The sequence below is a fragment of the Homo sapiens genome, chromosome 21 (genome assembly GCF_000001405.40).
Source record: "Homo sapiens chromosome 21, GRCh38.p14 Primary Assembly".
NCBI lineage: Eukaryota > Metazoa > Chordata > Mammalia > Primates > Hominidae > Homo > Homo sapiens.
Genome location: NC_000021.9, coordinates 7,424,055 through 7,496,143, shown reverse-complemented (window position 1 = coordinate 7,496,143; position 72,089 = coordinate 7,424,055). Strand labels below are relative to the sequence as shown.

The 72,089-nt window shown below is 41.6% G+C and overlaps 1 long non-coding RNA gene across 1 annotated transcript; it reads right to left on the bottom strand.

Annotated features, from left to right (window-relative positions):
* Positions 1 to 27,135: 27,135 nt before the first annotated feature.
* Positions 27,136 to 65,476, bottom strand: LINC03105 (long intergenic non-protein coding RNA 3105). The gene is made up of 3 exons (NR_170980.1): positions 65,306 to 65,476; positions 33,153 to 33,317; positions 27,136 to 29,121 (listed from the first exon to the last, which is right to left on the bottom strand). It is a non-coding gene; the product is annotated as a long intergenic non-protein coding RNA 3105 (long non-coding RNA).
* Between the last annotated feature and the right edge of the window lie 6,613 nt (positions 65,477 to 72,089).

The following is a 72,089-nucleotide window of genomic DNA, read 5'->3' as shown; positions in this document are numbered from 1 at the left end:
CCCTTTTTTCAGGTTCTGCCCTCGGGGGAGATTGTGACATATCGATTTGTAAAACACCAAAATGATTTTACTCTTTTATCTTGGCTCTGCCCTCAGAAGGCTTTGGGATATATTGCTGAACAAGCACCAAGGTAATGTGATTGTCCTACCTGAACCCTGCCCACAGGGAGCATTGTGACATATCTCTGAGCCCATGAACTATTTGATATGGCTCTATTCTCTTACCTGGGCTTTCGCCATGAGAAAGATTGTGAAGTATTTCTTGGTCCAGTGCTTAGGTAATGTGATTCTCCTCTCCAGCCTGAGACATGCCCACAGAAGTAAGAGTGACATCTCTGGGCCTAGCCCACAGGTGATGTGAACCTTATCCCTTGTTTCTGCCCAGGGGAGTCATTGTGATGTATCTCTGAGACCATTATTAGAATGATGTGACTCTCCTGTTCTTACTGCGACCTGTCCACAGTGGGGATGATGATGTATCACTTAGGCCAGCACATATGTGGTGTGACTCTCTTTTCATGCCTGTGCCCTGCCCCCTGGGTTAATTGTGACATATAACTGGGCCCCTCCCATAGGTTATGCAACATATCCCTGTGATAACACTCTTTGTACCATTTAAGAGCTTTATATAATATGAGAGAGTTGTATTCCTCTAAGACCTTCATACAAAACGAAGAGTTAAGACCTACCGGTTTTCCAAAGCCTCCCTATGAAAAACAGTATTTCTCTTAGTGGCAGGTTTGAGGTATGAGAGTCATTATTACACCTGTGAGCTGGCCAAGATATATGTTTCAATCTCTTCTGTGGGAAGGGAGTGAGCAGGAGAGTCACGTCACCGGGATGCTTGGCCTGAGATCTGTCAATATCTTCCCTGATGGCAGGGAACAGGTAGGAGAGTCACATACCTAAGGCTGGGCCAGGGATATGTAACAATGTTTTCTGAGGTCAGAGGCTAGGAGGGGAGTCCCATCACTTGTGTGCTCACAGGGGATATGTTACAATCCCCTCCTGAAATCAGAGTACAAGCAGCAGAGTCAAATCACCTGAATATTGAGCTCAGTGATATGTCACCACACTCCCTGTGGGCAAGGCCATAGCAGGAGAGAAACATCACCTGATTACTGATTACTGGGCCCAGTGATATGTCAGAATCTTTCCTGTGGGCAAGGTGCAGGCAGAAAGGAGAGTCACATCATCTGGTGTTGGAAGCAGAAATATGCTACAAGGCTCACTGTGGACAGAGTTCAGGCAGGAGCCTCTAATCTCCTAGGTGTTAAGTTCAGTGATACGTTACAATGCTCCCTGTGGGCAGCACGAAGTCAAGAGAATAGAGCCACATCACCTATGTTCTAGGTCCAATGATATGTCCCAATTTTATTTGTGAGCTGGGCTTAAACAGAAGAGTCTAATCACTCAGGTGCTGGACAAATGTGTATGCTTGTCACAATGACACCTGCAGGAAAGTCCAGATATGGGATGAATCCCGCACATATTCTGGTTTTATGCATGAGAGTGAACACCTTCTGTATGTTTGATCTAAGTACACAAGTCACTATCTCAATAGTGGACTAAATTTGTGCATGGCAGCCCCATTTTCTCTTGCGTACTTTGTCCCCTAATTGAAATCACAGCTTCCTAGGTGTGCTGACTCATGATCTGAGAGTCATCAACACATCTGTGACTCTCAAATATGAGAGTCAATTTTTCAACTTTTCAATCTGCCTTTGGGTATGGGATTCAGAGCCTCAAAAGTGAACTATGATCATGTGAAAGAACGACAATCTTTAATGTTGGCTGGGTGTGCATCCCAATGTCATTATATTACTGTGTGCTGAGCCCTATTAGGACTTTCTGTGTTGCACCTGACGGCTTTATGTTGTATGCATGACAGTCTCAATTCTTTCAGAGATTTTCATGCTGGTATGGACCCATGATCAAACCTGTGGCCCTAAGCCTATATATGAGTCAACATCTTTACAATTGGCGGGGTCCAGATAAGAGAGTCATCAGCTTTCTATGCGCTGGGTTTATAACGAAGTTCCCATTCCAACTCTGGCCAGATCTTTACATATGAGATTCGCAATTCCAACTATAAACTGCATTCATGTGTGAAATTCAGGACCTCACCAGTGGGTTCTGTTTATATGTGAGGGTGAAAATCATAATGGTCAGGAGGGTTCAGGGTGCGCATAGGAGTAACAAATTTCACCTGTGTGCTGGGCCCTGTGATAAGACTCTCTACCACCTGAGGACTTTCTGTAATATATGAGAGAGTGGATGATCTTAGCGAGGAGACCCAGGGTTTTTTTTCATTTCCCTAAGTGTAGCTAGGAGAAGCAGTATCTCTTCTATTGGCTGGTTTGACATATGAATGTCATCATTGCACCTGTGTGTTGTGTTCCAAGATATATGTAACAATTACACCTGCATATAGGAAGAGAGCAGGAGAGTAAAATCAGTTGGATGCTGGGTCAGTGATATGTCGCTTCCCTGAGGACAGGGACCAGTCAACAGTCACATTACCTGAATGTTCAGGCATTGGTATGTTGCAATCCACTCCTCACATTAGGAACGAGGCAGCAGAGACACATCACCTGCATGCTGGATCTAGCAATATTTCACAATCCTCTCTGTGGTCAGGATGCAGGCAGAAGAGTCACATCTTCTTGGTGATGAATGCAGAAATATGTCACAAGCTTCACTGCACGTAAGGTAGAGGAATAAACCTCTTATTCCCTAAGTGTTGGGCCCAGGGATATGTCACAATACCCAAAATATGCAAACCCAGGCAAAAGAGAACAGTCACATTACCTTGGTGTTAGGGTCAGTGATATGTCACAATCCCCTCTTTTGGAAGGGCCCAGGTAAGAGTGGAGAGTCACATCGCCTAGGCAATGAATAGAAGAGTATGTCATAATACCCCTGTTGGCAAGACCTATGCAGAAGAGTCACATCACCTATGTGTTCAACCCAGATATATGTTACTGTACACCATGTATGCAGGGCCCAGGCAAGAGAAAAGGCCACATCACCTCGGTTCTGGGCCCAGCAATATATCACAATTCCCCCTAAGAGGAGGTAACAGACAGCAGAGTCACATCACCTAAGACTGAGGAGCAGAGCTATATGGTAGTTCCCTGTGTGTGTGGGCCCAAAAATAGAGGAGAGTTACATCACCTGAAGACTGTACCCAGCTATAAGTCTTAATCACCCCTGTGGCCAGCACCCAAGCATGAGAAGAGAGTACCATCATGTAGGTGCTGTGCCAGGCTGTATTTCACAATCTCCACTATGGATAGGTTTCAGGGGGAAGAGGAGCATTACATTATCTAGTTGATGAGTCTAGAGATATGTCAAAATGACCCCTCTGGAGACACCAGGATGCAGAATCACATGACCTGTGTGCTGGGTCTAGGAATAACCCACTCTCCCTTCTGTAAACATGGCCATGGCAGAAGATGAGGGTCACATATTTAAGGTGATGAACACGGAAAGATTTCACAAGGCTCCCCATAGGCAAGACCCAGGCAGGACTTTCCCTTCCCTCAGTTGTTGGGAGGAGAAATACATCACAATGTGGGGCTCAAGCAGAAAACAAAAGAAATATCCCCTATTTTCAGGGCTCAGAATTATGTCACAATCTCTCCTATGGGCAAAGCCTTTGTTAAAAAAGGAGAATCTTGTCAAATAGTTGATGGGCTCAGAGATATGTCCCAATGCCATATGTTACAAATTGCTGTAGGCAGGCTTCAGGCAGGAGACTCACCTTGGTGTTGGGCCCAATAATGTGTCACAGTGCTTTCTGCTTGCAGAGCACAGTCAACAGAGTAATGTCACTGAGAAGTTGGACCCACCAATGTATCACAATCTCCTTCCAAACAAATCCTAAAAAACAAAAGAAGAGTAACATGAGATAGGTGCTGGGCACAGTGATATGTCACAATCCTTTCTTTAAGCAGGGACTAGGCAGGAGAAGAAAATCACGCCACATGGGTGATGGGCTCATAGATATTTCACAATGTCCCCTTAGGCAAAGCTCAGGAAGGAGAGGTAAATCATCTAGGTTTTGGATGCAACAATATGTCAAAATGGCCATTGTGGACTGGGCACAGGCAGAAGAGTCACATAACATGGATGTGGGACCCAGCAATACATCACAACACCCCTGTGAGTAGCACTAATGCAAGGCAGAAAACATACATTACCTAGGTGCAAGGCCAAGTGATATGTCCCAATGTCCCCTGTGGGCAGCACCAAGGCAGGAGATAAGAGTCACATCATTTAGGTGCTGGCTTCAGTGATATATCAGAATCCCATCTGTGAGCTGGACACAGGAAACAGAGCTAAAACACTCAGGAGCTGGGCAGAGATGTATGTCACAATCCCACCTGCAGAAAGCGACAGGGATGAGATGAACAACTCCACACATGTCCGGATTCCAGGTATGAGAATTTGTATGTTTGGCCTAGGTACAACAGTCCCAATCTCAACAGTGAACTGGATTCATAAATGAGTCTTCTCTGGCTGAGAAGAACTTCTCCCCTTAGGAGAGTTACAGTCTCACAGATGTAATGAATTTTGGTTTGAGAGTCACCCACCTACCTGTGGACAAGATCCATATATGAGAGTCAATTTTCTCTTTCTTTCTTTCTTTCTTTCTTTCTTTCTTTCTTTCTTTCTTTCTTTCTTTCTTTCTTTTTTCTTTCTTTCTTCTTTCTTTCTTTCTTTTTCTTTCTTTCTTCCTTCCTTCCTTCTTTCTCTTTCTTTCTTCTTTCATTCTTTCTTTTCCTTTCTTTCTTTCTCTTTCTTTCTTTCTTTCTTTTCCTTCCTTCCTTCCTTCCTTCCTTCCTTCCTTCCTTTCTTTCTTTCTTTCTCTCTCTCTCTCTTTCTTTCTTTCTTTCTTTCTTTCTTTCTTTCTTTCTTTCTTTCTTTCTTTCTTTCTTTCTTCTTTCGGTCCCTTGAGACGGAGTCTCACTCTATCGCCAGGCTGGAGTGCAGTGGGGCGATCTCGGCTCTCTGAAACCTCTGCCTCCTGGGTTCAAGCAACTCTCTTGCCTCAGCTTCCCGAGTAGCTGGGATTGCAGGTATGTGCCATGACGCTCAGCTAATTTTTGTATTTTTAGTAGAGATGGGGTGGACAGGCACAGTGTCCCATGCCTGTAATCCCAGCACTTTGGGAGGTCGAGTTGGGTGGATCACCTGAGGTCAGGAGTTTGAGACCAGCCTAATCAATATGGTGAAACCCCGTCTCCACTAAAAACACAAAAATTAGCTGGGAATGGTGGCATGAGCCTGTACTCCCTGCTACTCGGGAAGCTGAAACAAGAGAATTGTTTGAACCCGGGAGGCGGATGTTGCAGTAAGCCTAGATGGTGCCACTGCACTCCAGTCTGGGTGACAGAGCAAGACTCTGTCTCAAAATAATAATCATAATCATAATCATAATCATAATCATAATCATAATCATAAATAGTAGAGAGACGTGGTTTCACCATGTTGGCCAGGATGGTCTTGATCTCCTGATCTCATGATCTGTCCGCCTCGGCTTCCCAAAGTGCTGCGATTACAGGTGTGAGCCACTGAGCCACGCCGGTTGTGCCCATTTTTGAGGATGGCAACTTTTATTGTCACCAGAGTGTGCATGAGTGTTAGAATCTCACCTGTTTGCTGGGCCCTGTTAGGACACTATGTACCTCCTGTGGGCCTTGTAGAGTATGCATTAAACATAATCCACTCTGAGGTCTTCATGCTGATATGAACCTATGATCATACCTGTGGCCATAAGTCCAGGTATGAGAGTCAACATCTCTCCAGCTGGCTGGATCCAGATAAGAGGATCTTTACTTGGCTGTAAACTGGGTTCAGAAATAAGTCACTATCCCCACTGTGACTGGATGTTCACAAATGATAGTTACAATTCCAACTGTGGACGGCATTCAGGTATGAGGTTTAGACCTCCCTAATCACCTCTGTTCCTGTGTAGGAATGAGAATTCTGATGATTGGTGGGTGTGCACACAGAGAACACAATCTCACCTGTGTTCTGGGCCCTGTGATGACACTGTACCATCTGAGTGCTTTACAGGATATGCAAGAGTGCTTACTTTCTCTGACCTTCATAGTAAGAGAAGACCCATAATTTTGCAAGTTTTGTTAAGCCTGGCTGTGAGAGAAAGTATCTCTGCTATTGGTTGGTTTAAGGTATGAATGTCATCGTCACACCTACATGCTAAGCCAAAATATATGTGACAATCTCACATTTGGGTAGTCAGAAGCAGGACAGTCTCATCACCTGGGTCTGTGTCAGGGACATGTTGCAGTCTTCCCTGAGGACAGGGACAAGGCAAGAGAGTCACATCCCTAAGAGTTCTGCCAGGGATATGTTCTTGTTCCCTCCTGAAAGCACGACACATGCAGCAGAGTCACCTCACCTGGGTTCTGGGCCCAGTGATATGTCACAATTTTCCCTGTGAACTAAGCACAGGCAGGTGAAACACATCACCTGTTTGCTGGGCCCAGAAATATGCTACAATTTTTCTTGTGAGCAGGGTTCAGGCAGAAATGGGGGGGGATCATATTTTCTAGGTGATAAATGCAGAGCTATGTCACAAGGCCCTCAGTAGTCAGGGTCTTGGTAGAAGCTTCCTATTGACTAGGTGATTCGCACAGTGATACATCACAATAGCTAAATTATGTGGGGCCCAAGGCAAAGAGGAGAGTTGCATCACCTAAGTGATGAACAAAAAATACTTCATAGTACCCATGGGGAAATGGCCCATGCAGGTGAGTCACCTTACCTACGTGTTGGACCCAGTGATATGTCACAATACACAATAAATGTAGGGCGCAGCCAAGAGCGGACAGTCAAATAGCTCAGGTGCTGGGCCCGGTGATACATTGTAATCTCTCTTTGGTCAGAGCCCTACAGTAGAAGAAACTCAGTTCACCTCGGTGCTGAGGTCAGCCATATGTCACAATACCCCTGAGAAATGAGCCCAGGCAAAGAGTCACTACATTTAGGTGAGAGGCCCACAGATATTTTGCAATGGCTCCTGTGGGTAGCACTCTGTAAAAAGACAGTCACATTACCTAGAGTCTGCCCGCAACGATTTGTAACAATCCCTGCTATAAACAGGTAGCAGTCAGGAGAAGTGAGTGCCATCACCTGGGTGGTCAGTGTAGAGATATGTCACAATGCCCCCTGTAGGCAAAGTCTAGACAAGAGTTACATCACCTGGGTGTTGGACCCAGCAATATGTCACAATGGCTCATGTGGGCAAAGCACAGGACAGAGTCACATAACAAAGTGCCAGGACCAGTGTTAGGTCAGGATACCCATTATGGGCAGTGCCAAGACAGGAGAATAGAAGCATATTAATTAGATGCTGGATTCAAGGATATATCACAATCTCATCTGTGGGCTACACCCAGGCAAAAATGTCAAATCACTCAGGAGCTGGCTAGAGGTGTACGTCAGAATCACACCTGCAGGAAGGTCCATGGATGAGATTAACAATCCCACATAAGTTCCGGTTCTGGGTATGAGAGTGAACGCCTCCTGTATGTTGCATCTATGTGCATAAGTCACAATCTCAATGGAGGAATGGGTTTTTTCCATGAGAGCCTTAATCCCTTTTGAAAACGGAGTTATCTTAGTGGATTCACAGCCTCACAAGTGTTTTGGATCTTGGTCAGGGAGTCACAAACCCACTTAAGGACAACATCCACTTTTAAGAGCCAATTTTCCAACTTTTGACTGCCTCTGGGTGTGAGTTTCAGAACCTCAATTATGGTCCATGTTCGTGTGGGAGAATGACAATTTTGACAGATGGCTGGGCTCAGGCAGGAGCCTTTCATCCTGCAGGTGTTGAGACAAAGGATATGATACAACACCTAAAATATGCTGGGTGCAGGCAAAAGAGGAGACTCATATTAGCTGGTTGCTAGGTCCAGTTATATGTCACCACCTCCCTTTTTGGCAGGGCTAAGGAAAAAGAGGAGAGTCAGAGCTAAAGAAATGTCATAATGTCCCTGTGGGTAGGGTCTATGCATAAGAGTTGCATCACCTAGTCATTGAACCCAGCCATATATTAGAATACATAATGTATACAAGGCCCAGGCAAGAAAGGAGAGAATATCACATAGGTACTGTGTCCAGCAATATGTCACCATACCCCCCAGAGGGGAGGCTCCAGGCAACAGGGCAACATTACCTAAGTGAAGTGCCCAGAGAGATGTTTCAATGCCCCTGGTGGGTAGGATTTTGAAAAACGAGAAGTTACAGAACCTAGGGGCTAGGCCTAGCTATGTGTCACATTCATCTCCAAGACAGAGCCCAGACATGAGAGAAAAGTCACATGATGAAGGGCATGTAATATGTCACAATCCTTATGTGAGCAGGCCCTAGGAAGAAGTAGAGAGTCACATAGTCTAGATGATGGGCCCAGAGACATTTGACAATGACTCCTGTAGGTAGGGACCAGGCAGAAGAATCACATCACCCCTGTGCTGTGCCCAGTTATAAGTCACACTTCCTTCTGTGGGCATGCCCCAGGCAGGGAGAATTCACATCATCCCAGTGCTAGACCCAGGGATATGTCACAATCTCTCTTATGGGCAATGCTCTGGTAAGAGAGGAGAGTTGCATCAAATAGGTGATGCACCCAGAAGTATGTCACGATGCCTTCTGTGAACTCGATCCAGGCAGAAGATTCACATCAACATCAACTTGGTGCTAAGCCCAGCAACGTGTCACAATCCCTTCTGTGTAAAGGGACCAGGCAGGAGAAGAGAATCACATCACCTGGCTGATGAGCACAGAGATATGTCACAATGCCCCTGTAAGGCAGGGCCCAGGCTGTTGGGTTACATAGCCTGAGTAGTGGACCCAGCAATATTAACACAGTGTCCCATATGGGCAGTGCACAAGCCGGAGAGTCACATAACCTGGATGCGAGGCCAAGCTATATATAACAACGCTTCCTGAGGGCAGCGCCAAGGCAGAAGAGGAGACTCACATCACCTGGGTGTAAGGTCTAGCGATATGTCAAACTGCTCACTGTGGGCAGTGCCAAGGAAGGAGAATAGAGTTACATCCTCAATGTGCTGGATCCAGCAATATGTTAATATCCCATCTGTGGGCTGGGTCCATGCGAGCCCGTCAAGTCACTTAGGTGCTAGGCACTGGGAAATTTCACAATGGAAGCTGCAGAATGGTCCAGGAATTAGATTAACAATCCCACAGCTGTCTCAGTGGTAGGCATGACATTCAACACCTCCTGTATGTTGGGTCTAAGCCCAAGAGTAACCATCTCAACACCAGACTGGATTTGCGCATGACAGCCTCAATTCCTCTGCAGACTGACCTGTGTTCCCGTGAGAGGATGACAATAGTTACTGTTGGCTGGGTGTGCATATGAGTGTGACAATCTCACCTGTGTGCTCGGCCCAGTTAGCACGCTCTGTGTACTACCCAATGGCCCTATACAGTATGCATGAGAGTCGTAATCAACTTTGAGACCTTCCTAATGGTAGGGACCCATGATCATACTTGTAGCATTAGGCCCAGGGATGAGAGTCAACATCATTACAATTAACTATGTCAGGATAGGAGACTCATCCCTTGCCTATGAGCTGAGTTTAGATGTGGGCCACCATTTTAACTCTGGTTGAATGTTTATATATGAACACAGGCCTAGCACCAATGTGATGTGAGTCTTTGGCCTAGACACTTCAAGCAGGAGGCAATGTGACATATCTCTGGGTCTATCAACTATTTGATATGACCTTCCTTTTTTACCTGAGCTTTCCCCATAAAAGAGATGTGACATATGTCTAGACCCAGCACCTGGGTGATGTGGCTCTTCTTTATTGACTGAGCCCTGTGTATTTTGGGTATTCTGACATATCCCTGTACCTAACTTCTGGAAGATAAGAAGATCCAACATGGGCCCTGCCTAAAAAGTCTCTTGTGACAAATTTCTACATGAATCACCTTGGATATTTGACTCTTCTCTCTTACCTGAGCTTTGCCCATAAGAGAGATTGTTACGTACCTCTGCAGCAAGCACCTAAATGCCGTGACTCTTCTTTCTTGCCTGGGTCATGCCCACAGATGAAAGGTGGCTTATCGCTGTGTCCAGCACACCGGTTATGTGATTATGCTGCCTGATCTCTTCTCACAGGAGCTGTTGTGACAAATCCCTGGGCCCAGAAATTATTTAATACGACTCTCCTCAATGACCTTAACTTTGTGCATGGGATAAATTGTGACATACCTCTGGATCCAGCACCGAGGTGATGCGACTCTCCTTTTCTGCATGGGCTATGCTTACAAGAAGGAGGCTGACTTATTGCTGTGTTGACAACTGATGTGATACCTCTGTTCTTGTCTTCCTAGATTTTAAGAATTTAAACAAGAGACACAAAGAAAAAAAGTACAGCATAATTTATTGGAAAAGAAAATATTTGAAAGTTAAGTGCAGAATACAGTACACCCTGAGAGAGATACTCCAGGGCTGACTGCTCATAAGAGTGAGACAGCGTGGACTGTCGCTGGAGAAACCCCTTTATGGCAGTTTTACATTATTATTAATAAGGAGGAGGGAAGAGGAGTTGCTAGTAAACATGTTCTCTGTGGTATTCTGGGTGCATATGCGCAGTAGCTGTACATGCTTGTTCATATGTTGCATGTCTCGTTAGCATCTTATATTTCCACCCAGGAGTGTATTTCTGTGTGTTTGTTTGTTTGTTTGTTTGAGACAGAGTCTCGCCGTGTTGCCCAAGCTGGGGTGCAGTGGTGTGATCTCTGCTCACTGCAACCTCTGCCTCCTGAGTTCAAGCCATGCTCGTGCCTCTGCCTCCTGAGTATCTGGGATTACAGGCATGCACCATCATACCCTGCTAATTTTTGTATTTTTAATTTAGACGGGGTTTCTCTATGTTGGCCAGTTTAGTCTCGAGCTTCTAGTTTGAAGTGATCCATCTTCCTCAGCCTCCCAAAGTGCTGAGAGTAGAGGTATAAGCCACCGTGCCTGGCTAGGGGGTGCATTGTTTGCTATTAAAATAAGCAAAATTTAAGTTTGAGGGCAGGTGAAATCAAAATACACATGCTCTCTAGAACAGAAAGTCCTTAATGAGGATAGCTTTGCTCGAATAAGCCCAATTACAATGCGAATGCTACGGCTTATTGTGTTGGCTGTACAGTCACCATGGTTTCTGTATCCTGAGATCATGGTCATTTTCTGTACTATCTATTCTGCCTCAATTTCCCCCTAAGAGATTTTAGGGCAATAACCATATTGGAGGTTGAGGGGTTAGACCACTTTTTCTGGAGCTGTTTCCTGCTGAGTGGGTGTTACTTCTGCCTAGCCTGGGCCTTAAAGTTTCTTCCTGTGTGATCTAACAGGGTGTAAACCATGTCATTCGTGGAACCAGTGGGAAGATGTTGGCAGCCAAAGATTGAAAGCCTTGCAAACCATCATGCAAACATGGAGCTGCCACAAGCAACATAGCAGGAAATCAGTTAACATTTTAAACAAAATTGGAACAAAAGTAGAAGTTGAAAATATAATAATGACGGGTACTATTAAAGAGAGCAAGGCAGGCAATGGACATTGCTTTCATGTTCCCATGGAAGTTCCTAGAGATTCAATTTTGTCTGCCTGGGTGATGATATTATTAATATTTTCTTGGAATAAACCAGAATGATTGATCTCAAAAAACAGCATTCTTCTTTTAGATATAAACATGTTCCTCTTTGCTTGGCTGGGAGAAGATCCCAGGCTCTTTGATTTTGTTGGAATGCAGTGGCCATGGAGTCCAGATGTTGTTGAAGTCTATTGAGGCCCTCTGCTGCCTGTTGGGGACACACTGAGATTTTCTGAGATAGTTTATACTGGATTCCCAAGGCTCCACCTTATGGTGACATTTGTGCTGCAAAAGTATTCTGCTTTAAAATGGTGAAAGCAGCAAAAGTTTTAAGTCTTTTCTATTTTTCGCAAATAAGAAAAAGTTTTGTGCAGCTGAGTTGGCAGCAGTCATTGGGTCCATTTATGGATGGTAAAGTTGAATGGTGGTCAAAGTTAGAGACTGGAAGGCTTCAGTAAACGCGCTGAAGTTGTCTGAGAGCCATCAGAGCTGTTGCTTACATTGGATTAGATCATTTACTGGGAAGAGAAGAAGCACTCTGATGGTCCTCTCTCCATTTGAGACTTTCTGTAAGCGGATCAAATTCTCTGGCCCTGCATGGTGTGAAGCTCCACTGTGAGTAACTGCAGCTGGACTGGTCTCTATTGTAACTGGCAAAGGCTGATAGAGGAGCATAAGGAGGAGGTGAAACAAGCTTAGATTCTACAGAAGACTCTGATAGTGTGGGGACGCTGGGGATTCTAAAGCAGGTGTAGGCCTCTGAGGGCCCCTATCTGGAGCTGGTATTAGGCTGTGGGGTCTGGGGTCACTTGTCCATAAAACAAATGATCTTCTACTGGATCTGAGGGGCTTTGTGGCTTACTAGGCTTTAGCCCACAGGTGCTGCATGGAGCTGGGTTTTGTTGTCGGGCCAGAAAGTCTTGCACATAGGATACTTCAGACCATTTTCCCTGATTACTACAGAAAAGATCTAGCTGTATGATGGTGTTAAATTTCACAGTCTCATTCTCCAGCCATGTTTTGTCAGCTAATCTGTATGCAGGCTAAATAGTTTTACAAAAGAAGATAATTGTTTTTTTGCTTCATTTAGCCAAAAGCTGTTTCAATTTTTAAATATACATCCCAGGTGTGTTTCAGTGACAGTAGAGGAAGTGATTCCCATGGTGCCGAGAGAATCCTGCAAACGACAGAACATGTACTAAAGTCCAGGAGGCTGTGGGCAGCCCCATGAGCCAAGTGGAACCACCAAGTTGTCCAACTCATCCCCTTGAAACCCCATTAACTGAAGCTCTAGGAGGTCATAGGCATTTGCCATGCACCGTCCTAGCTCTCACCAGCGCTGGACATCTCCAGCCCTGCCGAGATGACCCCCACTGCTCGCTGGGGGGCAGATGTCTGGCTGACAAGCCTTTCCCTAATTCAGTGGTTTGCCATTTATGATGCCCAATTATAACACCTGCAATGCTCAGATTCAATCCCTATGACTGGGCCTATCCATGACTGTGCATCTTTTGTTCAGCAAAGAAAGCCTGTTGAAGAACAATTTCAAGGAGCTGGGAAATGCATAAAGCCTAAAGGGACAGGGTTTCCCCAGAACTTTAGTGAAACAGTGCTGGAAGAACCAGCGATAGTTAACCAGGTAGTCTGGAAGTGCCACAGTATTCACGGCAAGTAAAGGGAAAGTGAAATCAGTGAAGCGGACAGACCTCTCTCCAGGCCATGGCAAAAGAAATGTTGATGGCTGATGTAATACCTTGATTCTTATTTTCTTAGTTTAAAAGAATTCAAACAAGAAACACACAGCAAAAGAAGTACAGCATAGAGTAATTTATTGCACACAAAAAAAGAAAAGACTACTTTGAAAATTAAGTGCAGAATAGACGGTACATTCTGAGAAAGAGATTCCAGGGCAGGCTGCTCATAAGAGTGAGACACCATTAATTGTTACTGGAGAAACCCTCCTTCTGGGGGTTTTGCACGATTATTCATAAGAAGGTGGAAAGAAGTGTTAGTGTAAGCATGTTTTGAGTGGTCTTCTGGGTGCACATGTGCACTAACTGTACATATTTGTGCATACATTGCATGTCTCATTAGCATCTTAAGTCTCCACCTAGGAATGTGTTTTTACTATTAAAATGAGCAAAAGTTCAGTTTGAGGACAGATAAAATCAAAATGCACATGTTCTCTAGAAGTAAAAGTCCCTACTGAAGATAGCGGGTTTCAAACGACCCCAAGTGCTCCACATCTTAAATGTCGCTCCAACAAAGCTGGAACACTATCTGCTCCTGAGGGATCCGGTCCCATTTGTGTTTCTGAGACACTGGCAAGTCAGGAGTGACTTGAGATGAGACCGATGATTTCAAGTGTAAAATGCCTAAATAGTCAGCAGCTTCAGGTTTCATTTTGGAGCTTGTCCACTTAAATGGGTTGATGAAAATGGCTCACAAGACTCATGCCTCGGAAATGGGGTTTTCTCCTTTGCTCTTAGCAGATTTTGTGCAACCCAATAATTAACCTTCCTGATGCCTCAACTTTCACATTCGTGAAAAAGGCGCCATTGACAGTGACATTTCCAGGAAGCCACAGACCTTGTCACCCCCTACAGAATTCTGAAGCTGTTCATAAGCAGGCCACGTGGAAGATTTCTCTCAAAAGCTGTTGAGCATGAGGCTTGGCTAGAGAAAAAAGAGGGCTGCGGCACAATGGACAGTGTCTCAGACATCAGGACAGTTTCCACAGCAGTTTAGGAAAGAAGGCAGCGCCCTGGGCTGCAGAAGGCGCAATGCTCTGGGAAGAACCCTGGGTGCAGCTGAAAGAGGAACTTGAGAAGGATAGGGCCAATCAGTTGAGGACAACCCGCCCGATTTGGGCAAAGGTAAGGTGCCTATGTAGGGTAATACCCTCCTCAATGCTCAGCGCAGACCTGTCCTCTAGGTCCACCTATGTACTCATTCTCCTTGGCAAAGAGTCGGCATAGCATAAGAACTCAGCAGTGCTTTGGACACCGGGAAGTCCACACCGCTCTGCCCCTCCCTCCAGGGCTATGCACCCCGGGTCCCGGTACATGCTGTGATTATAGTTCTGAAGCCTACCGACAAACAGGCTGAGAGCAGTTAACAGACTACAGCTCCCAGCATATTAGGTAGGGCGTGTACCACTCGGCCCCTTCTTCCAGGCCTGTACCTCGCCCCCGAGACTGGCACATGCTGGGATTGTAGTCCTGTAGCCCTTTGACCAAAGGGCTGGGAGTGTTTATAAGAATACATCTCCCAGCAAGCCGAGGGAGACGCACACAGCCCCGCCTCTTTCTCCACTGACGGGCCGTGTCCCTGACCCCAGTGCATAATGGGATGGTAGTCCTGCAGCCCTGTGACACAAGTTCTGGTAGTCTTTATGAAACTACATCTCCCAGCAAGCAGAAGGAGGCATCCACATCCTAGACTTTTCCTCCAGTAATGCGCACTCTCCCTGAGCCGGGTGCATGCTGGGATTGTAGTCCTGCAGCCCGGTGATGAGAGGTCTGGGAGTGTTTATGAGACTGCAACTCCCACCAAGCCCAGAGAGGCGTGCACAACCCTGCCTCTTCCTCCAGTGACGCGCACATTCCCTGCGCCCGGTCCATGCTAGGATTGTAGCGCTGCAGCCCAGTGACCAAAGGGCTGGGAGTGTTTATGAGACTGCATCTCCCAGCAAGACCAGCGAGGTGTGCAGAGCCTCGCCCCTTTCTCCACTGATTAGCGCACTCTCCCTGATCCCGATGTATGCTGGGATTGTAGTGATGCAGCCCAGTGACCAAAGGGCTGGGAGTGTTTACGAGAATACGTATCCCAAAAAGCATAGCGAGAACAGCACAGGTCCACCTCTTCCTACAGTGACGCGCGTTGTCCCTGAGCAGGATGCATGCTGGGATTGTAGTCCTGAAGCCCTGTGACCAAAGGGCTGGGAGAAATAAAGAGACAACATCTCCCAGAAAGCCCAGCAAGGCGCTCACACGCCTTTCTCTTCCTCCAGTGAGGCGGACTGCCCCGGCGCCCCGTGCATGCTGGAATTGTAGTCCTACAGCGATGTGATGAAAGGGCTGGTAGTGTTTATGAGACTACCTCTCCCAGCAAGCCCAGAGAGGTGCGCACAGACCTACCTCTTCCTCCAGTGACTAGTGCACTCTCCCTGAGCCAGAGATATGCTGAAATTGTACTGCTGCAGCCCTGCGACCAAACGACTGGGGTAGTTATGAGACTGCATCTCCCTGCAAGCCCAGCGAGGCACGCACAGCTCCACGTCTTCCTCCAGTGATACACACTGTCCATGAACCCGCTGCATGCTGGCATTGTAGTCCTGCAGCCCTGTGACCAAAGGGCCAAGAGACCACATCTCCCAGAAGACCTAGGGAGACGCACACAGCTCCGCATCTTTTCCCCGTGTCGCATACTGCTTTGATCCCGATGCATCCTGGGATTGTAGTCCTGTAGCCCTGTGACAAAAGGTCTGAGAGTCTTTATGAAACAACATCTCCCAGCAAACGCAGCGAGGTGCGCACAACCTGCCCCTCTTTCTGCAGTGATGTGGACTCTCCCTGAGCCCCGTGCATGCTGGGATTGTAGTCTTATAGCACTGTGACCATAGGGCAGGGAGAGGCCATGGGACTACATCTCCCAGGAAGCCCAGCAAGGCGCACACTGCCCTGCCTCTTTCTCCTTAGACTAGCGCACTGTCACTGAGCTGGGTGCATGCTAGGATTGTAGTCCTGCAGCCTTATGACCAAAGGGATGGGAGTGTTTATGAGAATACATCTCCCAGTACGCCCAGGAGGTGCACACAGCCCTGCCTCTTCCTGCAGTGATTAGCGCACTATCCCTGAGCTGGGTGCATGTTGGGATTGCAGTCCTGGATCTCTGTGACCAAAGGGCTGGGAGCGTTAATGAGACTACATCTCCCAAAAAATCACAGCTAGAAGCGCAAAGCCCTCCCTCTTCCTCCAGTGACGCGCGCTGTCCCTGAGCCCAGTGCATGCTGGGGCTGGAAGTGTAGTCCTTCAGGCCTGTGATGAAAGGGCTGGGAGGTTTTATGAGAATACAACTCCCAGCAAGCCTGGCGAGTAGCACACAACCCCGCCTCTTCCTCCACTGACGCACAATTTCCCTGAGCCCGGTGCTGGCTGGGATTGTAGTCTTCCGCCTCTTCCTCCAGTGACAGGCACTGTCTCTTAGCCAGGTGCATGCTGGGATTGTAGTCTTCCCGCCCTATGACCAAAGGGTTGGGTATGTTTATGAGAATACATATCCCACCAAGTCCAGCGAGGCGTGCACAATCCCGCCTCATTCTGCAGTTACGCGCACTATCCTTGATCTTGGTGCATACTGGGATTGTAGTCCTGCTGCCCTGTAATGAAAAGTCTGGGTGTCTTTATGAAACTACATCTCCCAGGAAGCCAAAGGAGGCGCGCAAAACTGTGTCTCTTCACCCAGGCACATGCACTATCCCTGATCCCGGTGCATGATGGGAATGTAGTCCTGCAGCCCTGTGACCAAAGGGCTGGGAGTGTTTATGAGACAGCATCTCTCAGCAAGCAAAGCAAGGCCTGCACAGCCCCGCCTTTTCCTCCAGTGAGGCGCACTGTTCATTAAGGAGTGTTCATGAGATTACATTTTCCATCAAGCCCAGCGAGTCACGCACAGCTCTACCTCTTCCTCTGCCGGCGCGCACTGTCTCTGATTCCGGTGTATGCTGGAATTGGGGTGCTGCAGCCCTGTGACCAAAGGGCTGGGAGTCTTTATAAGACTACATCTCCCAGCAAGCACAAGAGGTGCTCACAGCCGCACACCACCCTCCCCGCCCCACTCTTCTTTCAGTGACCGCGCACTGTCCCGTGAACCTGGTGCATGCTGGAATTCTCCCGTTGCGGGATTCAGGAGGATGAGAGAGACCCCGGGTTGAAACAGGAGAATTTTTATTGAGTGCACTCAGTGTCAGGCCTCTGAGCCTAAGCTAAGCCATCGTACCTTCTGTGACCTGCACGTACACATCCAGATGGCCGGTTCTTGTTTTAACTGATGACATTCCACCACAAAAGAAGTGAAAATGGCCTGTTCCTGCCTTAACTGATGACATTGTCTTGTGAAATTCCTTCTCCTGGCTCATCCTGGCTCAAAAGCTCCCCGACTGAGTACCTTGTGACCCCCCCACTCCTGCCCGCCAGAGAACAATCCCCCTTTTTCCTTTACCTACCCAAATCCTATAAAATGGCCCCATCCCTATCTACGTTTGCTGACTCTCTTTTCGGACTCAGCCTGCCTGCACCCAGGTGATTAAAAGCTTTTATTGCTTACACGAAGCCTGTTTGGTGGTCTCTTCACACGGACCCCCATGAAACTGAGGACAAGCTAACTCACATCAAAAAGACTGGGCCCGGAACAAAGACAGAACCTGACTTTTATGCACATTTCACAAAAGGTGGTGGGCTAGCTTGAAGCAAGTTTACAGTGGCGTGAAAGCAGGGATACAGAGGCAGGACAGACAGGATTGCACATGACCGTTGCCAAGCAACCCACATGTCCATTTTCTAGGTTTCCCTGGGCATGGGCTTATCCTATAACCCTCACTATGGTGCCCAAACAGCTGTAGTTCAGCCTACTCAGGCTTCTCATGACTTACATTGTACTTCTTAGATAAAACAGAATACTTGAAGTCACTAGTTACAGAGAACAAGAATCTATAAACTCATTCCGTAAAAAAAGGAAATTTGTTTTTCTTTTCCCGATGTTGGGGGAGCGTTGGGAGAGCCTCCAGAGCACATTAGATAATATTATCAAGACTATTCCTGGTTCTGGGCTGTGCCTGTTGAAGCCTCTGGGACAAGTCAGCCCAATACAAGAAAATTTATTTCTCTTTCTTTTTAATTTTATTTTTCTTTAATTTCCCTCCTCAGTCCCACAGCCCTGTGACCAAAAGACTGGGAGTGTATGTCAGGCCTCTGAGACCAAGCCAAGCCATCGCATCCCCCGTGACTTGCACGTATACGCCCAGATGGCCTGAAGTAACTGAAGAATCACAAAATAAGTGAATATGCCCTGCCCCACCTTAACTGATGACATTCCACCATAAAAGAAGTGTAAATGGCCGGTCCTTGCCTTAACTGATGACATTATCTTGTGAGAGTCCTTTTCCTGGCTCATCCTGGCTCAAAAAGCACCCCCACTGAGCATCTTGCGACCCCCACTCCTGCCCGCCAGAGAACAAACCCCCTTTGACTGTAATTTTCCTTTACCTACCCAAATCCTATAAAACGGCTCCACCCTTATCTCCCTTCGCTGACTCTCTTTTCGGACGCAGCCCGCGTGCACCCAGGTGAAATAAACAGCCATGTTGCTCACACACAGCCTGTTTGGTGGTCTCTTCACACGGACGCGCATGAAATGTACAGTTACGCTTCTGTTCACTTGTCATGAGACTGTTTTCTTTTACCCCCATGAACGTACTTACCATAGCTTCTTTCAAATCTTATCTACTGATTACAGCATCTTGCACATCTTGAGAATAGGTTCTATTGTCTGCTTTTTATCTTGTGAATCGATTACACTTTCATGCTTCTTCACACATCTCATGAATTTTTAAATTGTGTGATAGGAACTACAGGGACTCTGGATTCTGTTGTATTTCTTTGAAAATTATTATTTTAAGAGGGAGTTAATTTGAATAGATTCAAACCCCAATCCTTATCTCTTCCACAGTGGCATAGATAAAATCTTCATTCAGTCTTCTAAACAGTGTGCCTTTCTATATAGCAAAATATAGTATTTTATTAAGCTTTATTATTGTTATCTGTGAAATAGTTATTCAACGAACTAGTCTACTTCATTATTACTGGAAACCAGAACCTCAGTTGTGTTCACTTTCTGGATTTTATATAAGTGAAATTATATAATATGTATACTTTTACATCTACTTTCTTCTAGGCAACTTTATATTTATGATATTAATTCATGCTATTGCAGATAGCTATAGTTTGTTTATTTAAAAAATATTTTTTACATTTTGGCAAAGTATACATAAAATTAACCATCTTAACTATTTTAAGTGTTCAGCTCAGAGAAATTAACTACACTCACATTGTTTTGCAACTATTATTCCCATTCATAAGGATCTTTTTTCAACTTCCAAACCAAAATTCAATACACATTAAATAACAGCTCCCTGTTACTCCCCCTCCAGCTCCTAGGAACCACTCTTCTACGTGGGTTTCCAGAATTTAACTACTCTAAGTATCTCATAAGTGGAATGATACAGTATTTGTCCTTTTATGACTGGCTCATGTCACTTTGCACAATGTCCTTAAGGTTCATGCATGACGTACCATGTGTCAGAATTTCCTTATTTTTCATAACTGAATAATATCCCACTGTATGTATAAATCACATTTTATCTATTTATTCATTGATGATAATTCAAACAACACAGGTAATTCAAAAACCTTTTGAGTGATGTGAGTCATGCTGCTATGAGCTTAGGTGTACGTGTATTATTTTGTGTCTTCGCTTTCACATCTTTTGCAACATACCAAGATGTGAAATTGCTGGATCATACGGTGATTTTGAGTGTAAATTATTTCGTTACTATGGTGTTGTTTTATAGCAGCTGCAGCATTTTACATTTCCACCAAGTGTACAAGGGTTCTAACTGCTCCACTTCCTCACCAACACTTGTGATTTTCTGTTTTTTTTTTCTTTTTGTACTAGTTATGCTGATGTGCATTAAGTGATATGTCATTTGGGGTTAGATTTTCATTTTACTAATGAAAATGAAAAGGTTTTGTTGAGTACCTTTTCATGGGCTTATAAGCCACTTCACATAATTTTTAGAGAAATATCTGTTTAAGTATTTTGCCCATATTTTAAACAAGTAGTTTATTATTGCTGAATTGTTCTTTGTATATTCTGGATAGAGTCCTCTTTATCTATTTTTCTTTTGTTTCTTGCATTTTTGGTGTCCTGTTAAAAGAAATCACTGCGAAATCCAGCCTTATGACGTGTTTTACCTACATTTTATACTAAGAATTTTGTAGTTTTAGCTCTTACATTTAGGTCTTTGATCCAGTTAGTTAATTTTTTCTTATAGTAGAAGTTAAGGGCCCAGCTTCACTCTTTTACATGTGGGCACCCAATTTCCCCAGCACTAATTGTTGTAAAGGCAGTTCATTTCCCATAAAAATCATTTGACCTTATATATGAGGGTTTATTTATATGGGCCTTCTATATTACTCCATTAGTCTCTTTGTAGCATGCTATTTTGGAATTTTGTAGTAAGTCTTGAAATCATTAAGTGTGACTTGTCTAACTTTGGTATTTTTTTCAAAATTATTTTTGCAATTTAAAGATCTTTGAGATTCCCCATAAACTTAAAAATTGATTTTTTAATATCTACACAAGAGTAATTGGCATTTTACTTCTTCGTTACTTCCTAACTACTTTATTCTTTTGATACTATTGTAAATTGAATTGTTTTCAGAGTTTTCTTCTCAGATTATTCATGTTACTACATAAAATGCAGTTTGTTTTTGTATGTTGATTTTGTATGCTACTATTCAGCTGAATTTATTAGTTGTAATATTTTTTGGTGGAATCTTAAAGATTTTCTACATATAAGAATATATTTTCTGTACACATTTTGATGCAGTTTATTTCATTGTCTTTTTTAATTTCTCTGAATGAAACTTCTAATACAGTGTTGAATAAAAGTGGCTAGCAAGAGCAGATATTCACTCTGTCTTCGGAGCTTAGAGGAAACACTTTTGATCTTTTCCTCTGGAATATGTTGTTTGCTGTGGGTTTTTATATGTGAATTTTACAAAGCTGGTTTCCTTTTATTCCTAATTTATTGTTTTTATTATAAAATATTTTGAATTTTGTAAAATACGTTATCTGTATTAATGAGAGAATACTTTTTAAAAAGTTTGTCAATGTGGCATATGCATTGATTAATTTTCATATGCTTAAACTTTTGTTAAGAAAGGCTAGCTAAGTGAACCAGTGAGACTGGAAAAAGAATAAAGAAATCTATACTGGTTGTGATCAATTATTTGTAAACACCACTGCACTGAAACCACCCATATGCTAAAACTTCCTTTCATTCCAATAATAAACTCCCCTTGGTCATGGGTTGTAATCTTGCTAGTATGCTGCTGAATGTAGTTAGCTAGGATGTTGCTGACTAGTTTTGCATCCGTGTTCATAAGGGATATTAGTCTATGGGTTTTTGTAGTATCTTTGTCTGGCTTCGGTATGAGCTAATGGTGGCTTCATGGAATAAGTTTGGAACTGCTCTCTTCAGGCTTTTGGTAGACTTTGGAAAGGATTTTTGTTCTATAAATGCTTGATCTAAATCACTAGTGAAGCCAACAAAATAAGGGCTTTTCTTTATGAAGAGGCTTTTAATTACTGATTCCATTTCCTTAGTAGTTTTGTATCTATTCAGATTTTGTATTTCTTTGTAATCAAGTCTTGTATACCTAGGAATCTGCCCACTTTATCTACGTTTTCCAATTTATCATCCTATCATAGTTCACAGTACAGTTTTTTAAACATTTTAATTCTTTGAATTAGTAGTAATGTCCCACTTTCATTTCTCATTTTAGTATGTGAATATGCTGTTAATTTTTTGTGTGTGTAGCTGAAAGTTTGCCAATTGTTAATTTTTTGAAGAAGTGAGAATGAACTTTTGGTTTTTTGGAATTCTGTGGTTTGTATAATCTCCATTGCATTTATCTCTGCTAAAAGCTTTAATATTTTCTTCTTTCTCTTTGCTTTGCATCTAATTTGGTGTTATTTTTCTAATTTACTAGGTGATAAAGTTATTATTTATTTGAAATCTTTGTTCTTTTTAAATGCATTTTAGCTGCAAACTTTACATCTTAGCACTCTTTTTGCTGTTTCCCTTAACTTTTGATGTGTTTTGTTTTCATTTTTCTTCCTCTGTAAGTATGTTCCAACTTCCTCTGTGATTTCTTCCTTTACTTATTTGTTGTTTAAGGGTATGTTGTTTAATTTATACAGTTTTGTAAACTTTCTAACGTTTCTTCTGTTATTGATTTAATTTGAGATCTACTACACAGCCCATCGTGGGGAAATCCCCATGTGCATTTGAGAAGAGTGTGTAGTCTCTTTTGTTGGATGGAGTATATTGTATATATCTGTTAGATCAATTTGGTTCATTGAGTTATTCAAGAACTCTATTTCCTAATTTATCATCTATCTCATTTTTCTATTCATTACTCAGAGTGGAGTATTAACATCTTCAACTATTATTTTAGAACTGCCTTTTTGCCCCTTTAATTCTGTCAAGTTATGCTTTCTATATCTCAATGTTTTATTATTAGGTATGGGTTTAAACTATTTCTATCTTCCTGCCAAATGGACAATCTATGACTATATAATGTCTTATTGTCTCTTTTAAGTTTTTAAGTCTATTTTGTCTGCTATTAATATAGTCATTCCCAGTCTCTTTTTCATACTATTGGTATAAAATAATTATTTTCTTCCTTTTTTTTTATAACCCTCAAGTCCTGTGGAAGGCTAAGAGCAGCATTACTTAATTTAAAAAGCAGATAAATCTTAAATCCATAGTTTAATATTTCTAAAAGCATTTAAATGGAAATGAGCTACGCAGTCTACCAGGAACGAAGGATATCAGTTGGGTCTAAGAATAATCATGTCAAAAAGCTCTAGGAGGAAAAGCTGCTGGGAATTAAGACTGTGATAACGGTCTTTGGGATCAAGAAGGAAATGGGGAATTGGGGATGCTCAAGGTCAGGTACATGCTTAGCAAAAGACCCAGAAAACCCTAAGCTCTCACCTCTGCATTTTAAACTCTGCACAAGTAGAAAGTAGAGGCTCAAGGAGAGATGTAACTTTATGCTGATTGGTAAAGGCATGCTCCAACACACATACATAGATCTCAGGTGAAAAAATCAGATATTTATGTTTAGTGAGAGTTAAAAAATCTGGAGTCTTACTTTCCAATTAAGGTTTAGTGAAAATATTTGGGGAGATTTGCATTGATCAATTCATCCTGAGGTCAAGAAAATCTTGATTTTGGCATTTGGAGCCTCTAGTAAAGGACTAGCCTCCTCCCAGAGGTGTTCTTTGGGCTTTTGGACTCAGTGACACACTACTGGTTACACTGATTTGAAAGTCAGCTAAGAGCTTGCTGCAGAACTCCTGACAAACTCAGTTTCACCCATAGAGGGCTAGAGCATCCCCAGCTGGTTGAAATTTTATGCCTCCTTCTATCCTCTGAAGCAAAGATGCTGTCTCTGTGGGGCCCCCAATTTACTGAGTGTTTCCTATATGACTGGTCCTGGTTCATAGATGAGTCAGGGAAGGTGAAACCTCATGATGTCCACTGGGCTGCTGTGGCTGTTTAACCTGTGCCAGCCATACAGAACCTGACATGAGTGGTTGCTCCTCTCAAAGGTCAGAACTCAGGGTTTGGGATAATGGCACATATTCTATCTGTTTGGTTATCTACAATGGAAACTGTAGACTGTCTGAATATCTTTTGGGCTGCAAACTGGAGACAATCTCAGATGCTGATCTAACTGGATCACTCATCTAGAAGTCCATGGTAAGGGTTTGTTTTCTAGAGAGTGACAACAATCAAGCTGCAGATTGAACCTAAATCTGTGTCTAACGCAGAGTCTAATACTGCAAACCAGACTTGGGGTTGCTGGTGAAAGTTGACCTATTTGTCTCATGGTTGAAGAATTCCTAGACCATACCAAGCAGAGTAACCAGAAGTGGACTTTTGGCCCACTTCTTGAGATATCAGTCACCACTCTTGACATCTTCAGCATAACAGTATGCCGACACCATCCATACCATGTGTCCCGTGAAGCTAATCTGTGCCATCTTTTAGGCTTTTGAGACCAATTGAGCTCTGACTTCGCGGCATTTTTCACCACACGTACTAAAACAAGCCAACTCTATGATGTTCCCTCCTTTTCCACACATGCTGGTTAGATAATTTGTTGATTAGGTATGGTTTATTTTCTCTTCCTGATTGCCTCCAAGATAAGGATGAAATGTTTGGGGGATCTAGGAATCATCTAGGAATCTATTTCACAAACTTGGAATTTCGTGCTAATAATTCCTGGGTGAAATGTGACTTTCTTTCCCATAACTGCAATTCTAGGCAAGCCTGGCTTTTGTATCCTCTGAGTTGCATCTCAGCCTAGTAGCAGTTATGGGACTCCAACTTAGTTCCAGCTAAGTTTTATGTAAATATTCTTGTCTCTATTTTACCTGGCTCTAGTAGATAAAGTGTCTAGAAAAAAGTAGAGGGCGACTAGAATAAAGATGAGATTATAGGTACCGGAATGAGACACACTGATTCTGTGGAAGTAGTGGGAGAACAACCTGGAACCTGGGGTATGAACAACACAGACCTCGGAAGCTACGGGAAACGGTGGGACATTAACAACTTTTTTTCTTTCTGAACAACCCCTGGTGCAGCCCACAGAAAGGTCTGGAAATACTATTAGTTAGATCAGACGGTAAGGCAGAGGCTGTGGATTCATCTCCTTTTGGTCCCCACATTACTCTTAAGAATCCTTTGAGACTATTCTATCTCTCCGTGATGTAGGCATGGAACTCTAGTGGGCAGTGTGCACTCTCGGTGCCCATGGTTCCAGGCCACAGTTTTTCAGATGATGGACAACAATTGCTTTTTCCTGAAGAGACTTAGTACCCTGTGGCTGAGCTTAAGCGGGACTCTAGACAGCATTGATTGCATTTTCTTCTTCCTCTACGAACTGGGATTTCTCCTTCTGTTTTTCTACTGCCTAGAGGTGAATCTGTATTTGTCAATATTTAGGTAAATCAGAGACATAAATCAGGTAAGGAACCCTAGACACTGCTTCTAGGCTAGCTGGACTCTTGCCTATTTCCCTTCTCACTTTATGAGATCAATTATATTGGCACAGGTTGATACCCTTAGATAGTGTCTCTAAGGAGCAATTAGAGAAGCATACTTCTAGAGAAGCTGGTAGGACAGGGCAGGAGGGCCAATGAGGATCAAAGTTTCTGTCCAAATTTTTGAGCCTAGGTGTGTGTGGCCGACGAATCCAGGAAAGATCCCAGATCCCTGGAAGGGATTGTTAAGAGAGGATCCATTAGATTAGAATGCTAGGGTGGGTGTTCATCCGTCGCCTTCTGAGTGGGATTTTCAGGGTTAAGACTGAGGTAGGGCTGCAGAGAAATGCTATCCTGGGAAAGCCTCTGATCGAGTGCAACATAGGTGGCTCCAGCACAAGGAGAAGTCCTCTATTTGAGGAACATTATACTTGTGTGGATGTGTCTGTGCTCTTCCTCAGCAGAGCCCCACTGACTGAATGATTGTTTGAGAATTATGAGTAAAGAGCCCTATATTATTTTGAATTTAGTAAATATTGGAAGAGAAACAAACAATATTATCTACTTTCAAATTGAATAACAGCATGAGCAACTTTCAGGAAAATGTCACAGGAGGAAACTCCAGGGCCTTGCTCATCCCTGGAAACCTTGAAAATCCTGATGCAACCTGTAGGGTTAAACTTATCAATACTTAATTTTTTGCCATATAGATTTATCTTCATAAAAAATATTTTCATTGGACCTTCATTTTGATATATGCCATGAAGAATAAATCATTTATTTCCTTTGTGATAAGAACATCACATTTTTACACCTCATGTATAAATGATGCCATCACCCATGTAGTTTTTATTGCTATGGCCTGAATGTTTATGTCCCCTTTCAAATTCATGTGTATAATTTTAGGCGTGAGGCCTTTGGGAAAGTGGTGAAGCCAAGAGTTCTTCATCTTCATGAATGGAATCAGTGCTCTTTCAAAGGAAGTTGAAGGGAATGCCCTTGTCCCATGTGCGAGATGGTACCATCTATGGGGAATAGGGCTCTCACCATATACGAAATTTGCTGCTGCCTTGATCTTGCACTTTCCAGACTCCATAACTGTGAAAAATACATTTCTCTTATTTATCCTTTACCCAGTCTAAGGTATTTTGGTATAGCAGCCAAGATGCACTATGACACTTTCTTAGACACTTTGGTTTATTTCTGAATTTTTAGTTTCAGTGATCCATGAGTTTTTTAATCAATCAAGATTTTACACAGGGCTTGCCAGTGGTTTTTTTTTTTTTCAGAGTTTTCTTGTCTATTCTTGTTTGTGTTTTCATCTATATAACATTTTATAGTAACGTGTACTTGCAATATTTAATGGTATCAGTATAGGAACAAAATTGAATTTATAAATAACTATAAGGACAATTGATGTTGATAATATTGAGTTTTTCTGCCTAAGAATATGATACAAATTGTCTATTTGCTTATGTCTACATTCATATATTTCATAAACTTTCTATGTTTTTTCCATATTCCGTAGATATTTTTGTAATATTTATTCCTAGTTTATTCTGCTAAAAAGTAATTTGAGACACAATGAAATTGCAAAGTGTTTATTTGAGTAAGAGCAATTGATAAATTATAAAATATCAGACGGAAAGATATTGAGTGCTTCATTGACAGTGTAAGAAGCAAGTATTTATTTGAAAAATGTAGAAACAAAGAAATCATTTGGTGGTAGCACAACTTTTTTTATTGTTTTTTGTTTGTCTGTTTACCTTGTTGGACAGTTTCTATTTATATAAGGTTGTTGGCTACTTCTGACTGGTTGAGCTTCATTTCTCTTTTTTCAATATGCAGCTACAAGAAATAATTTAAGTTTTGTTTGTATTTGCAAATCAAGCGAGGTTGAGATCACTTATGAGACCTAACTAATTTTGTCTGCTCAGAGATTATTGAGACATGATCTCCATTTTAATTTCCTTTAACAAATTTTCTGTACTTTTACTTTCCATCCAAACAGTAACTTATAAATTATTATTGTTGTACATATGTAGGCCCATGTTGTGTATGCTTTGAAGACCTGTCCTGCATTCAAACTCATTTGTATTATGTTATTATTGAATTTGCCCCATTTATTGGAATTATAAACTGCAATCCCCCAACTACAAGAGGTATGAGCTCTGATGAGATAAGAGTAAAGATGAATCAGAAGTGAAAACAGTCCTCCAACCCACACATGCAGTAAAAACAAATTTCACATGAATACAATGAGTAATTATCTAAAATTTAAAGTACCCTGAAAACATTAATGTTTATCTCATTATTATGTAATATGGAAATTACAAGGCAAAAAAATCCAAAGACTTACTGTTTAAATATAATTGAAGTTTTTTATATGATGAAGTGCTCCATAATTTAAATGTAAAAAGCCAATAGGAAATATATGAAATAAAATAAAATTATACGTAAAAGTGACAATGCCTCTATTAGATTTAACAGTATCTTACAATAGAATAAGTTGAAACCTACAAAATGGAAGAAAGTTTAAAATTAGGCAGATATTATCAGCCTGGTGAAGAATAAATACATATGTCAATAAGCATTTAATGTATTTTGTCTTAGATTTTACATGAAATAATAAAAAGTAAGCAAACCAATAGCATGGTAGTTTCACCCTGATTGATTCAAACTGAAAAAATATTAACATTTCTCCATGAGAAGTTGGATTCATGGATTGGCCTCATGCTGCATTCAAGGCACTTTAGCCAGGATCCAACACTCATTGCCAAGAGTCAGCAGGCTAGAAGTTTGCTTTTAAGATGTTCCCCGGCCTGCGACCAAGACGCTTTTTCCTGACTACTTCTTCAACTCTGACATAGGTTTTGCTGATATAAACGCAAACCCGGCTCTATACCTACCAAGTATCTACTTGGCTAGAGCTGCAAATGGAGCATTTAGGCACTAGGCAAGAGCTCTTCCCACGTTTCCAAGCACACTTTCTAGAATTTCCCAAAACTACTGACATTGTCTTTCAGACCCCATCTCCCAAAGAGAATCAGAGAGATGGTCTGGAAGCCATTTAGAATCTCCAGCCTCCAACCTAGTAACAATGGACTTGGATACAAAGACGCAACCTACTGACCTCAAAGACACCAGCCCAGATTCTGGGCATTGAATTCCTGCCTCCCCATGAAAGATCTCAACTGAGTCACATCAAAGCCCACACTCTTCTTCAAGGTTCACCTTCCAGACACGCTCCAAAACAGTCCCTCAGAATTGTCTTGAGATGAAACAAAAGGTGATGAAGGTCCAGGTTTGGAATGCCTGCCTCATTCTTCACTCCTGAAAAGTCTACACCTGCTGGTTAGCACTCTCATATGTTAGGGAGCCCGGGCTCTGAGTGCATCCTTTAACAGGACCTCCTGGCCTTTTCCTACTTGGAGTAGAGTGCCCAAGAATAATAGGGAATACAAGGCCTCCACTCTCACATGGCTTGATTGACTGATGAACTGATGTCGGAGGAGGAAACATATGTAGGGAACAGCCTGGGTCTTGTGAATCCGTTTCCCAGCTATGATGCCTGTGCAAATGGAGGGAGAATCGTCAAGTATTATTGGGTGGTAGACAGACACTGCCTAATAAAATTAAGTAAATGTAAGGTGACTTGAAGGGGAATTTATCATATGTCATATACAAAATTTTAGTTGGTCAACTTTATTTAAAAACAGTCACAATTTGTAAGGGCATTCAAATATAATTTTAATAGGGAGCTATGAAAATTATCTGCACTTGCTATGTAAGTGATTGAGTTAGGGGTAACTATCTGAAGGTCATGAGCTTGATATCTGCTACTTAATTTCATAAGACATTTACTTGCAAATGGTTGCCATTTTTGCTCTCACTATATGAAAATTTTTTCTTGCAAAGAGCATTCCTATGAAAGAAAAACTAGAAATTTTGCCAATTTCGGCTATTAAAACGATAAAACTGGTTTGTTTGTTATTCTTAACCAAATGCTCTTACAGATGACACATAGTACCCATGCTTTGATTGTTTTTTGTTTTTCTTTTCACCTTAGGTCAATTGCCTTTCATTTTATTTATCAAACTGTATTTACTGTAGATAGACATTGCAGTTCTCATGTGCCCTATGGATTTGTACTTTCTTAGAAGTATGAAAAAATTCTCAGGCTGAGTATATTGGCTTATGCCTGTAATCCCAGCAATTTGGGAAGCCGAAGCAGGTGGATCACCTGAGGACAGGAGTTCAAGACTAGCATGGTCAACATGGTGAAACCCCATCTCTCTACTATTCACAGTTCACATTGTACCTTGCAATGAATATACATTTTATCCAAAAAGGCTAAAAAATAATGAAATTGGGGTGGAAATGGCTGGAAGTATAGGTGAAACAAAAATGACACATGACTAGTAGCTGTTAAATCTGGGTGACTGGTCTGTTATCCTTTTTTTGTATTATGTATACGTTTTTAATGTTCTGTAATAAAACACGTGTAGAAAATGACAAAGTTTATCTACACTTAGCTCTTAAGGTCTTGGTTACCTTTGGGAAGGAGAAAGTGTCAAGGGCATGAGCAAATCTGATTCTTACATACACAAGTGTATTTATTTAGTAATAATTCATCAAGCATTCCATAAATATTTTGTTCCTATATTGCTGTATGCATGTTATTCATCAATAAATATTTAAATAGTACATATTTGCATAACAATCCTAAATTAATATTTTAGAATAATAGTAATGTTTTGTTTTGTTTTAAAGTGGGGCGTGTTCACTCAGGACATCGTCAGGTGTATATTAATGTTCCAAGATATTTATTTACGTTTTAACTTTTGGAAGAGTCCCCTAGGTCTTTTAATTTTTACCTCAGTACAGTAAGTAGCATGGTTTTAACTTTTTGGATTGCAGCTTTGTTTTCAGAAAGGTTCTCCCCGAAGAATGATGCTCACCCCGGCCAGCGCACACAGCACAGTGACCCGTGCACAGGATGCACTGAGCACACACGGCACTGGGTGAACCATGAACAGAAGGACAAGCCAGCCTGGGTCTGCAAAATATACTTTGCAGGAAAAGCAGGTAAAATTGAAAGGTCACAATTCAGCAGCAAACGTTTTTACATTCATTTGAGAAATCATTTCTAACAAAAGCTGCTCGTTAAAGCCATGGTTTTCTGGCTTGCCTACACATTGTAATCACCTGCACAACTTTCAACCGTATTTTTTTCAGATCCAGCTCCAAGGATTCTGATTTAGTTGTGCGGTTACAACTTGGGTTTAAGGGATTTTGATAGTTTTCCTCCCCGCAGGTGACTCTCTTGCGCCAGGGGTAAGAAGCGCTGGATAGGGGTGAGGGGTGCTTTAGCTGTGAGAGATAGCCATGTACGCTTCAGGATTTGCCCCATCGCATATCTGGAGTTCGGGGTCTTAGAAAATATTCTTGCCCTGTTAAAAATTAAAGGATGGCTTCAATACAAATTTAGCTATTTGGCTACGTTGCAGAAAAAGAAAATGCCTTTCCAGAGATCAGTTTTTTGAGTCAGAGTTTTGTTCTGTCAGTGAGGCTGGAGTGCAGTGGTGTGATCATGGCTCACTGCAGCCTTGACCTCCCAGGCTCAGGTGATCCTCCAGCTCCAGCCTTCTGAGTAGCTGGGACTGAAGGCATACACCAGGCATGGCTAATTTTTCAATTTTGTTGTTGTTGTTGTTGAGATGGCTTTCTCTATGCTGCCTGGGCTAGTCTCAAACTCCTTGCCTCAAATGATCCTCCCACATCAGTCTCCCAAACAGTTCAACCTACACGAACAGGCAACCATGCCTGGTGTATTTATTAAAATGTAGCTACTAGAATATTTAAAATTCACATGTGCCTCACATATTATTTCTTAGAGAATTGCCTCATTTTTGAAATCTCAGGCTGCCTGCTCTAAAACCTGGATGTGCCAGGAAAGTAAAACATCTGAAATTTTAAAACAATTGTCATTATATTGCTTCCATGTATGAATAACACATATATATTTTTCATAAATACAAATAATCTTACACACAAATGAAAATGCAAGTATTTTACAGGCAGGGCCAGTGTCCAGTGCATGAAGGAAGCCCTGCCAGAAAAGGATCCAGGAAAAACTTATAATTCTTGCTTTATTCAATCCAGTGTCAAATCACATATGTCACTCATGGCCTGAGGGGGCTTGGTGGGGAATTGAACTATATCCAATCATGGGTGCTGGAGTGGAAATTATCTAATCAGGTGCACAGCTGGAGAAGAATGGGCAGCTTTTTGGATCTAGGGATGCCTTTGCCTGTCTCTCTACTCAGAGCTCAGGACACTAGAGCCACCTCAACGCAATTGCCTGTTTTTTAGTTGTTTTAATGCTCCAAAAGAGAATTAGTTTTCTCATGCATTTTCCAAATGTGTGGCAAGAAGAGCCTCAAATCTACCACCCTGTTACCCCAGCCTAACTCTGGCTTGCTGTCAGAGTTTAAATTTCCAGTTCTTTCCTGACACTTACCAACACTAACTAACCTTGTGTAACTCACAACATTATCAACTGTTCTTTATTGTACATTTTAGACACAGTATTTTAATTCTGCATTTTTTCAAAAAGCAGTGGATGACACTTAAAAAAATATTTTTCATTTGTAAACATTTTACAGGACATGAAAGCAGATAATAATCCCCTGACAATCCACAGTAAAAAAAAAGAAAAGAAAAGAAAAGAAAATATTTGTGCCCCTTTCTTTAATCTTCCCTTGGCACAGACACCCCATCAGAATGTTTTTGGGTTGAGGTTTCATTTCAGAAACCTCACAGGGCAATACATCCTCAGCCATCTTGTGTTATTTTCTTGGTTTTGGGTTTCAAAACTGTTTGAGAATCCCCAAGATACCAACACTGGCCATGACTCTTGAAGTGTCTAGTAAATAACATCCCTTGTGTCATCTCCTCTCAGGGAACAGCCCAAGGTATGGGAATGCAGCCTCTTTTTGGAGTGGTTGGATGCACTATACCTGGAAGGAATCTCCACGTATACATTTGCGCTAAAAGCAAACCCTTTAGGACATTAAGAATTTCTTACCCCAACGCTTAGTTTCCATTCCTTAGAGACACATTGCATGCCAGGCAACTGGATGCTGAATAGTGAGGAAAAAATGTCCTCAGATTGGTGAAGGGAGAGAAAATATTTCAAAGGACAAAGAAACCCAACCTAGTGAGGCAGTGCAAAAACCTGCAAAGTAAAATGCACCTCACAGACACAGTGGAGCAGAGCGTAGCAGCTCCTGGTAGGACGCTCATGACCCACATCACTGAACCAGATAGAAGCAGGGAAAATATCCCAAGTAATAGAACGGCTTGACTTGACCCTTGGGTCAGATATGTCTGTGTTTCAATCACCATTGTCACCTTCTAATTTTGTCACCTTGAAAATATGATTGTATTTATTTTAACTTCACTTTTTCATTAACTGTAAATTATGTTTTATCAGTAGAGCTTCAAAGGTATGAGAATATTTATAAAGCACATTAAGTTGGTGAATTTTGAATAAAATTAAGTAGTAATGTATTTCATTTGTTAAAAATTGTTACTTACCTATTTCCTCAGCAGAATGAGTGTAGCATGTCTCCCAGGTCTGTTTTTTATTTGTTTGAGAGGTGATTTCAAGCAGAATCTCACAGCTTACTGTTGGAAATGCTATCAGTTGTAAAGATAGGGAAAATCTCTCTTCCACTACGGTGGTAGGAAATGAATACATATCTGCAAGCACATGAGGTAGATTAATTGTCAAATTACATAAATTTATCACATAAGTTATTCTTTTTTTCAAAAGAGAGAACTTGTGAAAGTGAATAACTCTATTCCATATGCTGCCATCTGGGTGTTTGAGGGTAATGTTAAGTTTTAGGAGCTGGGACTTTGCACCTCCTGGAAGTGTTCACATATGATTAATTGTTTACTAAATGATTTGTTTTGAACATAATTAAATTACATGTTTATTTTCTGAAAGGGATAGATACTTTGGCTTTTCTTGATGAATTATAAGATATAAGCCCCTTATAATGTTTTTATTTTATTTTATTCTGTTATTTTTTAGATGTAGTTTCACTCTTCTTGCCCAGGCTGGAGTGCAATGGCAAGACATCTGCTCACTGTAACCTCCAACTCCTGGGTTCAAGCGATTCTCCTGCCTCGGCCTCCCGAGTAGCTGGGATTACAGGCATACAACACCACACCTGGATAATTTTGTATTTTTAGCAGAGACGGGGTTTCTTCATGTTGGTCAGGCTGGTCTCAAACTCCTGATCTCAGGTCATCTGCCCGCCTAGGCCTCCCAAAATGTAGGGATTACAGGCATGAGTCACCATGCCCGGCTGTAATTTCCTCTCTTTTATATCTTAGATTTGAATAATTTTTGCTGGATTCTTCAAACATGAAGTATTTTTTGAATTGAAAACTAACTGAATGACTAACTGGTAAATAGAAGTCTTAGACCATTGACTAAAAGCTAAGGCCCACCTTGACCCTGCAAAAGAGGACCACTGAAGGCCCAGTTGATTATTCCTGGGTGTCTGCCCTGCAGGTGTCCAAGCCTACTCACACCAACCATGGAAGGAGCCTTTGTCACTGCCAGAAGATATAGAGCCTTGGTAAGCTGGAAGTTCACAGGCAGATGCAGTTGAGGTTGAGATAGAAGAAATGTTGGGAGATTCTTTTTAGAATGGAATTGTTATTGTCCTCAGACTGTTTCTAGACTTGGTCTAAGAAGTTACCTAAGAAGTATTGCAACAAAGAAAAAGTACAAATGATTAGATCTTTGAGTATCTCTAAGGTTAGGTGGAAAAGGGCCTTATTTCATAGGGAGGAGAAAACAAGTTTACAAAGAAGGTTGGAAAGGAAGCACACGATGGAGGGTAGCAAAATGCGATCCCAGATAAGATAATGTTTCACCTTGAACTCAGCCTGTTCTTAGGAGGGGTATGTATAAATAAGGGTTGTAGGTTTGCTGAAGCTGTGGGTGAGTCAAAGTTCAGGGGCTGGTTGGAAGAAGAGAAACAAGCAAAGTTTCTTTAAGAGTATGTTATTTGGACCACTGAAGACTAAATTACTGAATGGTTGTTCATTTTTAAAAATGGGAATTTGCAATCTGTGTCCATTTTTGTGATAGGTTAAAAAAACAGCAGGGAGCATCCTCAAAGTCATCAGGGGAAGCACGTTTCTCTTCACTAAGCTGTTCTTTGAGAATGCAAAGAATGGGGGAATTTCTTTAAATATAGCTATTTCCAGGATTGCCTTCACCCACAACTGTTCCTTGCCCTAGACATCTCTTCCATTTGGCTGTTTCTGAGTTATATTTTTATAATAAAGTAGTAAATATAATTACAGTTATTTGTTGAGGTTTTCTTTTTAGTAATTCTATCAAATTATTTAACTTGAAAAGGGGTTTATGCTAGTCTCAGATTTATAGGAGGTAGCTCAGAAGTGTAGATGGGCTTCAGGGATGTGTAACTCTCCTCTACAGTGAGAGGGGTGATGTGGGACTGAGCCCTGAATTTCTGGGATCTGTGTGAACTCTAAGTTGTGTCAGAATTAAATTTTGGGGCAACAAATGGGTGTTGGAGAAGCAGTGGGTTTTCAGGGAACTTTACACATTTAGGATCAAAAGTGTTGTAAGGAGAAAGACAATGTGGGGGCCTCTGCTGGAGAGAGACTCCAGGTGTCTCGGGGAAGGTAGGCTCTGCTCTGCACACAGGCTGCTACACCATGCACTGCCCTGTGGTTCCAGGCATTCTCCCATGGTAAGAAGGACCGACGACTCTGAGGGAAGAAGTTCTGAGAACAGATGCCTTCTACCCTCCTGCCAACCTGAGGCCACCACAGGTTTTTCACCCACTGAACATACACACTGCATGTTGATGTGGCCAAGCCCCTCTCAGGACAAGGCTTTGGCATCAAGATTGTTGCCCATGCTACCTTTCCTCATAGACTTTCCCACCAAAAACCCACACATGTGCCTACAAGACCCCTGGCATACGTTCTACCTCAGACACCGAATCTGCAGGGGCAACCTGGTTTTTTCACCATCCCAGGTTTCTGTGCCACCTGATCATAATCTCGTCTTCCTGCATGGACACAGAAATAAGTCAGAGTAAAGTTTCACCTGGGTCAGTATCTGTAGCATGAACCAGTCCTTCCACCAACCCTGTACTGTCTCCCAACTGTGGGTTCTTAATAGCACCTTCCCCTCTTTTACCTTTTAGTTCACCTCAAACCTTTTATTTACGTGCACTTAGTGTGTCCAAGCCACCCCTCAGTTGCCTGAATCCAGCACCTACTAAAATTCAGATGTCCAGTAGTTCAAGACCATGGGCCTAGACCATGTTTTTGCAGAAGGAAATACATATTAGAAATGAGAGGCTCTATTCTCCCATTTGAAAATTAAAAAAGATATTTTTTCTTTTCCCTTTTCTTAAACAATGTAATTTAGAGAACTTTTTTTAGTAATTTTTTGAAATGGAATCTTACTCTTTTGCTTAGTCTGAAGTGCAATGGCATAATCATAGCTCACTATAACCTTAACTTCTTGGGTTTGAGCAGTCCTCCTGCCTCAACCTCTTAATTACCTAGGACTATAGGCATGCACCTCCAGGCCTAGCTAACTTTTTATTTATTTATTTATTTATTTATTTATTTATTTATTTATTTATTTTTTCAAGACAGTGTCTTGCTCTGTGGGCCAGGCTAGAGTGTAGTGGCATGATCTTAGCTCAATGCAACCTCCGCCTCCCAAGTTCAAGCAATTCTCTTGCTTCAACCTTTTGAGTAGCTGGCATTACAGGCGCACAGCACCATGCCTGGCTAATTTTTTATTGTTATTATTTTTAGGAGAGAAAGGGTTTCACCATTTTGGCCAGGCTGGTCTCGAACCCCTGACCTCATTATCCACCTGCCTCCGACTCCCAAAGTGCTGGTATTACAAGCGTGAACCACCATGTCCAGCCATATTTATTTTATTTATTTTTTTATGGTGACAGAATTTCACCATGTTGCCTGTACTGGACTCAAACATTTGGCTTCAAGAGATCCTCCTGCCTTGGCCTCCCCAAATGTTGGGATTACAGGCATGAACAGCCGTGCCTGGCCTGGAAAACTTTTATATGTATCTTTTTTTCTCTGCTTCTTTGAAATATAAGCAAATCATTTTAACAGCTAAATAAGCCTTTTGCCACTCTTCATGACACAGAATTGTCTTTGTCTAAGACCTGGAAACTATTGTTTTGTTTTTTAATTTGGCAAAGATTTATTGATTTTTTATTTTCAGTCTTTTGAAGTAGGCACAGCTCAGTACAGTGGCTCATGTTTTTAATCCCAGTGCTTTGGGAGGCTGAGATGAGAGAATTGCTTGGGCCCAGGAGTTTGAGACCAGCCTGGGCAGCCTAATGAGTCTCCTTCTTTATAAAAAATTAAAATCAACTAGCAGGGCATGGTGGCACAGGAGGCTGAGGTGAGAGAATCATTTGAGCCCAAGAGTTTGAAGCTGCAATGAGCCATGATCACAGCACTCTACCACAGTACTCCAGCTTGGGTAACAGACGGAGACCTGTCTCTAAATAAATAAGTAAATAAAAAAAAGTGTTTTTCCATACATAAAAATAAGTAAATAAACAGATAAATAAAATAGACATGGATTTGCTGAGAATAAAGCTAATTACAAGATAACAGAAAAGTGAGAACCAAAGATGGGGTTCACCCTAGCAAATGATTCCAGCCTATTAGAACACTCAGAATTTTCCCTGCAGCATGACCGACATGAAAGTAGAATGTCATCATGTCAGGCTGTACCAGCGTCGGGAGACTAAACACTGTGGGGAAGAACCTCCCTTATGGAATATTATCAACAGGTGAGAGCCCAGCTCCTGCCCTGATGGGCTACAGAAATGAGTTCCTGAGATAACACATTGCAGAAACATGCATAGAGTAGTTTAACCTTTTTTGTGTGTAACCCTTTCTCCATTTTCCTGCGAAATCCTCCCTAGTAATAGTGTTAGCTTTTAAGTTTTGAGGGTCCGATAGGACTGAAGCTGCATGCTGCAGGAGATACGTGGGGCCGGAAACTAACACAAACTGCAGCCACAGGCATAAATACTCATGGCCTAATGTAAAGTGAAAACTATACAAAATTCTTTACCGTTATTCGCACAAGTGTGTGAAGAGAGACTTTCCACATAACCAACTTGCCACTGAGACTAGTGAAGGCCAGATTCCACTGGAACAAGGCTATGAGTTACTCATGGGAAGGCCGTAGGACAAAGCCCAGAGATTTTTCATATTTGAGTCTGGGTCCTGTTTCTTTCCCTGTCTTCTCAGCTTTCTGTCTGTAGAGACCCCTATGTGGCTGCTCTCAGCACAGCCCAGTGCTGGCTGTGTTTGCTGGTTTAGTGCACCTGCTCTTTTTCCAAAAAGAGGGAGGAGTTGGCCACATTAAACTGAATGATGAAGCTCCTCATCAATCTGAATGCAGCTTTGTAAATGTGCCTAGAAACCACGCAAAGAAAAGTCTGTGTTCTTCCTTGCTTTGACCGTATGTGACACCTCCATTAGAAATTCTGCTTTTCTCTGCACTCCAGCCTGGGTAACAGAGTGAGACTTCATGATAAATAAAAAAGAAAGAGAGAGAGAAGGAAAGAAAGAAAGAGAGAGATGGAAAGAAAGAAAGAGAAAGAAAAAAAAAAGAAAGAAGAAAGAAAGAAAGAGAAAGAAAAGAAAAGAGAAAAGAAGAAAGGAAAAAAGAAAAGAAGAAAGGAAAAAAGAAAAAAGAAAATAAAAGAAATTCTTCTCTTCAGATTAGGCACATAAGGAGAATCTGTATAAATCTCCATGAAGGAAGGAAACCAGAGGACAAGTTAAAGTCTTGGAATTCACATCTGAGTACACAGACTCGTTCTCCAACCCTCTTCTTTTTATTCTGCCAGCTATGGCCTAGGTATGAACATGACAGGTACACAAGAGTTCCAACACCCGACAATCTACTTCAGTCCAAGAAGAGTGCCCTCCCTCTTGCTCCCCATCCAACTCATGGTACTAAGAAGTGGTGTGGGACTGCCCAGATGAGTTGACAAGAGAGGCTGGCGTGGAGGGGCCTGTCCTGGGCTGCCCTGTGTTATTTGTAGGTGCACCCGGCCAAAAGCCAGGGACATCAGTGATGAGGGCTCAGTTGACATCTGTGTTATCAGATAAGACTTTTACATTGAGCCTTTGTAAGGCTGAAACTCAGAAATTTCAGGGCACAATGAAAGAGCATCTCACTCTCTTGAGCAACTCTCACAAACAGAGGTGGATACAGAGCTGTCTCAAGAATGTGGATTCCTGGTTTCTTAACTGCTGTTGGGTTCTGACACCAAGAAAGTATGTTAAACTCTTCAAGGTTCCATCTACTGGGCCCCATGTTTCTGTAAGACATACCGAAAGGCCCCACTATGCTACTGATTGCTCAGTCTCCTCTTCCATGTCAACTCTTTATTTGTACACAATTATGCAAACACAACTTCCCCTTAATTCCCTGGAAAGACCTAAATGCAACCTGGGTTCCAGGATAGAAGAGACAGCTGGAACATAACCTTGTTTTTCTTACCATCTCTGGGACCCAGTAAAAGTCACTGTATTCAAGGCTTCCCCAGCCTCCTAACATGCACACTGGTGATGATGCTAACATCTACTTCCTAGGGAATGTATTAGGTGTATATAAGATAAGACATAAAAATAATGATGTAGTGTCACCTGTAGATAATGCATACACTTAGAGATGGAAGCATTAGGAGAATAGGTGGGAGGTAGCATGGGCCACAACTCAAACAGGCCTGGTGTCTGCCAGGGTGATCTTGGAAATATCACTTCTCCACTGGGCCTCATTTTCATTCTGCTCCAGTATGAAGTTGAAATTAAATGTAGATACTGTCCTCTGGCATTCATATAGTTTAGCTGTGCGTCCCCACCCAAAACTCATTGTGTATTATAACCCCTAGGTGTTAAGGGAAAACCTGAGGGGAGATGATTGGATTATGGGGACGGGTTCTCCTCATGCTGTTCTTGTGATAGTGAGTTCTCACGAGATCTGATAGTTTCATAAGCATCTGGTACATCCCATGCTCTCACTCACTTCACTTGTCAGCCACTGTAATTGGAAGGTTTCTGAGGTGCCCCCACAATTATGTGGAAATGTGAGTCAATTAAACTTCTTTACTTTATAAGTTACCCAGTCTCAGGTACTCCATCATTGCAGTATGAGAATGATCTAATACAGGAATTCAACTTTCTAGTGCTTTCTCTTTATATTTAGAATCATATCCATGTGCCTTATCACGTCTATGACAGAGGAAGTCTTCACAAAGTCTCCCAGTACTAGGTATTGAGTGACTCAGTTTTTTATTGAATAAAATGGAATACTTCCTGATGCCAGTACTATGGCCCTTCGGTTTTGAGGAAAATATCATCTTGTATGTTGGCTAACAAGGAGATAGGAGTTCAAATCAAATTTGTTTTGTCATACTGGCTTTAAGGCAGTGATTAGAAAAGGCCTAATAGGTGGGTTCTGTAGGGGATTGCTGGAAGGAAAGTAGGAATATGGAAAGTCATGAGACATATACAGTCATCTCTTCTTGTTTCCTCACAGGTCACATACAAATTCAGGGAGAGTTAGTATGAAGCACACAATGGAAATTTGGGCTCCAAAGTCTGCAAAGTGATGCTTCATGGACTTCAGTTGGCAATATTGGTTCCAACAATTTCAGCCAATGTTTAAAAAACTTATAGCAGTTAAATTTTTAGTGTTTCAACAAGCCGTTTCCTATCTTTCATTCTGAAGATCCATTTTTTAAGTCTTTTTTTTTAACAGTATAGGGGGTACAAATTCAGCTTCTCTCCAATGAAACACAGAAAAGGATATCACTTTTGTATTAGTTCAGGCTGCTATGCCAAAGAACCATAGATAGGCAGCATATAGACAACAGGACTTAATTTCTCATACCTCCAGAGGTTCAAATTTGAGATCAGGGTGTCAGCATGGTTGAGATCTGGTGATGACTGGCTTCTGAATTTCAGCCTGCACACTTCAGGTTTTACCCTCATTTTGCAGGAGGATGAGAGCCCTCTGCGGTTTCTTGTATAAAGCCAGTAATCTGTATTATGAGGGTCCCACCCTAAGGGTTTAATTACATTCTACCTCCTTATAGCATTACGCCCGGGGTTACAATTTTAACACAAATATAGAAGAAAAATTATAGTAACTCTCAAGTTTTTTTTCTTTCTTTCTTTCTTTCTTTTTTTTTTTTTTTTTTTTTTTTTTTGAGACACAGTTTCACTCTTGTATCCCAGGCTGGAGTGCAGTGGTGTGATCTCGGCTTATTGGAACCTTTGCCTCCCAGGTTCAATTGATTCTCCTGCCTCAGTCTCCCAAGTAGCTGGGATTACAGGCATGCGCCACCACATCTAGCTCATTTTGTATTTTTAGAAGAGACGGTGGTTTCACCATGTTGTCCAGGTTGGTTTCAAACCCTTGACCTCAGGCGATCCACACGTCTCAGCATCCCAAAGTGCTGGGATTACAGGTGTGAGCCACCGCACCCTGTCAAGATGTTTTTAAAGCTCTAATTTTTCTCCTACTGGGTTTTTCTCGTTTGCGCCCTCGATCTTTCTGTCTCTTTTTGTGTAAACCTTTTTGTCTAATTCTGTCTATTGTATTCCTCAAACACAGGAAGCAAGCTCCAATGCTATGAGATGCTCCATGTAGAGACCCACATAACAAAGGGTGAGAGGGTGCTCAGACGAGTAGAGAGAAGGAAAGTCAGGCTCTCCAGCCACACTAAACCCTGTCAATTTTCACATGAGTCAGCTTAAAGGCTCATGCTTTCCCAGTCCAGCTTCAGTTAAGACCACAGCCCCCAGTCTCATAAAAGACCTGAAGGCAGAGGTAGCCAGCTGAGCTGTGTCCAGATTCTGGTCCACACACATTATGAGATATTATATGTTGTTGAAAAGTGCTGACTTTTAGGGCAATGTTGTCAGAAAGGAGCAGATATCTAACCTCATCTCCCAGGCCCTAGGATTCTCCATCCCTCTGCTTATCTCTTTCTCAGGCTGTCTGCAGCCAAACTAGTCCCTTTTTACCTCTGCCAAACTCACACCTATGAGTTTTTTCACTAAGGGTGGCTTCTCCCTGACACATGCTTGTGCAGATGCCTCCCTGCTGTCATCCTCATCATGGATTAAAAGTCACCTCAGTGAGGCCTGAGGTCCTCCCATGCAATAATTTTCCAGGTTTTCTTCTCAATAATCTACTTTATATTATAGTCCTTGCTCTTTTCTTTCACATATACTTGCTTTAGTGCTTTTGTCCAGCGGTCCTCAGATTGTTTGGTCCTGGGTTGGGGGGTGCAGACATGAAGTAATAATTTTCTGTACCACATGTTGGACCCACCAGGGTCGCTGGCAAATGGTGAGCGCAAGGGAAAAAAGACTGGCTAAGTGATTATATGGGGGATCCCTAATATCCCTTCCCCTTTTGACCACCTGATAATGTGGACATCACTGATAACAACATGAGGTGTGTGACTGTTACTTGTTCCAGCTGCTCCAGCAAAGCTCAGTGGGCACCAGAAACACAGTAGGCTGTAACCACCTCCTGGCCATCACTAACCCTACAGCCCCAAGCAGGAGCACTACTGAACAAATCTGATACCTTGATTTTTCTGTCCTCAAGACACTGGTTCTTCAAGGTCCTAGGGGATAAAGTAGCAGGATCTGAAGGCCCCAAGTATAATGAGTGAACTAGGAATCCCGTTTTGCCCTCTCTTTGCCTCCACCTTTTTGGTTGTGCTATTTACTCATGAGGTATCCTCCCCTTATCCAGTGAAATTATTTTCTACCACTTTCAAATGAGGACCTTAAGAACGCAACAGTAGCTGAGATTTTCCGTGGACCTCAGCCTCAGAGTCCAGTGCTCTGGCACATTTAACTCTGTCTCATCTTCATCTACCCAAGATGCCTCTCAAGTGGCCATGCCTCCCTCTGATTTGAAGGATCTGCAGAGTGGGTGCATTTTTGCAGTCTCAGAGCAAGAATCCAGGCTGGCAGACACTTATGAGTATGTGAAATCATCAAGGTCACCCACTTCAGGCACCCCTATTTATGAGGAAGAAAACAAGCTTTCCTGTAGGCACTGTCTACATTAGGCTGAGGTGGAGCATAGCTCATTTTACTTCCAGTTGCCCTCAGAGCTGGATGCAGAACCCCAGTCCTGTTATCTTGAAACTGACATGGAGAGGACCCCATGTGAACAGAACCCTGAATCTGCTCATTTTCTGTGCTCCTGAATGTGTAGCTACAGACTCTAATTTCGAAAACAAACCTGATAAGTGGGACGGTGCCAAGGCCTAGGAAGCTGGAGCCCTCTCTAATGCTCTGGAGCCTGCCCACCTCCTGAGATCTGGACCAGTCTCTGCCTCTTCTGGGGCCTCAGTTTCCCAATTGTAATGTAATGAGAAATTAAATGTAAAACTGCATAAACATATGCTCTGTGAGAATTTGGTGTCAGAGTTCTCAATACTGGATGATAATTTGGAGTGGGGTGGGTTTGGGACCCATGGGTTCTCAGGCCTCCTTTCACACCCAGTGCAGTAGGTGTAGAGCTCTGGACAGCCAGGTGTTCTTTCCTGAGCCAGCTGATTACAACACAATGGACCAAGGGCTCTGATCTTAAATATGGTTTCACAGGATACCCCACCTTCAGCCACCACCTGCTCTGTGCTTCCCATATTTTGGGGAGCTGATGACAAACCCCATTATAGTGAAGAAGAACAAGAAACTAGACTTGTGGGCCTGGGGAAAAGAAAAAAACACTTCTATTTCTCCCAAACTGTAGAATCTCTTGTCAAATATTTAATTTTGATTATATCTGAGCTTGATAATACATTCATGTGTTAACAGCTGCTTAAATTTATTTTTTCTGTGAAGTGTGGGATAATGTCTTTGCCGTATTTTAAATCAAATTCTAAAAGCTCTCTTTAGAGTGGATAAGTGAGCATCTTTGTAATATAAACTTCACATATTTGTTGCCAGTTTGTTCTTTTTGTTTTTGTTAAAATGTTTTGTTTTATTCTGATTTGGATGTCTTTTGGCGTTTTGCTTTGTGGCTATTTATTATGACAGTGTAACTTCTCCTCTAATTGACTGACGGTTTGTACATTCTCAATAAAATATTTTCATAAAATCTTTGTAAAAATTGTGTAGTCAATTTTACATTACATAAACATAAAACAGTAAAGACTATCACGATGAAAAAGGAAGATTGAGGGCTTAAAAAGTAAAATACGACACAGCTAAAGTAGTCTGAAAGGGAAATTTACAGCACTAAATCCCCACAAGAGAAAGCAGAAAAATGTCTAAAATCGACACCGTAACATCACAATTAAAAAAACTAGGGAAGCAAGAGCAAACAAATTCAAAAACTAGCAGAAGACAAGATTTAAGATCAGAGCAGAACTGAAGGAGATAGAGACACAAAAAGCCCGTCCAAAAAATCAATGAATCCAGGAGCTGGTTTTTTTAAAAGATCAAGAAAATAAATAAACTTCTAGCCAGACTAATAAGGAAGAAAAGAATCAAATACATGCAATAGGAAATGATAAAGGGGATATAACCGTTGATCCCACAGAAATAAAAAGTATCATTACAGAATATTATAAATACCTCTTTGCAAATTAACTAGAAAATCTAGATGAAATGGATAAATTCCTGGACACATATACCCTCCCAAGTGCAAACCAGTAGGAAGTCGAATCCTTGAATAGGCCAATAACAAGTTCTAAAATTGAGGCAGTAATTAGTAGCCTACCAACAAAAAGAAGTCCAGGACCAGACGGATTCACAGCCGAATTCTACCAAAGGTACAAAGAGGAGCTGGTACCATTCCTTCTGAAATTATTTCAAACAATAGAAAAAGAGGTACTCCTCCCTAATTCATTTTATGTGGCCAGCATCATCCTGAAACCAAAACCTGGCAAAGACACACCAGAAAAAGAAAATTTCAGGCCCATATCCCTGATGAATATCGATGCGAAAATCCTCAATAAAATACTGGCAAACCGAATCCAGCAGCACATCAAAAAGCTTATCCACCACGATCTAGTCAGCTTAATCCCTGGGATACAAAGCTGGTTCAACATATGCAAATCAATAAATAAAATCCATCACATAAACAGAACTAATGACAAAAACCACATGATTATCTCAATAGATGCAAAAAAGGCCTTCAATAAAATTCCACACCTCTTCATGGTAAAAACTCTCAATGAATTATGTATTGATGGAACCTATCTCAACATAATAAGAGTTATTTATGACAAATGCACAGCTAATATCATACTGAATGGGCAAAAACTGGAAGCATTCCCTTTGAAAACCTGCACAAGACAAGAACACCCTTTCTCCCCACTCCTATTCATTATAGTATTGGAAGTTCTGGCAATCAGCAAAAGAAAGAAAGAAATAAAGCGTATTCAGATAGGAAGAGAAGAAGTCAAATTGTCTTTGTTTGCAGATGACATGATTGTATATCTAGAAAACCCTACCATCTCAGCCCAAAATTTCCTTAAACTGATAAGCAACTTCAGCAAAGTCTCAGGATACAAAATCAATGTTCAAAAATCACAAGCATTCCTATACGCAATAATAGGCAAACAGAGAGCCAAATCATGTGTTAACTCTCATTCACAATTGCTACAAAGGGAATAAAATACCTAGGAATCCAACTTAAAAATGATGTAAAGGACCACTTCAAGGAGAACTACAAACCACTGCTCAAGGAAATGAAAGAGGACACAAACAAACGAAAACAATCCATGCTCATGGATAGGAAGAATCAATATTATGAAAATGGCCATATTGCCCAAAGTAATTTATAAATTCATTGCTATCCCCATCAAGCTCCCATTGACTTTCTTCACAGAATTAGAAAAAAAACTACTTCAAATTTCATATGGAATCAAAAAAGGTCTTGCATAGACAAGACAATACTAAGCAAAAAGAACAAAGGTGGAGGCATCATGCTAGCTGTCTTCAAACTATACTAAAAGGCCACAGTAACCAAGACAGGATGGTACTCGTACCAAAACAGATATATTGACAAATGGAACAGAACAGAGGCCTCAGAAATAACACTCAACATCTAGAATCATCTGATCTTTGATGAACCTGACAAAAACAAGTAATGGGGAAAGGATTCCCTATTTAATAAATGGTGTTGGAAAACTAGCTAGCCATATGCAAAAAACTGAAACTGGACTTCTTCCTTACTCGTTATACAAAACATAACTGAAGATGGATTAAAGACTTAAACATAAGACTTAAAACCATAAAAACCCCAGAAGAAAACCAAGGCAGTACCATTCAGGACATAGGCATGGGCAAAGACTTCATGACTACAACACCAAAAACAATGGCAACAAAAGCCAAAATTGACAAACGAGATATAATTAAACTAAAGAGCTTCTGCACAACAAAAAAAACTATATCAGAGTGAACAGGCAACCTAAAGAATGGGAGAAAATTTCTGCAATCTATCCGTCTGACAATGGGCTGATATGTAGAATCTACAAAGAACTTAAACAAATTTACAAGAAAAAAAGAAACAACAACATCGAAAATGGGCAAAGGATTTGAACAGACACTTCTCAAAAGGAGACATTTATGCAGCCAATAAACAAATGAAGAAAAGGACATCATCACTGGTTATTAGACACATGCAAATCAAAAACACAATGAGAAACCATCCCACACCTGTTAGAATGGTGATCATTAAAAAAATCAGGAAACAACAAAGGATGTGGAAAAATAGGAAGACTTATACACTGTTGGTGAGAGTGTAAATTAGTTCAACCAGTGTGGAAGACAGTGTGGTGATTCCTCAAGGATCCACAATGAGAAATACCATTTGACCCAGCAATCACATTACTGGGTATATACCCAAAGGATTATAAATTATTCTATTATAAAGATACATGCATACGTATGTTTATTATGGCACTGTTCACAAGAGCAAAAACTTTGAAACAAACCAAATGACCATCAATGATAGACTGAATAAAGAAAACTTGGCATGTCCACATCATGGAATACGATGCAGTCATAAAAAGGATGAGTTCATGTCCTTTGCAGGGACATGGATGAAGCTGGAAACCACCATTCTCAGCAAACTAACACAAGAGTAGAAAAGCTAACATCGCATGTTCTCACTCATAATAGGGAGTTAAACAAAGAGAACACACGGACACAGGAAGGGGAACATCACACACTGGAGCCTGTCGGGAAGTGGGGGACTATGGGAGGGATAGCATTAGAAGAAATATTCCTGGCCTAGGCCACTATTGCGATTTTCTAAATTTTGTTTCAAAAACATGATATGTTTCAAAAATTGTTATTGGTATGTAATTATATAAATATATAGTTCAGAAAAAAGAATCAACATTAATTATGCTTTTTCCAAAATACTTTATGGTTTTGAGCTCTTCTAGCAGTGACATTTTTGCTGTAGGTAATTGCTGTGTATCTGGTATATTCATCATAGCATACTTTGTGCCGTTTACACTTATCCTTCAATTTCCCACTCTCCTAAGTGTAAAAGTTCAAGGCCAGAGCTCCCATATCTTCCCAATATTACTTTTTGAAAAGAAGCTTCTATGTACTGTTTTCTCTGGGTCTTGATTGGATATATTGCTAAAAGAGCTGAAAAATAATAATTTTTTTAAAAATTCGGTGATGAGATTAAAGTAAATATATTTTATAAATCTAATGTACAAAATGAGGTCAGCTGAGAAGACAATGACAGTTGAAGCAGAACCTGAGATCCTGTTTCTCTCCATTGACATATGAACTTAACTACAATTGGGCGAACAAAGCCAGTTGAGTTTGTAGCACCCCACATGAGAAAAAAGCCAACCATAACCACATTTAGAAGAAAATTTGGTCACATTTGTGCACTACAGAACAGCGCAGTTAGATAAAAATCTGTCCATTCCATGATTCTCCTTTGGGAAAGAAAAAAGAGTGAAATGCGTATGCAAACTTCTGACTTACTGAGTTATACCGGGGTTATCTAAAGACTGGAAATTGCTTCCTTTAACATTTAGTGTTGATGAGAATAGAGACTGAGTTTAAATGACAGCTTGGGTCAACTGAGAATAAAGATAAATGCTTCTTACAACAACAGAGACTGTAGTGCCTACAACAGTGACGAAGGGAAGAGACTAAAGGCTCCTAAGAGGAAACAGAGGTAAACCTTATTAACAAGAAAATACATACAGTAGTCCAAAGAAGACACATTTTGACAACAGATTGGAGAAGCTCCCAGTATGACTACTGTGGCTGAATGTTGTCAATTTTCCCATGTATAAAGCTCTTTCATAAAGGATAAAATAGGTAGTGGTTTCTTAATTGATCAAAACCTTAACAAAACTACAGTAAGTAAAAGCAACCAGGAAATATAACCTAATCAAAGGAGAAAAATATATATTCAAGTGAACCTAAAGAAGTGGAGATCTAGGAATTATTTTTTTAACTTAAAATCTTTTTATTTTTCTTTACTTTTTCATTTTATGCAGAGGATCTTACTTTATCTCCTGGGACAGAGTACACTGGTGGAATCACAGCTCACTGTAACCTCAAATTTCGGAAGTCAAGCAGTCATGCCACCTATGTCTCCTGAGTAAATATGACCACAGTTGTGCACATTACCCCTCCTGTATAGTTTCTTTAAAAAAATTTGTACAAACAGTATGTTGCTGTGTTGCCTCGGCTGGTCTCAAACTCCTGGTCTCAGGCAATCCGACTGCTTCAGTCTGAAAGTGCTGGCACAAGCTACCATACCTGGAATTGTTTCTCTTTTAAGAAAAAATAGCTTTAAATCATTAATAGTAAAATAAAACAAAGAAAGGTATTGCGTAACGATAAAGGGTTCAATTCAACAAGAAGACTTAACTATCGTAAATGTAGATGCACCCAACTTTGGGGAACATAGAGTTATACAACAATTACTGCTAGAACTACAATAAGCCTCAAGTAGACACACAATAATAGTAGGGGAATGCAACTCCCCACTAAGTGTTTGACAGATTATCTAGGCAGAAACTTAACAAAGAAATTCTGGAGTTTGATTCGACACTTGATCAATTGAAACTAATAGACATTTATAGTATATGCAACACATCATCTAAAGAAAGTAAATTCTTCTCATCTGCTCACAGAATATGACAGGCCACAATGGAACAAAGATAAAAATCAATACCAAGAAAATCTCACAAAATCACAGAATGATATTGAAATTAAACAACTTGCTCCTGAATGAATTTTGGATAAACAAAAAAATTAAGGCAGAAAATTAAAAAGATTTTGAAATAGAAGAGACACAATATAACAAAATGTCTGGGTTGTAGGAAGAGCTCTGTTAAGAGGAAAGTTGAGAGTGCTAAATACCTGCATCAAGAAGTTAGAATGATCTCAAACTAACAATTTAACATCACACTTAGAGAAACTAGAAAAATAAAAACTAACTTACCCCAAAGCTAGCAGAATGGCAAAAATATTCATAACCTATGAACCTGACAAAATCTAATACTCAGAATCTATAAGAAACTTAAAGAATTCACAAGGAAAAAATTACCCCATGAAAAAGTGGGCAATAACAGACACTCTTCAAAAGAACACATACAAGTGGCCAAATAACATGAAAAAAGCTTATCATCACTAACCATCAAGGAAATGTAAATAAAAACCACAATAAGACACCATTGTACACCAGTTAGAATGGTTTTTGTTAAAAAGTAAAATGATAATAGATGTTGATGGGGTTTTAGAGGGAAAAAACCACTTATACACTGTTAATAGGAATGTAAATTAGTTCAGCCACTGTGGAGAACAGCTTGGAGATTTTCCAAATAACTGAGAGTTAAACTGTGATTCAACCCAGCAATTTCACCGCTGGGTATATACCCAAAAGAGAATAAACTATTCTACCAAAATAGCACATGCACTTGTTGGTTCATCACTACACTATTCATAAGAGGAAGGACCTGAATCAACCTACGTGCCTATTCATGGTAATTTTTTATTTTTTTGAGATGACGTCTCACTCTGTTGCCCAGGCTGGAGTGCAGTGGCACGATCTCAGCTCACTACAATCTCCACCTCCCAGGTTCAAGCAATTCTCCTTCCTCAGCCACCCGAGTAGCTGGGACTATAGGCGCATGCCACCAAGCCTGGCTAACTTTTGTATTTCCAGTACATACGGGGTTTCATTACGTTGTCCAGGATGGTCTCGATCTCCTGACCTCATGATCCACCCGCCTTGGCCTCCCACAGCACTGGGATTACAGGCATCAGCCACCATGTCCAGCCTATTGATGGTAAATTGAATTTAAAAAGTGTCACATGTACAGCAATACTACTTAGCAAAAACAAACAAAAAAAACCTCCTTTGCAGCAACGTTAACACAACTAAAGGCCATTATACAAAGCAAATTAATGCAGAAATGGAAAATGAAAATACTGCATATTCTCACTTATAAATGGAAATTAACACTGGGTACACATGGACAGAAAAACAAAAATAATAGACAACTCTTAGAGGGTGGAGAGAGGGAGGGACCAAGAACTGAAAAACTGTCTACTTAGTACTATGCTCACTACCTGATTGATGGAATTACTCATACTTCAAACCTCAGCATTATACAAAATACCCATGTAAAAAACCTGTGTAGGTACCTCCTAAATCTAAAATAAATTTGAAATTCTAAAAAGAGGTCTTACTCTCTCACCCAGACAGGAATACAATACGATGATTATAGCTCAATGCAGCCTCAAGTTCCTGGGGAACTCAAGGAATAATCTTACGTCAGCCTCCAACTTCCTGAGACTACAGGAACATTCCACAATGCCTGAGTAATCTGTGAAAATATTTTTTACCAATAGCTTGTCACAATATTGCCCGGGGTAGTGTCGAACTCCTGGATTTAAGTAATTGACAGGGTTTGGCTCTGTGTCCCCAATCAAATCTCATCTTAAATTGTAATAATCCCCACATGTCCTGGGAGGGACCCTGTGGGAGGTAATATTTTTATCAAAATATCAATGACATTTTTTCACAGAAATAGAAAAAATATTTTAAATTTATGTGGATCCACAAAAAACTCTGAATAGACAAATAACTTTGAGCAAAATAAGCAAAGCTAAAGGCATCACTTTATCAAACTTCAAAACTTGCTACAAAGCTATAGTAACCAAAAGAGCACTGTACTGGCATAAAAACAAACACATAGACTAATGTGCCCAAGAAGCCCAGAAGTTAGTTTATGCACCTAAAGCCAACTGATTGTCAACAAAATTGCCAAGAACACACTTTAGGGAAAAGCTAATTTCTTCAATAAATGATGCAGGGCCATTTAAATATTTAAATTCAGAAAAATTATACTAGACCCCTGTGCCTTGCCATATATGAAAATCAATTCAAACTAAAGACTTAAATGTAATGCTATCAATTATGAAACTATTAGAGAAAAACTAAAAAATGCTTTATAACATTCGACGGGGAAAGGATTATTAAAATAACATGTCAAAACATAGGCAACAAAATCAAAAATAAGCAAACAACATTATGTCAAACTAAAATGCTTTTCCATATTAAAAAAACTAAAAGATTGAAGAGACAGCTTAGGCAATAAAAGAAAATGCTTTCAGGCTATACATATGACAAAAGGCTAATATTCAGAATAAATAAGAAACTTTAAAATCTCAAAATAAAATACACTTATAATCTAATTAAAAAAATGCAAAAGATCTTAATAGATGTTTGTCAAAAAGTGATACAAAAATGGCTAACTGGAACATAAAAATATGTTCTACATTACTAATCACTAAGGAAATGAAAATCCAAACCACAATGAGGTACCGCCTCACTCCCATTTAGAATGGCTATAATAAAAATAAATAAATAAATAAAACAAGTACTAATGAGGATATAAAATGAGTGAATGTATACATTGTTGGTGGAATTGTAAATTAGTATGGCCACTATAGAAAATACTATGGAGGTTTCTGAAAGAAATTAAAAATAGATGTATTACATGATCCAGCAATTTTACTCCTGCATGTATATACAAAAGAAAGGATATCACTGTGTCAAAAAGATATTTGCATTTCCATGTTAGTTACAGAACTAGTTATAATAGCTTATATATGGAATCAATTCAAATGTACAGCAACAGATAAATGGATAAGGAAAATGTACTATATATGCACAGTGAAATACTATTCAGCTATAAGAAAGGATAAAATTCTGTCAGTTAAAAGAGCATGGATGAACCTTGAGCATACCATGTTAAGTAAAATAAGCCACATAGAGAAACACAAATACTTTATGATCTTATTATCTCACTCATTTGAGGAACCTGAAAAAAAGGGTTGATATAAGCAAAGAGTACAACAGGGGTTCCCAGAGACTGAAGCAGGGAGATGGGAAAAGGCAGCTTCAAAAGTATTGTGTTACAATTAGATAGGAGAAATAAGTTTTTGTTTTTTGTTACACAGCAGAATAATAATAATTAATGAAAAGTTATCTCAAATTACAAAATAGCTAAAAGAGACCAGTTGTGGTGGCACATTCCTGCCATCCATACATTTTGGGAGAATGAGGTAGGAGAATCACTTGATGTCAGAAGTTCAAGATGAGCCTGGACAACATAGTGTGACCCTGTCTCTATGAAAAATTAAAACATTATCCAGGCATGGAGGCAGGTTCCTGTAGTCTCAGCTAATTGGGAAGCTGAGGTTAGAAGATTGTTTGAGGTTACAGTGAGCTAGGATTGCACCACTGCACTCCAATCTGTGTGTTAGAGCAAGATCCTGTCTCTAAAAAAAGTTAATATATAAAGATATAAAAAAATAGCTAGAGAAGAAGCTTTTGAATGTTCTCACCACAAAAATAACAAATGTATGAGGCAATAATTACACTAAGTACTCTGATTTTTATTGCTATACAACATATATACATAATTGTTTCCCCAAAATTTGTACAATTACATGTGTCAATTTTAAAATATGAAGACTATAATGTAAAATCTATAGCTGTAAAATTCCTAGCACAATACAGAAGGGTGAAGCTTCATGACAATTGGTCTCGGCAATAATTTGGGGGATGTAACATCAACGAATCAGACAACAAAAGCAAGGGAATACACATGGTACTAAATCAGTGTGTGAAAAATATCCCAAACAGGCAAAGCAGAACATGGAATAGATATATGCACATTTATGTACACTGTAGCATTACTCACAAACATACTACCTGGAAGCAAATGTACCTTTAAGGATGAGTAGATTCAACAAACAGGGCACGTATATTCACTGGATAGCATTCAGCCTTAAAAATAAGGAAATCTTGAAAAGTACTACAATAAGGACAAATCTCGAAAACATTCTGTTAAGTAAAACAAGACAGTCAAAAAGGAAAACTGTATAATTACACCTATGTAAAATATTTAGTCAAACTCAAAGAAACCAAGTGTTGTAGTCTCAGCAGTGCACCAAGATGTAACAGTCTCTCATAGTCTGAGATAGCATCGAAAGTTCTTTGTTCTACTTCTAGGGAGATTAAGGAGCGTGAACACAAAGGTGAGGTTAGAGTGAAAGTTTGATAAGCAAGAGAAGAAAGCTCTTTGCCAGCAGAGATAGTTTCTGAATGGGGTGACCTCTGTGAGGCTGGGGCCCAAGGTTTTTATGGACTGGGAAAGGAAGAGAAGGAAATGTGCCTAGTTAACAGGCTGTCTTGAAAAAAGTGTGGCTCAGCTTGGCCCAGGACTTTGACCCGGGACCAATCAGGAGCTGAAGGGATGATTCATAGATGCTATTTAGATTGGCCCAGGACTTATCAGAAGCTAAAGTGAAAGCTTGGCGCAGGAGCTTGTCCCGGGAGCAATCAGGGGCTGAAGTAATTATTCACAGAGGTCTGACTTACAGTCCAAATAAAGGAGAGTGTCGACCGGAATGCACCAGAGCCCACTGTGCTTATGCCCACAAAAGGAGAAGAAACATTTTCCTGGGAGCCCACTGACTGCACAAAGTACAAAGGCGTTTCTTTTTTTCTTTTTCTTTTCTTTCTTTCTTTCATTTTTGTTTTTGAGATGTACTTTCTTATTATTTATTAATTTATTTATTTTGAGACGTAGTTTTGCTCTTGTTGCCCAGGCTGGAGTGCAATGGTGCGATCTCGGCCCACAGCAAACTCCGCCACCTGGGTTTAAGTGATTCTCCTGCCTCAGCCTCCCAAGTAGCTGGGATTACAGGCATGAGGCACCATGCCCGGCTAATTTTGTATTTTTCTCCATGTTGGTCATGCTGGTCTCGAACTCCCGACCTCAGGTGATCCGCCCACTTCTGCCTCCCAAATTGCTGGAATTACGGGCATGAGCCACTGTGCCTGGACAAACAAAGGCATTTCTATGCCAGGTCGGTCTTGTTCCCTTATCTCAGTGAGCTGGAGGTTTGTACAAGTTTTTATCCAAATATGCCAGAGGTTTTTCTGTCTGTGCAGCCATGGGCAGGTCTCCAAGCACAACACCATGTGCTAGTTACCTTGTTAGTGTCTGCAGCTTGATTTTTTCCAGGATTCCTTTTATATTATGCAGGGATGAGACACTGACCCAAGGGCCAGGGACTTTCCAGGGACCCTTCTCTTGCTATCTAACTAAAGCAAGCTAACTAACTTGTTTCAGAATTAATGAGTATTCACTTTTACTTTTGTAAGACAAAAATTATCTAAAACCTATTGCAAAAAAAAATAGAACTATACTTACCACTTCTAAACCATATACTTAAAATGTTAGAAATGAAAATGGCATGTTTTTAACTACAATTAGAAATTTAGGACTACCTAAAAGGCACGGTTACAAAATCTTCAAACATCCCCTTCAAATAACAAAGGGTTCTTCTCACTTAATTATTTAGATTTAAACTATAAGTTGATTGTAAATTTAAGATTATTTCCCTGACTACTCACCAAGATAGAATAAAATAATCACTAGAAACCAAGAAAAGAGGGAAATTTATAGCACTAATGTCCACATCAAAAAGCTAGAAAGGGCCGGTCATGGTGGCTCATGCCTGTAATTCCAGCACTTTGGGAGGCTGGGGTAGGCAGATCACTTGAGACCAGGTGTTCAGGACCAGCCTGGCCAACAGCAAAACCATATCTCTACAAAAAAATACAAAAATTAGCTAGGTGTGGTGATTCACATCTGTAATCCCAGCTACTCAGGAGGCTGAGACAGCAGAAGTGACTTAAAACCGAGAAGTGGAGGTTGCAGTGAGCCGAGATTATGCCACTGTACTCCAGCCTGGGTGACAGAGTGAAACTCTCCCACAAGAAAAAAAAAAATTAGAAAGATCTAAAGTTAACAGCCTAACATCTTGGTTAAAAGAACAAGAAAACCAAGTGAAAACAAACCTGAAAGCTAGCAGAAGATAAGAAATAGCCAAGATCAGAGTAGAGCTGAAGGAGATAGAGACACTGAGAACTCTTCCAAAAAAAAAAAAAAAAAACTCAACCAATCCAGGAGCTGTTTTTATGAAAAAAAAAAAAATTTATAAACTAGATGGAACACTAGTTAGGCAAATAAATAAGAAAAGAAAGAACCAAACACAAATAGAAATAATAAGGGAGATATCATCACTGATCCCATGGAAATAAGAACAACGATCAGAGAATACTATAAACACCTCTATGCTCATAAACCAGAAAATCTAGAAGAAATGGACAATTTCCTTGCAAAATAAACTCTCTACAAGACTGAACCCTGAATAGATCAATAATGTGTTCTGAAATTGAGACAGTAAGAACTAGCCTACCAAGCAAGCTGAATTTGACTTGAGGTAAAGAGGAGATAGTACATTTTCTCCTAAAACTATCCAAAAAAAATTGAAGACAAAGAAGTTCTGTCTAACTCATTCTATCAGGCCAGCATCATCCTGATACCAAAACCTAACATAGATACAACAACAACAACAACAACACATCATGCCAATGTCTTTGATGAACACTGTGCAAACATCCTCAATAAAATACTGGCAAACCAAACCCAGCAGCACATTAAAAAGTGCATCCACCACAATGGAATTGGCTTTGTCTCCAGGATGCAAGGTTGATTCAACATATGCAAATCAACAAATGTGACTCATCACATAAAGAAAACTAAATAAAAAAACCACATGATTACCTCAATAGATGCAGAAAAAGCACCCAATAAAATTCAACATTCCTTCACGTTTAAAATTCTCAATAAATTAGGAACTGAAGAAACATACCTCAAAATAAGAAGAGCCATATACAACAAACCCACAGCCAATATCATACTGAATATGCAAAAGCTGGAAACATTCCCCCTGAAAACCGGCACAAGAAAAGTATGCTCTCTCTCACCACTCGCATTACAACTCCCATTCGGAAAACTTGTCCAGGAAAATCAGGCCAGAGGAAGAAATAAACAGTATTCAAATAGAAAGAGAGAAAGTCAAATTATCTTTGTTTACAGATGACCTGACCCTATATCTAGAAAGCCTCTTCGTCTCAGCCCCAAAGCTTCTTAAGGTGATAAGCAGCAGTAGCAAAATCTCAGGATATAAAATCAATCTGCAAAAGTAGCTAGCATTCCCATACACAAGCAACAGGCAAGCAGGGAGACAAATCATGAATGAACTTTCATTCACATTTGCTATAAAGAGAAAAAAATACCAAGGAATACAGCTAAGAAGGAAAGTGAAGGATATCTTCAAGGAGAACTACAAACAACTACTCAGAGGAATCAGAGTGGACACAAAACAAATGGAGAAACATTCCATGCTCACGGAGAGAAAGAATCAGTACCACGAATATGAGCATATTGCCCTAAGTAATTTATAGATTCAATGCTGTTCCCATTGAACTACTGACATTCTTCAGATAATTAGAAAAAAAAAACTTTTTAAAATTAAAATGGAACCAAAAAAGAGCCCAAATAGCCAAGCCAACCTTAAGAAAAAAAAAAAAAAAAGCTGAAAGGGTCATTGCCTAACTTCAAACTGTACTAGAAGAGTACAGTAACAAAAACAGCATGGTACTGGTATAGAAACAGACACATAGACAAATGAAACAAAATAGAGAGCATAGAAATAAAGCCAAAAACCTACAACAAACTGATCTTTGACAAAGTCAACAAAAACAAGGAATTAGGGAAAAGTCTCCCTATTCAATAAATAGTGCTAGGATAACTGGCTAGTCATGTGCAGAGAATTAAGACTGGAACCCTTCCTAACACCATAGACAAAAATTGACTCAAGATGGATTAAAGACTTGAATGTAAAACCCAAAACTATAAAAACCTTAGAAGAAAAAATCTAGAAAATACCATTCAGGATATAGTCATGAGGAAAGATTTGATGACAAAAAGACCAAAAGAAATAGCAACAAAAGCAAAAATTGACTAATGGGGTCTAATTAAACTAAAGAGATTCCACAGAGCCAAAGAAGCTATCATCAGAGCAGAGAAGCTAGAGAATGGGAGAAAAATTTTGCAACCTATTCATCTGACAAATATCTAATACCCAGAATCTATGAGGGACTTAAAATTTACAAGAGAAAAACAAACAACCCCATTAAAAAGTGGTCAAAGGACATGAACAGACATATCTCAAAAGAAGACATACATGTGCCCAACAAACATGGAAAGCTCAACATCACTGATAACTGGATAAATACACATCAAAACAACAATGAGATACCATCTCACACCAATTACAATGTCTATTAATAAAAAGTAAAAAAGAAATAAAAACAGATGCTGGTGAGGTTGTGGAGAAAAGGGAACACTTTTACACTGTTGGTGGGATTGTAAATTATTTCAAGCATTGTGGAAGAGAGTGTGGAGATTCCTCAAAGACCTAGAAGCAGAAATACCATTTGACCCAGCAATACTATTACTGGGCATACACCCAAAGGAATATAAATCTATTTTAAATAAACATGTATACATATGTTCATTGCAGCAATATTTACAATAGCAACGTCATGTAATCAATCTACATGCCCATCAATGATATACTGGATAAAGAAAATGTGGTACACATACACCATGGAACACTATGAAGCCATAAAATGTAATGAGATGATGTCCTTTGCAGGGACATGGTTGGAATTTGAAGCCATTACTCCCAGCAAACTAATGCAGGAACAGAAAACCAAACACCACCTATTATTATTCTAACTTATTAGCAGAAGCAGATCAATGAGAACACATGGACACATCAGGAAGAACAACACACACTGGACACCTGTTTCATGGCATGGGGGAGGGGAAGGAGAGCAGCAGGAAGAATAGCTGCGGATGCTGGGCTTAGTACCTGGGTGATGAGATGATCTGTGCAGTAAAGCACAATGGCACACGTTTATCTATGTAAGAGACCTGCATATCCTGCACATGGACCCCTAAACTTAAAATAAAAGTTGAAAAAAAAGCTTATCACATATGGACCACTGAACTTAAAATAAAACTTGAAAAAACATGAGTATGAGGTGGATTCCCTAGGTTAGACCCAAACTGAAGATCCTGAAGCTCCTGCTGGGGGATTTGGGGCTGGGGGCACCCTGGGGAGCTGCTGCCAAGGCCATCCACCGTCCCTACAGGCCGCCTCTCTTCCCGGCCTGTGATGGAAAGGAGAAGGGGTATGTGAACAGCTGTGGAAGTCAGACTCTCGGGAACTGAATCAGGCCCCAGCCCATGCCCCCCAGCCCAGTCCAGCCAACGTGCCCGCTGTCTTCCCACCCAGCCAGCCGAGCCCTCAGGATTGTTAGATGGAACCAGGCTCCATCACCACCCAGGCATGGAGGGAAGATGCCCTGGTCCTTAGCAAGCAAGGCCTGGTTTCCAAAGTGCTCTCCGAAGAGGCCTCATGTTTGTGACATCTTAGAAGGTACCTTTCTGCTGTTCTTGCACCCAGCATGTTGGCAAGTCAAGTTCCCCCACTGAGTTCTCCACACATAAGGAGGGAGTCAACACCATTGCTAAGTCGGATCAGCTCAAGTGTCTCCAGTATCAGTTTTATCAGATCCCAGGGACCTGCCTGCTCCCAGAGGTGACAGAGAAAAATCAAGGAACGATCTGTATGGTCACTGACATGGATGAAACCCTTGTGCATAGCTCCATTAAGCCAATCAGCAATGCTGACTGCCTAGTGACTGTAAAGATTGAGGGGACCATGAGGCCTTATATGGATGAGTTCCTGAGATGACTGGAGGAACTGTTTAAATGTGTTTTCTTCATTGCTCTCTTCATTCCAGACTGAACAAGTATGCAGATCCTGTTGAGAGGTGACAGCGTGCTGGCAGTCCTCACAACCCTTGCTCACTCTCCGGGCCTCCTCTGCCTGGGCTCCAACTTTGGCGGCACTTTAGGAGCCCTTCAGCCTGTCGCTGCACTGTGGGAGCCCCTTTCTGGGCTGGCCAAGGTCGGAGCCGGCTCCCTCAGCTTGCGACGAGGTGTGGAGGGAGAGGTGCGTGTGGGAACCAGGGCGGCGTGCAGTGCTTGAAGGCCAGCGCGAGCTCGGCGGACCCCACACTCGGAGCCGCCGGCTGGCCCCACCGGCCCCAGGCAGTGAGGGGCTTAACACCTCGGCCAGCAGCTGCTGTGCTCAATTTGTCGCTGGGCCTTAGCTGCCATCCCACAGGGCAGGGCTTGGGTCCTGCAGCCCGCCATGCCTGAGCCTCCCCCCCATCGGTGGGCTCCTGTGTGCCCAAGCCTCCTGGATGAGTGTCGCCCCCTGCTCCACGGCACCCAGTCCCATCAACCACCCAAGGGCTGAGAAGTGCGGGTGCACAGTGCCAGACTGGCAGGCAGCTACACCTGCAGACCCTGTGGGGGATCCACTGGGTGAAGCCAGCTGGGCTCCTGAGTCTGGTAGGGACGTGGAGAAACTTTGTGTCTAGCTCAGGGATTGTAAATACACCAATCGGCACTCTGTATCTAGCTCAAGGTTTGTAAACATGCCAATCAGCACCCTGTGTCTAGCTCAGGGTTTGTGAATGCACCAATCAACACTCTGTATCTAGCTACACTGGTGGGGATGTGGAGAACCTTTGTGTCTAGCTCAGGGATTGTAAACACACCAATCAGCGCCCTGTGAAAAAAGACCACTCGGCTCTAACAATCAGCAAGATGTGGGTGGGGCCAGATAAGGGAATAAAAGTAGGCTGCCCCAGCCAGCAGTGGCAACCCACTCGGGTCCCCTTCCACACTGTGGAAGCTTTGTTCTTTTGCTCTTTGCAATAAATATTGCTGCTGCTCACTCTTTGGGTCCACAATGCCTTTATGAGCTGTAACACTCACTGTGAAGGTCCACAACTTCACTCCTGAAGCCAGCGAGACCACGAACCCACCTGGAGGAATGAACAACTCCAGATGTGCCACCTTAAGAGCTGTAACACTCACCGCGAACGTCTGCAGCTTCACTCCTGAGCCAGCGAGACCACGAGCCCACCAGAGGGAAGAAACTCTCAACACATCCGAATGTCAGAAGGAACAAACTCCAGACATGCCACCTTTAAGAACTGTAACACTCACCGTGAGGGTCTGTGGCTTCATTCTTGAAGTCAGTGAGAACAAGAACCCACCAATTCCAGACACATTGTGATGGGTGTGCTGGACCAGTGTGAGGTGTTCTGGGGTTGCCTAGCCCATGAGTCACGTTTGTTCCACCAGGGCTGCTATGTCAATGACCTCAGCCATCTGGGGAGGGACCTGAGGAAAACTCTCATCCTGGACAACTCGCCTGCTTCTTACGTCTTCCACACAGAGAATGCAGTGCCTGTGCAGTCCTGGTTTGATAACATTCCAGACAGCAGCTGCTGCACCTGATATCAGTCTTTGAGGACATGAGTGGAGCAGAGGGCATCTATACTAGCCTTGGGCAGCAGTGGGCCCTTAGCCTTTCCTGCTTCCCAGCAATGGCCATCACAGTAGGGGATTTTCCCACACTGTGCCTTTATGATCAGCCTGAAAGAATGAAGCCTGGAACACCTACCCACATGGGCCTGGAAACAGTGAGAAGTGATTGAAAAGAGCTTTAGGACAGCTTAGATTCCCAGTGGGTGAATGCCAGACCAAGGATACCCAGAGCTACCTGCCATCAAGTTTTTGGGTTCCCAAGATTGGGTGTGAGAGAAAGAAAGAGAGCATGTGTGTTTTGTGATGAACTGTGGGCCCAATATATAGTGTTTCAGTAGGGGAGAAGCTGAAGGACAGAGACTCTTCCCAAGTTAGCTTTGTCTCCTCTCCTGTCACCCTATGAGACCCTGAGTTCCATAGGGATGAAGACTGTTGAAGGCTCCATTGCAAACCTGGTCTTTCTTCAGTGCTGCAAGGCCTATGCCAAGGAGAAAGGAAAAGTATGTCTTTGGGTGTTCCAGACACACATCTTTCTGAAATATTTCTCCAGCCAGTTGTTGCAGACAAAAGATGATATTTCTGGGAAGATGGGGACTTATGTCCAGACCAGTACCCAAACCATCAGGTCTTGTGGCCTAAAGGCTATGCTTACTTAAGTCCAGCCAAGTGCCTGGGATGGATCCTTTCTGCATCTCCTCAAGACTCACCACTTAGGCATAGCCTCAAACCTGTGGGGAAGGAAGTTGTCTCCCCACCCTGCAAGAGGACAAATAACTGATTTCTCTTCTTTCGACTCTGTTTTAAAATTCTCTTAAAAAAAAAAAAAGCCTATCTGAAACTGAAAAGAAAAAAACAAAAAAACAAGGAAAAAGATGTCATACTTACATAAGTGAAAAACATACAGATATATCTATAAGCAACAAACACAGCTAATTCACACATATATTAAACATCACATTGAGATAAAGTGTACCGAGCTAAAAATTATCTTTCAACTGATGATATCAAGCTTTAAAATAAAAATACATTTAACTGATCTGAGAAAACATAACTCCCAAGAAAAGAAACACAATAACACGGACTTGAAAATAAGAAGAGAGATTTTCGTGCATAAAATCCTGAATACAACATAGATTTACAATGGAAAATAACCGTTTTTTTTTTTATTTTTTTTTTTGAGACAGAGTCTTGCCCTGTTGCCCAGGCTGGAGTGCAGTGGCGCGATCTCGGCTCACTGCAAACTCTGTCCACTGAGTTCACGCCATTCTCCTGCCTCAGCCTCCTGAGTAGCTGGGGATACAGGCGCCTGCCACTATGCCCGGCTAATTTTTTGTATATTTAGTAGAGACGGGGTTTCACCATGTTAGTCAGGGTTGTCTCGATCTCCTGACCTCGTGATCCACCCGCCTTGGCCTCCCAAGGTGCTGGGAATACAGGCATGAGCCACCACAACCGGCCGAAAAATAATTCTTTAGATATCTACAGCATTCAACTGTGTGCACTCATGAAAAGCAGACAATTTAAGTCATTAGAATTTAATAAATTGCAGTAAAATTATACAGAAAATACATTACAATCATTAATAACAGGCTCTAATGAGAGGAATTTAATAAATAATCATTAAAAATACAGGATAATTTTATTATGTTCTCAATATGTTGCTGCACTTCTTACCACAAAACATAATAAAATTATATGACTATAATATAGATTTCAAGAGCTAAAAAAGCCTTATATTTCCAAATAAAAGAACAACATAAATTTTGCAAAATATGACGAGCATTACTGCAGTATAAAGTAAATATCTGGAATTAAAATATACCATCATTTAGATACAGACTAAAAAAAAGAATATAAATGTTAATGATTCCTTTCTGCCTGCAGTGAGCTTAAAATTACAACCAAAAATTTTAATAAATATGTAGCACCTACAAGACATTTTATTAATAGCTTACATAATGTGGAAATTTGAGCAATTTATTTTAGAATTTTTGAATCTAAAAATCACCAGCTTGACATTCATTTGAGAAAGTGAAACATAAAGGAGAGTAACATAAGCAAGACGACAGAATGGGAGGTTCGGCATGCACATCCCCCACAACATAATGCAGCTGCCACGGGAAACATAAGTGCATTCATGAAAGCCTTAGAATCCAGTTCAGAGTTTGTGACACCCAGCTGGAGGCAAAGACCAAGGAAGACATCTTTAGAGGGTAAGCACTTGACCAAGTGGCAAGCTTGCCAATCATGGTCCTCGGTTCAAAACAGAATACTACCACATCTTACTGTAAACTTGGCTATGACTCATTTGAACTTGGTCCTGCCACTGCAAAAATCTGTGAAAAACACAAAAGAATTCATACTCATCTGAGACTTAGGTGACAGGCCTGCAGAACTTGGTTCTCTCTATAGTCCCTGAATCAGGCAAAACACACCTTCTTTCCTTCTCCAGCCAAGGTCTGGAAGAAATCTTCACATTGATATGATGAAATGCTAACTAACAATATGAAAAATACTAAAGTATAAATGTCACTAAAAATGGTAAATACATACTGAAATTCAGAATACTCTAAATTGTTATCATCTTAAACTAGACTATTAAAATACAAGAGGTTTTACATAAGTCTCATGATAACCACTGGGGGAAAAAAAAACATAGTAAAGAAAAAGAGAAAGTAATTAAAGCATACACAAACAACAAAAATTACACATTGGATACAGTGGCTCCTGCTTATAATTCCAACACTTTTGGAGGCCAAGGTGGAAGAATCATAAGCTCCTTGGGTGTTGTGGTACATGTCCAAGTAGTCCAAGCTACTTGGGTGGCTAAGGGGGGAGGATTGCTTGAGCCCAGGAGATTGAGGCTACAGTGAGCTGTGATATGCCACTGAACTTCAGTCTGAGCAAGAAAGCATAACTTTGTCTCAACAAAAATGAACAATACCACAGGAAAGACAGAACCAGAAAAAAAAGAAGCAAACTTAAAATGGACAGAAAACTACAAATGTACAATAGTAACTGCTTACCTATCACTACCTTACAAATAAAAAGATTAAATTATCTACTAAACAGATACTTCTGTAGACTGAATGTCATCTCCAAAATTTAGGATAAAATGGCCAATGTGAAAGAATTAAGAGGTGGAACCTTTAAAAATTAATTAAGCTATAAGCACTCTGCCCTCATGAATGGATTAATGTTCTTATTATGGGAATGGGCTAATTTTAACAAGAATGGATCTGTTATATATTAAAAAAAAAAAAGCTGTCTCTCCCTCACATCTTTGGCCATGTTATTATCCAGCAACTAGACCTTCAACAGATACCAGTAACATGTTCTTTTACCTTCCCAGCCTCCAGAATCATGAGTCAAATAAAATTCTGTTCTTTATTAATTACCAGTCTGTGATATTCTGTTATAACAGCCAAAAGAGACTAAAGCAGACAGAGTGGATAAATGAAACTTTTAAACCTCGTAATATGCTGCTTACAAGAGACTCAATTATGAATTAAGAGCATAGGCTAAAAGTGAAAGGATAGAAAATGATATTCCATGCAAATAATAGCCAAAGGAGTTCAATGGTAGTTATGCTTAAATTAGACAAAATAGACTTTCTAGCAATGTCTCTCACAAGCATGAAATGAGTTTACCATACAATAATAATAGAGGTTAATTTGTCAAGTGAATATAGCTATATATATTTATGCACCCAAAAGGGAGGCTTCTAAATATAAAAAGCAAATATGGGCAGAACTGTAGGGAGAAGTAGAAAGAAATCCAATAATAGAAAACTTTAATGAAATGTATAATAAAGGACAAATAGTTAACAGCATTGTGAATTTGCAAGGGAAAGCTGTTCTCCTGTGTTGCATTTGAGAATGCAGCAAAGAAAGTGGGAACTGATAATTTTACCACAAGCCTGAGTTAGGCTGAAAAACAGGGTGGTCGATTAGAGGTTCCACTTGCCATATATTAAAAAAACACAGGAGAAAACCAGTCCTCCTCTGGAGTGTTAAAATAATTAAAGAGCAGAAAATTAGACTAAAGTGGCTCTAGTGTCCTGGGTTCATAGGTTAAAAAAAAAAAAACAAAAACTAAAACCTAACTCAAATACATTTCCTATAAAGCATTATCTTAGCCTGAAACAAAATGCACGTTTAACCAATGGCAAACATGCAATTAACCTCTGAATATGTAACCAGGACATTTCCATCTGGATAGTTCAAATAAGGTGACTACATAACTGGAACCAATTTTTGAATTTGGGCTGCTTTCTCATGCATCTTATGAAAGCCTTTCCTTTATGCCCCTCTGGTGGACCAGAAATCATGGCTGGGTGCTTTCCATTTCACCAATCACTGTTTGTTCAGATAAACTGGTTAACGTTTTAACATAGACTCCCGTTAATTTTTAACAAGAGAGACTGGGGACCCCACGGGCCGCAGCTCCTCCCACGCAAACACCCAGTGGCAGTTTTTCCCTGATGACCCACCAGGCCTCCCTGAACAATCTGGGAAATACTCATGGCTGTGGGCGCAGAGCAGGGCGCTGCCCAGGGACAGCACCGGATGGGCCAGGCCGGATGTGGGGGTCCTCGATGCTGGCCCAGCGGCCATCTTGCAGCCACAGGGGACTGAGGGCCAAGCTGCGGGAGACTCGGAGCTAACCGTGGGGGCCGGTCCTGCCGGTTTCACAGCCTGCTGTCCCCTCTCGGGATGCCGAACCCCGTATACTCACCATTTCCCAGCTTCCAGGATGTCCTGTCATCTTAACTGTGCGTCCCCAAGGACCTACAGATCACAGGGCAACAGGGGCTGTGAAAGAGTAGCCCGGGGCTCCCAAAGCGGAGGAGGCGAAAGAGGAGACGGATCCCAAGTTCCTGTGCCAGCGCCAGCAAGAGACAAAGACCCGCCAAACGCCAGAAGCCACGCCCTCCTCTCCTGTCCTCTCCAACTGCGCGCCTGATTGGGCTGTTCCCACATCAGTGTCAATGACTGGATAAAACTCCAGGACTCACCCACCCCCGCCTGACTCCTGCCCCTACCCCCACTCCCCCTCAGCCTTAGTGCATTTTTGTTAGTTTGTTTTACTTTAAGTTCTGGAATACATGTGCAGAACGTGCAGGTTTGTTACATAGGTTTACATGTGCCATGGTGGTTTGCTGCTTCTATCAACCTGACGTCTAGGATTTAAGCCCCATATGCATTAGGTATTTGTCCTAATTTTCTCCCTCCCCTTGACCTCAACACCCTAACAGGCCCCAGTGTGTGATGTTTTGTTCCCGGTGTCCATGTGTTCTCATTGTTCAACTCCCACATATGAGTGAGAACATATGGTGTTCTGTTTCCTGTTCCCGTGTTAGTTTGCTGAAGAGAATGGTTTCCAGTGTCATTCACGTCCCTGCAAAGGACATGAACTCATTCTTTTTATGGCTGAATATTATTTCATGGTGTATATGTGCCACATTTTCTTTTTCCAGTCTATCAATGATGGGCATTAGGTTGGTTCCAAGTCTTTGTTATTGTAAACAGTGCTGCAATAGATATATGAGTGCATGTGTCTTTATGCTAGAATGATTTATATTCCTTTGGGTATATAACCAGTAATGAGATTGCTGGGTCAAATGGTATTTCTGGTTCTAGATACTTAGGGAATCACCACACTGTCTTCCATAATGGTTGAAGTAATTTACACTCCCGCCCCCAGCAGTGTAAAAGCGTTTCTATTTCTCCATAGCCTCATCAGCATCTGTTGTTCCTGACATTTTAATAACTGCCATTCCAAATGGTGTGAGATGGTATCCCATTGTGGTTTTGATTTGCATTTCTCTAATCATCAGTGATGATGAGCTTTTTTCTTTTTCCTTTTTGTGTGTTTGTTGACCACATAAATGTCTTCTTCTTCTTCTTCTTCTTCTTCTTCTTCTTCTTCTTCTTCTTCTTCTTCTTCTTCTTCTTCTTCTTCCTCTTCTTCTTCTCCTTCTTCCTTTTCTTTTTATTTATTTTATTTATTATTATTTTAAAGACGGAGTCTAGCTCTGTCACCCAGGCTGGAGTGCAGTGGCAGGATCTCAGCTCACTGCAACATCTGCCACCCAGGTTCAAGTGATTCTCCTGCCTTATCCTCCCAAGAAGCTGGAATCACAGCCACCCGCCAAAACACCATGCTAATTTTTTGTGTTTTTAGTAGAGACATGGTTTCACCATGTTGCCCAGGCTAGTCTTGAACACCTGACCTCATGATCCACCTGCCTCCATGGCTGAAAGTGCTGGGATTACAGGCTTGATCAACCACGCCCAGCCAAATGTCTTCTTTTGAGAATAGTCTGTTCATATTCTTTACTCACTTTTTGATGTTTTTTTTTTGTGTGTGTGTGAAATTAAGTTCCTTGTAGATTCTGGATATTAGACCTCTGACACATGGATAGATTGCAAAAATTTTCTGTCATTCTGTAGGTTGCCTGGTCACTCTGATGATAGATTCTTTTGCTGTGCAGAAGCTCGTTAGTTTAATTAGATCTCATTTGTCAATTTTAGCTTTTGTTGTGATTGCTTTTGGTATTTTATTCCTGAAGTCTTTGCTCATGCCTATGTCCTGAATGGTATTGCCTAGGTTTTCTTCTAGGGTTTTTGTGGTTTGGTGTTTTATATTTAAGACTTTAATCCATCTTGAGATAATGTTTGTATAAGATGTAAAGAAGGGGTCCAGTTTCTGTTTTCTGAATGTGGCTAGCCAGTTCTTTCAGCACCATTTGGTAAGTAGTAAATCTTTCTCCATTGCTTGTTTTTGTCAGGTTTGTTAGAGATCAGATGGTTGTAGATGTGTGATGTTATTACTGAGGCCTCTGTTCTGTTCCATTGGTCTATATATCTGTTTTGGTATTAGTACTGTGCTGTTTTGGTTACTGCAGCCTTGTAGTATAGTTTGAAGTCGGGTAGCAAGATGCCCCAAGCTTTGGTGTTTTTGCTTAGGATTGTTTTGGGTTGACAGGCACACAGGCTCGTATAGTTGGGGTCACCTGCCCAGAGTATCACAGCTAATTAAGAAGTGAGCTGAGACTTGAAATGCACATGCTCCTTCCCTTACCTGGGTCTGTTGTATAATGCATCTTAGCAGCTATTTAACAGTAGGAATTAGAACATTTGGACATCTTTTTAACAACTTTTTAACCTGCATTTTGATAATGCAGGAAAGACCTTCATCCCGTCCCTGAGCCCCTCTCTCACCACGCTACATCCCACTGCTGACCACATTGTAGGGTAGCCATTAGGAATCAGGCGGGCAGTGGGGGCTGGGAATAAATAAGCAAGGATTATGCTGCCCAAATTTGCTCATCTTAGAAAGTCTCCTCAACCATTCTGTGTGAAGTGATTATTCCAGGGTAATTGTGGCCTGACTGCGCTGCATGTCAGTCTGACTTGTCTTTTTGAAAATCACTGGATTACTCTCATGAACGGGGGTATTTCTCTTTCTATTTGAAAACGGCCAACTGTCCTCTGCAGGTGTCCTGATTTGCTAGTTTAGACCCTGAAGGTAGCGGTGAGAAAATATTTGGGCCACAACAGAATACCTATTCTCAGCTGGAAGATATATAGAAATTTCTTAATAATATCTAACCATTTTCTCAATAACCATTATATTTAACATTGATAGCTTGGAGGGCAGGGAAGGACACAGATGACACAATCTTCAAAGTTTATTTATAAGTTTTTTTTTTTTGTTCTTGTTTAGTTTTGCTTAGTTTTTGGATACAAGGTCTTGTTCTGGTGCCCAGGGTGGAGGGCAGTGGCATAATGATAACTCATAATTTGGTTGTAACGGTTCTTTAAAATATATTTTTGCTGAGAGTGCTAGCTCACACCTGTAATCTAAACACTTTGGGTGGTCAAGGTGGGATTATCGTTTGATCCCAGGAGTGCAAGACGAGTCTGAGCAACATAAGTAGGCTCAGTCTCTAGAAAAATATTTAAAAATTGTCTGGGTGTAGCTTTGCATGCCTGTAGTCCCAGCTACTTGAGAGGCTGATTTGAAAGCATCACTGGAGCCTAAGAATTTGAAGATGCAGTGACCCATGATTCAGCCACTGCATTGACAGAGTGAGATATGTGTGTGTGTGTCTGTGTGTGTGTATAAAGAATTTGTATGTGAAAAAAATTCAAGCACAGGATAAAAGTGAAAGCCCATGGTGGGGGATGTGGAGAAAGGTCAGTGTGGCTCCAGCAACTCAGTGAGACTTGGTTTTCCATCTTGAAGAATTGCCCATCCACACTGACACCATAGCCTAACATATGCCAGTTCTCACACTACACCTGCTGGGATACCAGTATGTAGCCTTTTGAAAAAAATAAAATCTTTCACCTAAGAGAAGGACAAGAGAAAACGAGGGTTTCACATCTAAAGCCTTCATTTTCTTTATGAATCAACAGCCACTTGTCATTTCAATTGTCCAGAGGCGACTGACAGCACCAATACACTTAATGAATCAACCAGGAAAAATGGGCCTCTCAGGTGAGGAGGAGGCACAATGGTCACAAAACCCAATCCGTTCTCAGCTTTGCATGGTGCTCGCATCTCAAGAAGTGGTGTTAGCCATGTGAACCGTGTTCACTGGACAAGGCCAGAGGAAAGAATATTTAGTACAACACAACTATGGGGCTGCAAATCAAACTGGTAGTGAGAGCATGCATGAGGCTTCAGTGGCCGAGACACTGGTGGCTACCCTTCGGTGTCACTTAAACCTTTGAGGTGAAGGACGTTTATTTTCCCCAATTGGCTCAGAGAAACTAATCAACATTAATATTGAGATTTGTTTTTCTTTTCAAAATTTCTAAGACACAGAGGACTCTAACACTCCAAAAGACATTCAGATATTCTTGCAGCTGAGGACTTGACTGCTCTGTAGAGGGATGGCAGAGCAGCAGCCACCAGCTTTAAGAGCTTTAAGCTCCTCCTCTTATAGGGAAAGGCCACCCCCACACAACCCCCCTAACTTCATAGGCTCTGGCTGTTAGGTGCACCTGGGGGACTGTCTTCCTCCCATCTCATTAGCTCTCCAAGACAGTTCAGCTCAATCTAAAACCTACCCTAAGATGGCGGTATGTAGACTCTCCTCCATTCTCCCAGCGCAGTGTGACTTCTGGAGAGTGCTCCCCCATCGTCTTACCTCAAATGATGTGAAAAGAGCTGGTTCCCGGGTAGTTAGATGTTCAGTGACCTAACAGGCCCAGCATGCGCAGGGCCTGGCCCCACAGCCTGGCACCTCTCTCCTACCTGGCCTTCACTTCGACCTTTTCTCTTCTGTCACCAATGTCAGGTGATGGTCACCAGTGCCACACTCTCATGAGCTTGGTAAGTAGCAGGGGTGTAAACCCCAACAGATTTCCTGTGACTCTACCCTCTTACCTCCCACTCAAGTGACATTATAAGCATAATTTTATATTTGATCTAATTTATGCATAACCTTTTTATAACATTTCTGACAACAGCCCACACAACCACATGAGTCTGGGTTACAGAACACACGGGCGAGGCTCGGGTAGCAGGTTTCACTTACTTTATTCCAATGTGAAATGAAGATTGATGATTTAAAAACAAGACAAAGTTGTTTATCAGCTGTGGGGTGGCTACACTTGCTAGCTCATGCTCACTTCCTTTGAAACAAGGTATCTGGACAGACCATATTCATAAGTAAGACTTCGCAAAACCTCAGACAGAAGTTCCAGTCAGACACAGCTCCCTCAGGCTCACAGGGTGGCAACCGCCTCCATGTTAGGCTCTGACAGCAGGCAAGGAAAGGAGCACAGGCAGCAGGGGACAGGGAGGGTCCGGGACTGTAGGGATCCCCAAATGCCCCAGAGCTATTCTCTGTAGAAGGGCACACGCAGGTCTCACTGTGTCAGTGCAGTGGCTGAATCATGGGTCACTGCAGCCTCAATCTCTTAGGCTCCAGTGATGCTTTCACCTCAGCCTCTCAAGTAGCTGTATGGCAAAAAGCCTCCTACTTTTTACTTAAAACCTGGACTTTAAGCCAGGTTGGGCCTGGGAATAGTGGCAGCAAAAGCAGCAGCCAAATGTATACACTTCAGATGTCTACACTCATGGGCACAGGCATATTCCACACTTGCTGGAACACGAGACGCCTGAGAGGCACCTGTTTCCCAGCTACTAACTGATGTCCACACACCCCATTCACGTGTCTTCATTTAGGTCTCTGCATCGTATATTTGCTCAGCCAGTGCAAACACATCTTCTAGGGGGCAACATTAATTGCAGCACCTGCCCCACTTGTTCTGGGAGGGAGTCAAGAGGAATCTGGTCAGCTCCTAATCCCCCAGGACAAAGGTGATGCCCCCTTTTCAGGACTTACATCCAGCAGCGTCATCTCGGGATGGGTTTTTCAAACACAAGCAGCATGAGGTAGCAAGCATGGTGTGACAGGCTCAGGGCCATGGGCAGCCGGCTTCTGGAGAAGCAGCACAGGGCAGGCACATCTGTGGGTGGCACCATGACAAGCCAAGACAGCCTCAGCCCCTAATCCCAACAGCTCCAGCCCAGATGGCATTCAAATCTTCCCGGATAATATGGGGGTGCCCGATGCCCATCACTCGCCCTCTCATTAGCACGGCCTTGTTGGTTACTCAGGGACTAAGGAGAGGGGGTGGGGGATGTAGATCCAGGGTGGGCACTGCCTCACAGCCAGAGTCCACCTGACTGCAGGCCAGCAAGCAAGCCCAAGCAGCTCAGCTCTAGTCACCTCTGGCTGCACTTTTTATGTGTAATTTACACAAAGGCAGCAAAAGGAGGTCAACATTAGCTGTTGTGACATGAAAGTCTATGCCTCATTAAGACCTTAAAATGCTATTGTCTTAAGCTCTCTTTACTCTAATAAAATTTATACAAATAAACACATACAAGGTGAACTACTATAAAGGAAATATTAGGATTTTTTAAACCCATAAACAGACATGAAAACAGTCACTGTTTGATTGCAGAGAAAGTGAGCTTCTAAAGCACCTGACCACAAAACAGCCTCACCAAACCCCAGGCAGGCCAGGCAGTCTGAACACTACAAGGCCACGTGATGGTCACAGAGGATGACAGCTCCCATGAGTATTGCAAGGCACTGTGTTAGCTTCTCACTCACAGTCTCAGAATACCCTGTGAGGGGAGGCCCCGTCTCACTAGAGCACAGGAGGTTCCTGAGCTCTTCCCAGAAAATGGTCATCAAACGATGGAGCAGGGGGAAGCCCAGACAGAACAAGTGAGTCCCTAGGGTCTCCTTAACCTCCCTCAGCTCCTCCACATGGGTTCCTGAGGGAAAGTGAGCAGTCTCCTAACCCCTTTGTTAGGGTTCCAGTCCTGCAGGTCTGGACTCTCTCATTTTATGCTACCATAGGGGATGACAATGCAACCCCAGGCTCCTTTTTTGCCATCCCTCAATGCCAGGCCAGGCCCAGAGCCATTTGCTGACACAGCCCAGGGGATGCTCAAGGCCCACCTCGGCACAGTCACCTGTAGTGTA